A 65,541-nucleotide genomic window follows, 5' to 3' on the forward strand; every position below is an offset into this window, starting at 1 on the left:
TCCCTTCCCTTCCCTTCCCTTCCCTTCCCTTCCCTTCCCTTCCCTTCCCTTCCCTTCCCTTCCCTTCCCTTCCCTTCCCTTCCCTTCCCTTCCCGGAACTTCCCTTCCCTTCCCTTCCCGGAACTTCCCTTCCCTTCCCTGAACTTCCCTTCCCTTCCCTTCCCTTCCCTTCCCGGAACTTCCCTTCCCTTCCCTTCCCTTCCCTTCCCTTCCCTTCCCTTCCCTTCCCTTCCCTTCCCTTCCCTTCCCGGAACTTCCCTTCCCTTCCCTTCCCGGAACTTCCCTTCCCTTCCCTGAACTTCCCTTCCCTTCCCTTCCCTTCCCTTCCCTTCCCTTCCCTTCCCTTCCCTTCCCTTCCCTTCCCTTCCCTTCCCTTCCCTTCCCTTCCCTTCCCTTCCCTTCCCTTCCCTTCCCTTCCCTTCCCTTCCCTTCCCTTCCCTTCCCTTCCCTTCCCTTCCCTTCCCTTCCCTTCCCTTCCCTTCCCTTCCCTTCCCTGAACTTCCCTTCCCGGAACTTCCCTTCCCTTCCCTTCCCTTCCCTTCCCTTCCCTGAACTTCCCTTCCCGGAACTTCCCTTCCCTTCCCGGAACTTCCCTTCCCTTCCCTTCCCTTCCCTTCCCGGAACTTCCCTTCCCTTCCCTTCCCTTCCCTTCCCTTCCCTTCCCTTCCCTTCCCTTCCCTTCCCTTCCCTTCCCTTCCCTTCCCTTCCCTTCCCTTCCCTTCCCTTCCCTTCCCTTCCCTTCCCTTCCCTTCCCTTCCCTTCCCTTCCCTTCCCTTCCCTTCCCTTCCCTTCCCTTCCCTTCCCTTCCCTTCCCTTCCCTTCCCTTCCCGGAACTTCCCTTCCCGGAACTTCCCTTCCCGGAACTTCCCTTCCCTTCCCTTCCCGGAACTTCCCTTCCCTTCCCTTCCCTTCCCTTCCCTTCCCGGAACTTCCCTTCCCTTCCCTTCCCTTCCCTTCCCGGAACTTCCCTTCCCTTCCCTTCCCGGAACTTCCCTTCCCTTCCCTTCCCTTCCCTTCCCTTCCCTTCCCTTCCCTTCCCTTCCCTTCCCTTCCCTTCCCTTCCCTTCCCTTCCCTTCCCTTCCCTTCCCTTCCCTTCCCTTCCCTTCCCTTCCCTTCCCTTCCCTTCCCTTCCCTTCCCGGAACTTCCCTTCCCTTCCCTTCCCTTCCCTTCCCTTCCCTTCCCTTCCCTTCCCTTCCCTTCCCTTCCCTTCCCTTCCCTTCCCTTCCCTTCCCTTCCCTTCCCGGAACTTCCCTTCCCTTCCCTTCCCGGAACTTCCCTTCCCTTCCCTTCCCGGAACTTCCCTTCCCTTCCCTTCCCTTCCCTTCCCTTCCCTTCCCTTCCCTTCCCTTCCCTTCCCTTCCCTTCCCTTCCCTTCCCTTCCCTTCCCTTCCCTTCCCTTCCCTTCCCTTCCCTTCCCTTCCCTTCCCTTCCCTTCCCTTCCCTTCCCTTCCCGGAACTTCCCTTCCCTTCCCTTCCCTTCCCTTCCCTTCCCTTCCCTTCCCTTCCCTTCCCTTCCCTTCCCTTCCCTTCCCTTCCCTTCCCTTCCCTTCCCTTCCCTTCCCTTCCCTTCCCTTCCCTTCCCTTCCCTTCCCTTCCCTTCCCTTCCCTTCCCTTCCCTTCCCTTCCCTTCCCGGAACTTCCCTTCCCTTCCCTTCCCTTCCCTTCCCTTCCCTTCCCTTCCCTTCCCTTCCCTTCCCTTCCCTTCCCTTCCCTTCCCTTCCCTTCCCTTCCCTTCCCTTCCCTTCCCTTCCCGGAACTTCCCTTCCCGGAACTTCCCTTCCCTTCCCTTCCCGGAACTTCCCTTCCCTTCCCTTCCCTTCCCTTCCCTTCCCGGAACTTCCCTTCCCTTCCCTTCCCTTCCCTTCCCGGAACTTCCCTTCCCTTCCCTTCCCGGAACTTCCCTTCCCTTCCCTTCCCTTCCCTTCCCGGAACTTCCCTTCCCTTCCCTTCCCGGAACTTCCCTTCCCTTCCCTTCCCTTCCCTTCCCTTCCCTTCCCTTCCCTTCCCTTCCCTTCCCTTCCCTTCCCTTCCCTTCCCTTCCCTTCCCTTCCCTTCCCTTCCCGGAACTTCCCTTCCCTTCCCTTCCCTTCCCTTCCCTTCCCTTCCCTTCCCTTCCCTTCCCTTCCCTTCCCTTCCCTTCCCTTCCCTTCCCTTCCCTTCCCTTCCCTTCCCTTCCCTTCCCTTCCCTTCCCTTCCCTTCCCTTCCCTTCCCTTCCCGGAACTTCCCTTCCCTTCCCTTCCCGGAACTTCCCTTCCCTTCCCTTCCCGGAACTTCCCTTCCCTTCCCGGAACTTCCCTTCCCTTCCCTTCCCTTCCCTTCCCTTCCCTTCCCTTCCCTTCCCTTCCCTTCCCTTCCCTTCCCTTCCCTTCCCTTCCCTTCCCTTCCCTTCCCTTCCCTTCCCTTCCCTTCCCTTCCCTTCCCTTCCCTTCCCTTCCCTTCCCTTCCCTTCCCTTCCCTTCCCTTCCCTTCCCTTCCCTTCCCTTCCCTTCCCTTCCCTTCCCTTCCGGAACTTCCCTTCCCGGAACTTCCCTTCCCTTCCCTTCCCTTCCCTTCCCTTCCCTTCCCTTCCCTTCCCTTCCCTTCCCTTCCCTTCCCTTCCCTTCCCTTCCCTTCCCTTCCCTTCCCTTCCCTTCCCTTCCCTTCCCTTCCCTTCCCTTCCCTTCCCTTCCCTTCCCTTCCCTTCCCTTCCCTTCCCTTCCCTTCCCTTCCCTTCCCTTCCCTTCCCTTCCCTTCCCTTCCCTTCCCTTCCCTTCCCTTCCCTTCCCTTCCCTTCCCTTCCCTTCCCTTCCCGGAACTTCCCTTCCCGGAACTTCCCTTCCCTTCCCTTCCCTTCCCTTCCCTTCCCTTCCCTTCCCTTCCCTTCCCTTCCCTTCCCTTCCCTTCCCTTCCCTTCCCTTCCCTTCCCTTCCCTTCCCTTCCCTTCCCTTCCCGGAACTTCCCTTCCCGGAACTTCCCTTCCCTTCCCTTCCCTTCCCGGAACTTCCCTTCCCTTCCCTTCCCTTCCCTTCCCTTCCCTTCCCTTCCCTTCCCTTCCCTTCCCTTCCCGGAACTTCCCTTCCCTTCCCTTCCCTTCCCTTCCCTTCCCTTCCCTTCCCTTCCCTTCCCTTCCCTTCCCTTCCCTTCCCTTCCCTTCCCTTCCCTTCCCTTCCCTTCCCTTCCCTTCCCTTCCCTTCCCTTCCCTTCCCTTCCCTTCCCTTCCCTTCCCTTCCCTTCCCTTCCCTTCCCTTCCCTTCCCTTCCCTTCCCTTCCCTTCCCGGAACTTCCCTTCCCGGAACTTCCCTTCCCTTCCCTTCCCGGAACTTCCCTTCCCTTCCCGGAACTTCCCTTCCCTTCCCTTCCCTTCCCTTCCCTTCCCGGAACTTCCCTTCCCGGAACTTCCCTTCCCTTCCCTTCCCGGAACTTCCCTTCCCTTCCCGGAACTTCCCTTCCCTTCCCTTCCCTTCCCTTCCCTTCCCTTCCCTTCCCTTCCCTTCCCTTCCCTTCCCTTCCCTTCCCGGAACTTCCCTTCCCTTCCCTTCCCTTCCCTTCCCTTCCCGGAACTTCCCTTCCCTTCCCTTCCCTTCCCTTCCCGGAACTTCCCTTCCCGGAACTTCCCTTCCCGGAACTTCCCTTCCCTTCCCTTCCCTTCCCTTCCCTTCCCTTCCCTTCCCTTCCCTTCCCTTCCCTTCCCGGAACTTCCCTTCCCTTCCCTTCCCTTCCCTTCCCTTCCCTTCCCTTCCCTTCCCTTCCCTTCCCTTCCCTTCCCTTCCCTTCCCTTCCCTTCCCTGAACTTCCCTTCCCTTCCCTTCCCTTCCCTTCCCTTCCCGGAACTTCCCGGAACTTCCCGGAACTTCCCTTCCCTTCCCTTCCCTTCCCTTCCCTTCCCTTCCCTTCCCTTCCCTTCCCTTCCCTTCCCTTCCCTTCCCTTCCCTTCCCTTCCCTTCCCTTCCCTTCCCTTCCCTTCCCTTCCCTTCCCGGAACTTCCCTTCCCTTCCCTTCCCTTCCCTTCCCTTCCCTTCCCTTCCCTTCCCTTCCCTTCCCTTCCCTTCCCTTCCCTTCCCTTCCCTTCCCTTCCCTTCCCTTCCCTTCCCTTCCCTTCCCTTCCCTTCCCTTCCCTTCCCTTCCCTTCCCTTCCCGGAACTTCCCTTCCCTTCCCTTCCCTTCCCTTCCCTTCCCTTCCCTTCCCTTCCCTTCCCTTCCCTTCCCTTCCCTTCCCTTCCCTTCCCTTCCCTTCCCTTCCCTTCCCTTCCCTTCCCTTCCCTTCCCTTCCCTTCCCTTCCCTTCCCTTCCCTTCCCTTCCCTTCCCTTCCCTTCCCTTCCCTTCCCTTCCCTTCCCTTCCCTTCCCGGAACTTCCCTTCCCTTCCCGGAACTTCCCTTCCCTTCCCTTCCCTTCCCTTCCCTTCCCGGAACTTCCCTTCCCTTCCCGGAACTTCCCTTCCCTTCCCTTCCCTTCCCGGAACTTCCCTTCCCTTCCCGGAACTTCCCTTCCCTTCCCGGAACTTCCCTTCCCTTCCCTTCCCTTCCCTTCCCTTCCCTTCCCTTCCCTTCCCTTCCCTTCCCTTCCCTTCCCTTCCCTTCCCTTCCCTTCCCTTCCCTTCCCTTCCCTTCCCTTCCCTTCCCTTCCCTTCCCTTCCCTTCCCTTCCCTTCCCTTCCCTTCCCTTCCCTTCCCTTCCCGGAACTTCCCTTCCCTTCCCTTCCCTTCCCTTCCCTTCCCTTCCCTTCCCTTCCCGGAACTTCCCTTCCCTTCCCTTCCCTTCCCTTCCCTTCCCTTCCCTTCCCTTCCCTTCCCGGAACTTCCCTTCCCTTCCCTTCCCTTCCCTTCCCTTCCCTTCCCTTCCCTTCCCTTCCCTTCCCTTCCCTTCCCTTCCCTTCCCTTCCCTTCCCTTCCCTTCCCGGAACTTCCCTTCCCTTCCCTTCCCTTCCCTTCCCTTCCCTTCCCTTCCCTTCCCTTCCCTTCCCTTCCCTTCCCTTCCCTTCCCTTCCCTTCCCTTCCCTTCCCTTCCCTTCCCTTCCCTTCCCTTCCCTTCCCTTCCCTTCCCTTCCCTTCCCTTCCCGGAACTTCCCTTCCCTTCCCTTCCCTTCCCTTCCCTTCCCTTCCCTTCCCTTCCCTTCCCTTCCCTTCCCTTCCCTTCCCTTCCCTTCCCTTCCCTTCCCTTCCCTTCCCGGAACTTCCCGGAACTTCCCTTCCCTTCCCTTCCCTTCCCTTCCCTTCCCTTCCCTTCCCTTCCCTTCCCTTCCCTTCCCTTCCCTTCCCTTCCCTTCCCTTCCCTTCCCTTCCCTTCCCTTCCCTTCCCTTCCCTTCCCTTCCCTTCCCTTCCCGGAACTTCCCTTCCCGGAACTTCCCTTCCCTTCCCTTCCCTTCCCGGAACTTCCCTTCCCTTCCCTTCCCTTCCCTTCCCTTCCCTTCCCTTCCCTTCCCTTCCCTTCCCTTCCCTTCCCTTCCCTTCCCTTCCCTTCCCTTCCCTTCCCTTCCCTTCCCTTCCCTTCCCTTCCCTTCCCTTCCCTTCCCTTCCCTTCCCTTCCCTTCCCTTCCCTTCCCTTCCCTTCCCTTCCCTTCCCTTCCCTTCCCTTCCCTTCCCTTCCCTTCCCTTCCCTTCCCTTCCCTTCCCTTCCCTTCCCTTCCCTTCCCTTCCCTTCCCTTCCCTTCCCTTCCCTTCCCTTCCCTTCCCTTCCCTTCCCTTCCCTTCCCTTCCCTTCCCTTCCCTTCCCTTCCCGGAACTTCCCTTCCCTTCCCTTCCCTTCCCTTCCCTTCCCTTCCCTTCCCTTCCCTTCCCTTCCCTTCCCTTCCCTTCCCTTCCCTTCCCTTCCCTTCCCTTCCCTTCCCTTCCCTTCCCTTCCCTTCCCTTCCCTTCCCTTCCCTTCCCTTCCCTTCCCTTCCCTTCCCTTCCCTTCCCTTCCCTTCCCTTCCCTTCCCGGAACTTCCCTTCCCTTCCCTTCCCTTCCCTTCCCTTCCCTTCCCTTCCCTTCCCTTCCCTTCCCGGAACTTCCCTTCCCGGAACTTCCCTTCCCGGAACTTCCCTTCCCTTCCCTTCCCTTCCCTTCCCGGAACTTCCCTTCCCTTCCCTTCCCTTCCCTTCCCTTCCCTTCCCTTCCCTTCCCTTCCCTTCCCTTCCCTTCCCTTCCCTTCCCTTCCCTTCCCTTCCCTTCCCTTCCCTTCCCTTCCCTTCCCTTCCCTTCCCTTCCCTTCCCTTCCCTTCCCTTCCCGGAACTTCCCTTCCCTTCCCTTCCCTTCCCGGAACTTCCCTTCCCTTCCCGGAACTTCCCTTCCCTTCCCGGAACTTCCCTTCCCTTCCCTTCCCTTCCCTTCCCGGAACTTCCCTTCCCTTCCCTTCCCTTCCCTTCCCTTCCCTTCCCTTCCCTTCCCTTCCCTTCCCTTCCCTTCCCTTCCCTTCCCTTCCCTTCCCTTCCCTTCCCTTCCCTTCCCTTCCCTTCCCTTCCCTTCCCTTCCCTTCCCTTCCCTTCCCTTCCCTTCCCTTCCCTTCCCTTCCCTTCCCGGAACTTCCCGGAACTTCCCGGAACTTCCCGGAACTTCCCGGAACTTCCCTTCCCTTCCCTTCCCTGAACTTCCCTTCCCTTCCCTTCCCTTCCCTTCCCTTCCCTTCCCTTCCCTTCCCTTCCCTTCCCTTCCCGGAACTTCCCTTCCCTTCCCTTCCCGGAACTTCCCTTCCCTTCCCTTCCCTTCCCTTCCCTTCCCTTCCCGGAACTTCCCTTCCCTTCCCTTCCCTTCCCTTCCCTTCCCTTCCCTTCCCTTCCCTTCCCTTCCCTTCCCTTCCCTTCCCTTCCCTTCCCTTCCCTTCCCTTCCCTTCCCTTCCCTTCCCTTCCCTTCCCTTCCCTTCCCTTCCCTTCCCTTCCCTTCCCTTCCCTTCCCTTCCCTTCCCTTCCCTTCCCTTCCCTTCCCTTCCCTTCCCGGAACTTCCCTTCCCTTCCCGGAACTTCCCTTCCCTTCCCTTCCCGGAACTTCCCTTCCCTTCCCTTCCCGGAACTTCCCTTCCCGGAACTTCCCTTCCCTTCCCTTCCCTTCCCTTCCCTTCCCTTCCCTTCCCTTCCCTTCCCTTCCCTTCCCTTCCCTTCCCTTCCCTTCCCTTCCCTTCCCTTCCCTTCCCTTCCCTTCCCTTCCCTTCCCTTCCCTTCCCTTCCCTTCCCTTCCCTTCCCTTCCCTTCCCTTCCCTTCCCTTCCCTTCCCTTCCCTTCCCTTCCCTTCCCTTCCCTTCCCTTCCCTTCCCTTCCCTTCCCGGAACTTCCCTTCCCGGAACTTCCCTTCCCTTCCCTTCCCTTCCCTTCCCTTCCCTTCCCTTCCCTTCCCTTCCCTTCCCTTCCCTTCCCTTCCCTTCCCTTCCCTTCCCTTCCCTTCCCTTCCCTTCCCTTCCCTTCCCTTCCCTTCCCTTCCCTTCCCTTCCCTTCCCTTCCCTTCCCTTCCCTTCCCTTCCCTTCCCTTCCCTTCCCTTCCCTTCCCTTCCCTTCCCTTCCCTTCCCTTCCCTTCCCTTCCCTTCCCTTCCCTTCCCTTCCCTTCCCTTCCCTTCCCTTCCCTTCCCTTCCCTTCCGGAACTTCCCTTCCCTTCCCTTCCCTTCCCTTCCCGGAACTTCCCTTCCCTTCCCTTCCCTTCCCTTCCCTTCCCTTCCCTTCCCTTCCCTTCCCTTCCCTTCCCTTCCCTTCCCGGAACTTCCCTTCCCTTCCCGGAACTTCCCTTCCCTTCCCTTCCCTTCCCGGAACTTCCCTTCCCTTCCCTTCCCTTCCCTTCCCTTCCCTTCCCTTCCCTTCCCTTCCCTTCCCTTCCCTTCCCTTCCCTTCCCTTCCCTTCCCTTCCCTTCCCTTCCCTTCCCTTCCCTTCCCTTCCCTTCCCTTCCCTTCCCTTCCCTTCCCTTCCCGGAACTTCCCTTCCCGGAACTTCCCTTCCCGGAACTTCCCTTCCCTTCCCTTCCCTTCCCTTCCCTTCCCGGAACTTCCCTTCCCTTCCCGGAACTTCCCTTCCCTTCCCTTCCCTTCCCTTCCCTTCCCTTCCCTTCCCTTCCCTTCCCTTCCCTTCCCTTCCCTTCCCTTCCCTTCCCTTCCCTTCCCTTCCCTTCCCTTCCCTTCCCTTCCCTTCCCTTCCCGGAACTTCCCTTCCCTTCCCTTCCCTTCCCTTCCCTTCCCTTCCCTTCCCGGAACTTCCCTTCCCTTCCCTTCCCTTCCCTTCCCTTCCCTTCCCTTCCCTTCCCTTCCCTTCCCTTCCCTTCCCTTCCCTTCCCTTCCCTTCCCTTCCCTTCCCTTCCCTTCCCTTCCCTTCCCTTCCCTTCCCTTCCCTTCCCTTCCCTTCCCTTCCCTTCCCTTCCCTTCCCTTCCCTTCCCTTCCCTTCCCTTCCCGGAACTTCCCTTCCCGGAACTTCCCTTCCCTTCCCGGAACTTCCCTTCCCTTCCCTTCCCTTCCCTTCCCTTCCCTTCCCTTCCCTTCCCTTCCCTTCCCTTCCCTTCCCTTCCCTTCCCGGAACTTCCCTTCCCTTCCCTTCCCTTCCCTTCCCTTCCCTTCCCTTCCCTTCCCTTCCCTTCCCTTCCCTTCCCTGAACTTCCCTTCCCTTCCCTTCCCTTCCCGGAACTTCCCGGAACTTCCCTTCCCTTCCCTTCCCTTCCCTTCCCTTCCCTTCCCTTCCCTTCCCTTCCCTTCCCTTCCCTTCCCTTCCCTTCCCGGAACTTCCCTTCCCTTCCCTTCCCTTCCCTTCCCTTCCCTTCCCTTCCCTTCCCGGAACTTCCCTTCCCTTCCCTTCCCTTCCCTTCCCTTCCCTTCCCTTCCCTTCCCTTCCCTTCCCTTCCCGGAACTTCCCTTCCCTTCCCTTCCCGGAACTTCCCTTCCCTTCCCTTCCCTTCCCTTCCCGGAACTTCCCTTCCCGGAACTTCCCTTCCCGGAACTTCCCTTCCCTTCCCTTCCCTTCCCTTCCCGGAACTTCCCTTCCCTTCCCGGAACTTCCCTTCCCTTCCCGGAACTTCCCTTCCCTTCCCTTCCCTTCCCTTCCCTTCCCTTCCCTTCCCTTCCCTTCCCGGAACTTCCCTTCCCTTCCCTTCCCTTCCCTTCCCTTCCCTTCCCGGAACTTCCCTTCCCTTCCCTTCCCTTCCCTTCCCTTCCCTTCCCTTCCCTTCCCTTCCCTTCCCTTCCCTTCCCTTCCCTTCCCTTCCCGGAACTTCCCTTCCCGGAACTTCCCTTCCCTTCCCTTCCCTTCCCTTCCCTTCCCGGAACTTCCCTTCCCTTCCCTTCCCTTCCCTTCCCTTCCCTTCCCTTCCCTTCCCTTCCCTTCCCTTCCCTTCCCTTCCCTTCCCTTCCCTTCCCTTCCCTTCCCTTCCCTTCCCTTCCCTTCCCTTCCCTTCCCTTCCCTTCCCTTCCCTTCCCTTCCCTTCCCTTCCCTTCCCTTCCCTTCCCTTCCCTTCCCTTCCCTTCCCTTCCCTTCCCTTCCCGGCCCTTCCCTTCCCTTCCCTTCCCTTCCCTTCCCTTCCCTTCCCTTCCCTTCCCTTCCCTTCCCTTCCCTTCCCTTCCCTTCCCTTCCCTTCCCTTCCCTTCCCTTCCCTTCCCTTCCCTTCCCTTCCCTTCCCTTCCCTTCCCTTCCCTTCCCTTCCCTTCCCTTCCCTTCCCGGAACTTCCCTTCCCTTCCCTTCCCGGAACTTCCCGGAACTTCCCTTCCCTTCCCTTCCCGGAACTTCCCTTCCCTTCCCTTCCCTTCCCTTCCCTTCCCTTCCCGGAACTTCCCTTCCCTTCCCGGAACTTCCCTTCCCTTCCCGGAACTTCCCTTCCCGGAACTTCCCTTCCCTTCCCGGAACTTCCCTTCCCTTCCCTTCCCTTCCCTTCCCTTCCCTTCCCTTCCCGGAACTTCCCTTCCCTTCCCTTCCCTTCCCTTCCCTTCCCTTCCCTTCCCTTCCCTTCCCTTCCCTTCCCTTCCCTTCCCTTCCCTTCCCTTCCCTTCCCTTCCCTTCCCTTCCCTTCCCTTCCCTTCCCTTCCCTTCCCTTCCCTTCCCTTCCCTTCCCTTCCCGGAACTTCCCTTCCCGGAACTTCCCTTCCCTTCCCTTCCCTTCCCTTCCCTTCCCTTCCCTTCCCTTCCCTTCCCTTCCCTTCCCTTCCCTTCCCTTCCCTTCCCTTCCCTTCCCTTCCCTTCCCTTCCCTTCCCTTCCCTTCCCTTCCCGGAACTTCCCTTCCCTTCCCTTCCCTTCCCTTCGAACTTCCCTTCCCTTCCCTTCCCTTCCCGGAACTTCCCTTCCCTTCCCTTCCCTTCCCTTCCCTTCCCTTCCCTTCCCTTCCCTTCCCTTCCCTTCCCTTCCCTTCCCTGAACTTCCCTTCCCTTCCCTGAACTTCCCTTCCCTTCCCTTCCCTTCCCTTCCCTTCCCTTCCCTTCCCTTCCCTTCCCTTCCCTTCCCTTCCCTTCCCTTCCCTTCCCTTCCCTTCCCTTCCCTTCCCTTCCCTTCCCTTCCCTTCCCTTCCCTTCCCTTCCCTTCCCTTCCCTTCCCTTCCCTTCCCTTCCCTTCCCTTCCCTTCCCTTCCCTTCCCTTCCCTTCCCTTCCCTTCCCTTCCCTTCCCTTCCCTTCCCTTCCCTTCCCTTCCCTTCCCTTCCCTTCCCTTCCCTTCCCTTCCCTTCCCGGAACTTCCCTTCCCGGAACTTCCCTTCCCTTCCCTTCCCTTCCCTTCCCTTCCCTTCCCTTCCCTTCCCTTCCCTTCCCTTCCCTTCCCTTCCCGGAACTTCCCTTCCCTTCCCTTCCCTTCCCTTCCCGGAACTTCCCTTCCCGGAACTTCCCTTCCCTTCCCTTCCCTGAACTTCCCTTCCCTTCCCTTCCCTTCCCTTCCCTTCCCTTCCCTTCCCTTCCCTTCCCTTCCCTTCCCTTCCCTTCCCTTCCCTTCCCTTCCCGGAACTTCCCTTCCCTGAACTTCCCTTCCCTTCCCTTCCCTTCCCGGAACTTCCCGGAACTTCCCTTCCCTTCCCGGAACTTCCCTTCCCTTCCCGGAACTTCCCTTCCCTTCCCTTCCCTTCCCTTCCCTTCCCTTCCCTTCCCTTCCCTTCCCTTCCCTTCCCTTCCCTTCCCTTCCCTTCCCTTCCCTTCCCTTCCCTTCCCTTCCCTTCCCTTCCCTTCCCTTCCCTTCCCTTCCCTTCCCTTCCCTTCCCTTCCCTTCCCTTCCCTTCCCTTCCCTTCCCTTCCCTTCCCTTCCCTTCCCTTCCCTTCCCTTCCCTTCCCTTCCCTTCCCTTCCCTTCCCTTCCCTTCCCTTCCCTTCCCTTCCCTTCCCTTCCCTTCCCTTCCCTTCCCTTCCCTTCCCTTCCCTTCCCTTCCCTTCCCTTCCCTTCCCTTCCCTTCCCTTCCCTTCCCTTCCCTTCCCTTCCCTTCCCTTCCCTTCCCTTCCCTTCCCTTCCCTTCCCTTCCCTTCCCTTCCCTTCCCTTCCCTTCCCTTCCCTTCCCTTCCCTTCCCTTCCCTTCCCGGAACTTCCCTTCCCGGAACTTCCCTTCCCTTCCCTTCCCTTCCCTTCCCTTCCCTTCCCTTCCCTTCCCTTCCCTTCCCTTCCCGGAACTTCCCTTCCCTTCCCGGAACTTCCCTTCCCGGAACTTCCCTTCCCTTCCCTTCCCTTCCCTTCCCTTCCCTTCCCGGAACTTCCCTTCCCTTCCCGGAACTTCCCTTCCCGGAACTTCCCTTCCCTTCCCTTCCCTTCCCTTCCCTTCCCTTCCCTTCCCTTCCCTTCCCTTCCCTTCCCTTCCCTTCCCTTCCCTTCCCTTCCCTTCCCTTCCCTTCCCTTCCCTTCCCTTCCCTTCCCTTCCCTTCCCTTCCCTTCCCTTCCCTTCCCTTCCCTTCCCTTCCCTTCCCTTCCCTTCCCTTCCCTTCCCTTCCCTTCCCTTCCCTTCCCTTCCCTTCCCTTCCCTTCCCTTCCCTTCCCTTCCCTTCCCTTCCCTTCCCTTCCCTTCCCTTCCCTTCCCTTCCCTTCCCTTCCCTGAACTTCCCTGAACTTCCCTGAACTTCCCTGAACTTCCCTTCCCTTCCCTGAACTTCCCTTCCCTTCCCTTCCCTGAACTTCCCTTCCCTTCCCTTCCCTTCCCGGAACTTCCCTTCCCTTCCCTTCCCTTCCCTTCCCTTCCCTTCCCTTCCCTTCCCTTCCCTTCCCTTCCCTTCCCGGAACTTCCCTTCCCTTCCCGGAACTTCCCTTCCCTTCCCTTCCCTTCCCTTCCCTTCCCTTCCCTTCCCTTCCCTTCCCTTCCCTTCCCTTCCCTTCCCTTCCCTTCCCTTCCCTTCCCTTCCCTTCCCTTCCCTTCCCTTCCCTTCCCTTCCCTTCCCTTCCCTTCCCTTCCCTTCCCTTCCCTTCCCGGAACTTCCCTTCCCGGAACTTCCCTTCCCTTCCCTTCCCTTCCCTTCCCTTCCCTTCCCTTCCCTTCCCTTCCCTTCCCTTCCCTTCCCTTCCCTTCCCGGAACTTCCCGGAACTTCCCTTCCCTTCCCTTCCCTTCCCGGAACTTCCCGGAACTTCCCTTCCCTTCCCGGAACTTCCCTTCCCTTCCCGGAACTTCCCTTCCCTTCCCGGAACTTCCCTTCCTTTCCCTTCCCTTCCCTTCCCTTCCCTTCCCTTCCCTTCCCTTCCCTTCCCTTCCCTTCCCTTCCCTTCCCTTCCCTTCCCGGAACTTCCCTTCCCTTCCCTTCCCTTCCCTTCCCTTCCCTTCCCTTCCCTTCCCTTCCCTTCCCTTCCCTTCCCTTCCCTTCCCTTCCCTTCCCTTCCCTTCCCTTCCCTTCCCTTCCCTTCCCTTCCCTTCCCTTCCCTTCCCTTCCCTTCCCTTCCCTTCCCTTCCCTTCCCTTCCCTTCCCTTCCCTTCCCTTCCCTTCCCTTCCCTTCCCTTCCCTTCCCTTCCCGGAACTTCCCTTCCCTTCCCGGAACTTCCCTTCCCGGAACTTCCCTTCCCTTCCCGGAACTTCCCTTCCCTTCCCTTCCCTTCCCTTCCCTTCCCTTCCCTTCCCTTCCCTTCCCTTCCCTTCCCTTCCCTTCCCTTCCCTTCCCTTCCCTTCCCTTCCCTTCCCTTCCCTTCCCTTCCCGGAACTTCCCTTCCCTTCCCTTCCCTTCCCTTCCCTTCCCTTCCCTTCCCTTCCCTTCCCTTCCCTTCCCTTCCCTTCCCTTCCCTTCCCTTCCCTTCCCTTCCCTTCCCTTCCCTTCCCTTCCCTTCCCTTCCCTTCCCTTCCCGGAACTTCCCTTCCCGGAACTTCCCTTCCCTTCCCGGAACTTCCCTTCCCTTCCCGGAACTTCCCTTCCCTTCCCTTCCCTTCCCTTCCCTTCCCTTCCCTTCCCTTCCCTTCCCTTCCCTTCCCTTCCCTTCCCTTCCCTTCCCTTCCCTTCCCTTCCCTTCCCTTCCCTTCCCTTCCCTTCCCTTCCCTTCCCTTCCCTTCCCTTCCCTTCCCTTCCCTTCCCTTCCCTTCCCTTCCCTTCCCTTCCCTTCCCTTCCCTTCCCTTCCCTTCCCTTCCCTTCCCGGAACTTCCCTTCCCTTCCCGGAACTTCCCGGAACTTCCCTTCCCTTCCCTTCCCGGAACTTCCCTTCCCGGAACTTCCCGGAACTTCCCTTCCCTTCCCTTCCCGGAACTTCCCTTCCCTTCCCTTCCCTTCCCTTCCCTTCCCTTCCCTTCCCTTCCCTTCCCTTCCCTTCCCTTCCCTTCCCTTCCCTTCCCTTCCCTTCCCTTCCCTTCCCTTCCCTTCCCTTCCCTTCCCTTCCCTTCCCTTCCCTTCCCTTCCCTTCCCTTCCCTTCCCTTCCCTTCCCTTCCCGGAACTTCCCTTCCCGGAACTTCCCTTCCCGGAACTTCCCTTCCCGGAACTTCCCTTCCCTTCCCTTCCCTTCCCTTCCCGGAACTTCCCTTCCCGGAACTTCCCTTCCCTTCCCTTCCCTTCCCTTCCCTTCCCTTCCCTTCCCTTCCCTTCCCTTCCCTTCCCTTCCCTTCCCTTCCCTTCCCTTCCCTTCCCTTCCCTTCCCTTCCCTTCCCTTCCCTTCCCTTCCCGGAACTTCCCTTCCCTTCCCTTCCCTTCCCGGAACTTCCCTTCCCGGAACTTCCCTTCCCTTCCCTTCCCGGAACTTCCCTTCCCTTCCCTTCCCTTCCCGGAACTTCCCTTCCCTTCCCGGAACTTCCCTTCCCTTCCCTTCCCGGAACTTCCCTTCCCTTCCCGGAACTTCCCTTCCCTTCCCTTCCCTTCCCTTCCCTTCCCTTCCCTTCCCTTCCCTTCCCTTCCCTTCCCTTCCCTTCCCTTCCCTTCCCTTCCCTTCCCTTCCCGGAACTTCCCTTCCCTTCCCTTCCCTTCCCTTCCCTTCCCTTCCCTTCCCTTCCCTTCCCTTCCCTTCCCTTCCCTTCCCTTCCCTTCCCTTCCCTTCCCTTCCCTTCCCTTCCCTTCCCTTCCCTTCCCTTCCCTTCCCTTCCCTTCCCTTCCCTTCCCTTCCCTTCCCTTCCCTTCCCTTCCCTTCCCTTCCCTTCCCTTCCCTTCCCTTCCCTTCCCTTCCCTTCCCTTCCCTTCCCTTCCCTTCCCGGAACTTCCCTTCCCTTCCCTTCCCTTCCCTTCCCTTCCCTTCCCGGAACTTCCCTTCCCTTCCCTTCCCTTCCCTTCCCTTCCCGGAACTTCCCTTCCCTTCCCTTCCCTTCCCGGAACTTCCCTTCCCTTCCCTTCCCTTCCCTTCCCTTCCCTTCCCTTCCCTTCCCTTCCCTTCCCTTCCCTTCCCTTCCCTTCCCTTCCCTTCCCTTCCCTTCCCTTCCCTTCCCTTCCCTTCCCTTCCCTTCCCTTCCCTTCCCTTCCCTTCCCTTCCCTTCCCGGAACTTCCCTTCCCTTCCCTTCCCGGAACTTCCCTTCCCTTCCCTTCCCTTCCCTTCCCTTCCCTTCCCTTCCCTTCCCTTCCCTTCCCTTCCCTTCCCTTCCCTTCCCTTCCCTTCCCTTCCCTTCCCTTCCCGGAACTTCCCTTCCCTTCCCGGAACTTCCCTTCCCTTCCCGGAACTTCCCTTCCCTTCCCGGAACTTCCCTTCCCTTCCCTTCCCTTCCCTTCCCTTCCCTTCCCTTCCCGGAACTTCCCTTCCCTTCCCTTCCCTTCCCTTCCCTTCCCTTCCCTTCCCTTCCCTTCCCTTCCCTTCCCTTCCCTTCCCTTCCCTTCCCTTCCCTTCCCTTCCCTTCCCTTCCCTTCCCTTCCCTTCCCTTCCCTTCCCTTCCCTTCCCTTCCCTTCCCTTCCCTTCCCTTCCCTTCCCTTCCCTTCCCTTCCCTTCCCTTCCCGGAACTTCCCTTCCCTTCCCGGAACTTCCCTTCCCTTCCCTTCCCTTCCCGGAACTTCCCTTCCCTTCCCTTCCCTTCCCTTCCCTTCCCTTCCCTTCCCGGAACTTCCCTTCCCTTCCCGGAACTTCCCTTCCCTTCCCTTCCCTTCCCTTCCCGGAACTTCCCTTCCCGGAACTTCCCTTCCCTTCCCTTCCCTTCCCTTCCCTTCCCTTCCCTTCCCTTCCCTTCCCTTCCCTTCCCTTCCCTTCCCTTCCCTTCCCTTCCCTTCCCTTCCCTTCCCTTCCCTTCCCTTCCCTTCCCTTCCCTTCCCTTCCCTTCCCTTCCCTTCCCTTCCCTTCCCTTCCCTTCCCTTCCCTTCCCGGAACTTCCCTTCCCTTCCCTTCCCTTCCCGGAACTTCCCTTCCCGGAACTTCCCTTCCCTTCCCTTCCCTTCCCTTCCCTTCCCTTCCCTTCCCTTCCCTTCCCGGAACTTCCCTTCCCTTCCCTTCCCTTCCCTTCCCTTCCCTTCCCTTCCCTTCCCTTCCCTTCCCTTCCCTTCCCGGAACTTCCCTTCCCTTCCCTTCCCGGAACTTCCCTTCCCTTCCCGGAACTTCCCTTCCCTTCCCTTCCCTTCCCTTCCCGGAACTTCCCTTCCCTTCCCTTCCCGGAACTTCCCTTCCCTTCCCTTCCCTTCCCTTCCCTTCCCTTCCCTTCCCTTCCCTTCCCTTCCCTTCCCTTCCCTTCCCTTCCCTTCCCTTCCCTTCCCTTCCCTTCCCTTCCCTTCCCTTCCCTTCCCTTCCCTTCCCTTCCCTTCCCTTCCCTTCCCTTCCCTTCCCTTCCCTTCCCTTCCCTTCCCTTCCCTTCCCTTCCCTTCCCTTCCCTTCCCTTCCCTTCCCTTCCCTTCCCTTCCCTTCCCTTCCCTTCCCTTCCCTTCCCGGAACTTCCCTTCCCGGAACTTCCCTTCCCTTCCCTTCCCGGAACTTCCCTTCCCTTCCCTTCCCGGAACTTCCCTTCCCGGAACTTCCCTTCCCTTCCCTTCCCGGAACTTCCCTTCCCTTCCCTTCCCTTCCCTTCCCTTCCCTTCCCTTCCCTTCCCTTCCCTTCCCTTCCCTTCCCTTCCCTTCCCTTCCCTTCCCTTCCCTTCCCTTCCCTTCCCTTCCCTTCCCTTCCCTTCCCTTCCCTTCCCTTCCCTTCCCTTCCCTTCCCTTCCCTTCCCTTCCCTTCCCTTCCCTTCCCTTCCCTTCCCTTCCCTTCCCTTCCCTTCCCTTCCCTTCCCTTCCCTTCCCTTCCCTTCCCTTCCCTTCCCTTCCCTTCCCTTCCCTTCCCTTCCCTTCCCTTCCCTTCCCTTCCCTTCCCTTCCCTTCCCTTCCCTTCCCTTCCCTTCCCTTCCCTTCCCTTCCCTTCCCTTCCCGGAACTTCCCTTCCCGGAACTTCCCTTCCCTTCCCGGAACTTCCCTTCCCTTCCCTTCCCTTCCCTTCCCTTCCCTTCCCTTCCCTTCCCTTCCCTTCCCTTCCCTTCCCTTCCCTTCCCTTCCCTTCCCTTCCCTTCCCTTCCCTTCCCTTCCCTTCCCTTCCCTTCCCTTCCCGGAACTTCCCTTCCCTTCCCTTCCCGGAACTTCCCTTCCCGGAACTTCCCTTCCCGGAACTTCCCTTCCCTTCCCTTCCCGGAACTTCCCTTCCCTTCCCGGAACTTCCCTTCCCTTCCCTTCCCTTCCCTTCCCTTCCCTTCCCTTCCCTTCCCTTCCCTTCCCTTCCCTTCCCTTCCCTTCCCTTCCCTTCCCTTCCCTTCCCTTCCCTTCCCTTCCCTTCCCTTCCCTTCCCTTCCCTTCCCTTCCCTTCCCTTCCCTTCCCTTCCCTTCCCTTCCCTTCCCGGAACTTCCCTTCCCTTCCCTTCCCTTCCCTTCCCTTCCCGGAACTTCCCTTCCCTTCCCTTCCCTTCCCTTCCCTTCCCTTCCCTTCCCTTCCCTTCCCTTCCCTTCCCTTCCCTTCCCTTCCCTTCCCTTCCCTTCCCGGAACTTCCCGGAACTTCCCTTCCCTTCCCGGAACTTCCCTTCCCTTCCCTTCCCTTCCCTTCCCTTCCCTGAACTTCCCTTCCCTTCCCTGAACTTCCCTTCCCTTCCCTTCCCTTCCCGGAACTTCCCTTCCCTTCCCTTCCCTTCCCTTCCCTTCCCTTCCCTTCCCTTCCCTTCCCTTCCCTTCCCTTCCCTTCCCTTCCCTTCCCTTCCCTTCCCTTCCCTTCCCTTCCCTTCCCTTCCCTTCCCTTCCCTTCCCTTCCCTTCCCTTCCCTTCCCTTCCCTTCCCTTCCCTTCCCTTCCCTTCCCTTCCCTTCCCTTCCCTTCCCTTCCCTTCCCTTCCCTTCCCTTCCCTTCCCTTCCCTTCCCTTCCCTTCCCTTCCCTTCCCTTCCCTTCCCTTCCCTTCCCTTCCCTTCCCTTCCCTTCCCTTCCCTTCCCTTCCCTTCCCGGAACTTCCCTTCCCTTCCCTTCCCTTCCCTTCCCTTCCCTTCCCTTCCCTTCCCGGAACTTCCCTTCCCGGAACTTCCCTTCCCTTCCCGGAACTTCCCTTCCCGGAACTTCCCTTCCCTTCCCTTCCCTTCCCTTCCCTTCCCTTCCCTTCCCTTCCCTTCCCTTCCCTTCCCTTCCCTTCCCTTCCCTTCCCTTCCCTTCCCTTCCCTTCCCTTCCCTTCCCTTCCCTTCCCTTCCCTTCCCTTCCCTTCCCTTCCCTTCCCTTCCCTTCCCTTCCCTTCCCTTCCCTTCCCTTCCCTTCCCTTCCCTTCCCTTCCCTTCCCTTCCCTTCCCTTCCCTTCCCTTCCCTTCCCTTCCCTTCCCTTCCCTTCCCGGAACTTCCCTTCCCTTCCCTTCCCTTCCCTTCCCTTCCCTTCCCTTCCCTTCCCTTCCCTTCCCTTCCCTTCCCTTCCCTTCCCTTCCCTTCCCTTCCCTTCCCTTCCCTTCCCTTCCCTTCCCTTCCCTTCCCTTCCCTTCCCTTCCCTTCCCTTCCCTTCCCTTCCCTTCCCTTCCCTTCCCGGAACTTCCCTTCCCTTCCCTTCCCTTCCCTTCCCTTCCCTTCCCTTCCCTTCCCTTCCCTTCCCTTCCCTTCCCTTCCCTTCCCTTCCCTTCCCTTCCCTTCCCGGAACTTCCCTTCCCTTCCCTTCCCTTCCCTTCCCTTCCCTTCCCTTCCCTTCCCTTCCCTTCCCTTCCCTTCCCTTCCCTTCCCTTCCCTTCCCTTCCCTTCCCTTCCCTTCCCTTCCCGGAACTTCCCTTCCCTTCCCTTCCCGGAACTTCCCTTCCCGGAACTTCCCTTCCCGGAACTTCCCTTCCCTTCCCTTCCCTTCCCTTCCCTTCCCTTCCCTTCCCTTCCCTTCCCTTCCCTTCCCTTCCCTTCCCTTCCCTTCCCTTCCCTTCCCTTCCCTTCCCTTCCCTTCCCTTCCCTTCCCTTCCCTTCCCGGAACTTCCCTTCCCTTCCCGGAACTTCCCTTCCCTTCCCTTCCCGGAACTTCCCTTCCCTTCCCGGAACTTCCCTTCCCTTCCCTTCCCTTCCCTTCCCGGAACTTCCCTTCCCTTCCCTTCCCTTCCCTTCCCTTCCCTTCCCTTCCCTTCCCTTCCCTTCCCTTCCCGGAACTTCCCTTCCCTTCCCTTCCCTTCCCTTCCCTTCCCTTCCCTTCCCTTCCCTTCCCTTCCCTTCCCTTCCCTTCCCTTCCCTTCCCTTCCCTTCCCTTCCCTTCCCTTCCCTTCCCTTCCCTTCCCTTCCCTTCCCTTCCCTTCCCTTCCCTTCCCTTCCCTTCCCTTCCCGGAACTTCCCTTCCCTTCCCTTCCCTTCCCTTCCCTTCCCTTCCCTTCCCTTCCCTTCCCTTCCCTTCCCTTCCCTTCCCTTCCCTTCCCTTCCCTTCCCTTCCCTTCCCTTCCCTTCCCTTCCCTTCCCTTCCCTTCCCTTCCCTTCCCTTCCCTTCCCTTCCCTTCCCTTCCCTTCCCTTCCCTTCCCTTCCCTTCCCTTCCCTTCCCTTCCCTTCCCTTCCCTTCCCTTCCCGGAACGTCCCTTCCCGGAACTTCCCTTCCCTTCCCTTCCCGGAACTTCCCTTCCCTTCCCGGAACTTCCCTTCCCTTCCCGGAACTTCCCTTCCCTTCCCGGAACTTCCCTTCCCTTCCCTTCCCTTCCCTTCCCTTCCCTTCCCTTCCCTTCCCTTCCCTTCCCTTCCCTTCCCTTCCCGGAACTTCCCTTCCCTTCCCTTCCCTTCCCTTCCCTTCCCTTCCCTTCCCTTCCCTTCCCTTCCCTTCCCTTCCCTTCCCTTACCTTCCCTTCCCGGAACTTCCCTTCCCTTCCCTTCCCTTCCCTTCCCTTCCCTTCCCTTCCCTTCCCTTCCCTTCCCTTCCCTTCCCTTCCCTTCCCTTCCCTTCCCTTCCCTTCCCTTCCCTTCCCTTCCCTTCCCTTCCCTTCCCTTCCCTTCCCTTCCCTTCCCGGAACTTCCCTTCCCTTCCCTTCCCTTCCCTTCCCTTCCCTTCCCTTCCCTTCCCTTCCCTTCCCTTCCCTTCCCTTCCCTTCCCTTCCCTTCCCTTCCCTTCCCGGAACTTCCCTTCCCTTCCCTTCCCTTCCCTTCCCTTCCCTTCCCTTCCCTTCCCTTCCCTTCCCTTCCCTTCCCTTCCCTTCCCTTCCCTTCCCTTCCCTTCCCTTCCCTTCCCGGAACTTCCCTTCCCTTCCCTTCCCTTCCCTTCCCTTCCCTTCCCTTCCCTTCCCTTCCCTTCCCTTCCCTTCCCTTCCCTTCCCTTCCCTTCCCTTCCCTTCCCTTCCCTTCCCTTCCCTTCCCTTCCCTTCCCTTCCCTTCCCTTCCCTTCCCTTCCCTTCCCTTCCCTTCCCTTCCCTTCCCTTCCCTTCCCTTCCCTTCCCTTCCCTTCCCTTCCCTTCCCTTCCCTTCCCTTCCCGGAACTTCCCTTCCCTTCCCGGAACTTCCCTTCCCTTCCCTTCCCGGAACTTCCCTTCCCTTCCCGGAACTTCCCTTCCCTTCCCTTCCCTTCCCTTCCCGGAACTTCCCTTCCCTTCCCTTCCCTTCCCTTCCCTTCCCTTCCCTTCCCTTCCCTTCCCTTCCCTTCCCGGAACTTCCCTTCCCTTCCCTTCCCTTCCCTTCCCTTCCCTTCCCTTCCCTTCCCTTCCCTTCCCTTCCCTTCCCTTCCCTTCCCTTCCCTTCCCTTCCCTTCCCTTCCCTTCCCTTCCCTTCCCTTCCCTTCCCTTCCCTTCCCTTCCCTTCCCTTCCCTTCCCTTCCCTTCCCTTCCCTTCCCGGAACTTCCCTTCCCTTCCCGGAACTTCCCTTCCCTTCCCTTCCTTCCCTTCCCTTCCCTTCCCTTCCCTTCCCTTCCCTTCCCTTCCCTTCCCTTCCCTTCCCTTCCCTTCCCTTCCCTTCCCTTCCCTTCCCTTCCCTTCCCTTCCCTTCCCTTCCCTTCCCTTCCCTTCCCTTCCCTTCCCTTCCCTTCCCTTCCCTTCCCTTCCCTTCCCTTCCCTTCCCTTCCCTTCCCTTCCCTTCCCTTCCCTTCCCTTCCCTTCCCTTCCCTTCCCTTCCCTTCCCTTCCCGGAACGTCCCTTCCCGGAACTTCCCTTCCCTTCCCTTCCCGGAACTTCCCTTCCCTTCCCGGAACTTCCCTTCCCTTCCCGGAACTTCCCTTCCCTTCCCGGAACTTCCCTTCCCTTCCCTTCCCTTCCCTTCCCTTCCCTTCCCTTCCCTTCCCTTCCCTTCCCTTCCCTTCCCTTCCCTTCCCTTCCCTTCCCTTCCCTTCCCTTCCCTTCCCTTCCCGGAACTTCCCTTCCCTTCCCTTCCCTTCCCTTCCCTTCCCTTCCCTTCCCTTCCCTTCCCTTCCCTTCCCTTCCCTTCCCTTCCCTTCCCTTCCCTTCCCTTCCCTTCCCTTCCCTTCCCTTCCCTTCCCTTCCCTTCCCTTCCCTTCCCTTCCCTTCCCTTCCCTTCCCTTCCCTTCCCTTCCCTTCCCTTCCCTTCCCTTCCCTTCCCGGAACTTCCCTTCCCGGAACTTCCCTTCCCTTCCCTTCCCTTCCCTTCCCTTCCCTTCCCTTCCCTTCCCTTCCCTTCCCTTCCCTTCCCTTCCCTTCCCTTCCCTTCCCTTCCCTTCCCTTCCCTTCCCTTCCCTTCCCTTCCCTTCCCTTCCCTTCCCGGAACTTCCCTTCCCTTCCCTTCCCTTCCCTTCCCTTCCCTTCCCGGAACTTCCCTTCCCTTCCCTTCCCGGAACTTCCCTTCCCGGAACTTCCCTTCCCTTCCCTTCCCTTCCCTTCCCTTCCCGGAACTTCCCTTCCCTTCCCTTCCCTTCCCTTCCCTTCCCTTCCCTTCCCTTCCCTTCCCTTCCCTTCCCTTCCCTTCCCTTCCCTTCCCTTCCCTTCCCTTCCCTTCCCTTCCCTTCCCTTCCCTTCCCTTCCCTTCCCTTCCCTTCCCTTCCCGGAACTTCCCTTCCCGGAACTTCCCTTCCCGGAACTTCCCTTCCCGGAACTTCCCTTCCCTTCCCTTCCCTTCCCGGAACTTCCCGGAACTTCCCTTCCCTTCCCTTCCCTTCCCGGAACTTCCCTTCCCGGAACTTCCCTTCCCGGAACTTCCCTTCCCTTCCCTTCCCTTCCCTTCCCTTCCCTTCCCTTCCCTTCCCTTCCCTTCCCTTCCCTTCCCTTCCCTTCCCTTCCCTTCCCTTCCCTTCCCTTCCCTTCCCTTCCCTTCCCTTCCCTTCCCTTCCCTTCCCTTCCCTTCCCTTCCCTTCCCTTCCCTTCCCTTCCCTTCCCTTCCCTTCCCTTCCCTTCCCTTCCCTTCCCTTCCCTTCCCTTCCCTTCCCGGAACTTCCCTTCCCTTCCCGGAACTTCCCTTCCCTTCCCTTCCCTTCCCGGAACTTCCCTTCCCTTCCCTTCCCTTCCCTTCCCGGAACTTCCCTTCCCTTCCCTTCCCTTCCCTTCCCTTCCCTTCCCTTCCCTTCCCTTCCCTTCCCTTCCCTTCCCTTCCCTTCCCTTCCCTTCCCGGAACTTCCCTTCCCTTCCCTGAACTTCCCTTCCCGGAACTTCCCTTCCCTTCCCTTCCCTTCCCTTCCCTTCCCTTCCCTTCCCTTCCCTTCCCTTCCCTTCCCTTCCCTTCCCTTCCCTTCCCTTCCCTTCCCTTCCCTTCCCTTCCCTTCCCGGAACTTCCCTTCCCTTCCCGGAACTTCCCTTCCCTTCCCGGAACTTCCCTTCCCGGAACTTCCCTTCCCGGAACTTCCCTTCCCGGAACTTCCCTTCCCTTCCCTTCCCTTCCCTTCCCTTCCCTTCCCTTCCCTTCCCTTCCCTTCCCGGAACTTCCCTTCCCTTCCCTTCCCTTCCCTTCCCGGAACTTCCCTTCCCTTCCCTTCCCTTCCCTTCCCTTCCCTTCCCTTCCCTTCCCTTCCCTTCCCTTCCCTTCCCTTCCCTTCCCTTCCCTTCCCTTCCCTTCCCTTCCCTTCCCTTCCCTTCCCTTCCCTTCCCTTCCCTTCCCTTCCCTTCCCTTCCCTTCCCTTCCCTTCCCTTCCCTTCCCTTCCCTTCCCTTCCCTTCCCTTCCCGGAACTTCCCTTCCCTTCCCTTCCCTTCCCTTCCCTTCCCTTCCCTTCCCTTCCCTTCCCTTCCCTTCCCGGAACTTCCCTTCCCGGAACTTCCCTTCCCGGAACTTCCCTTCCCTTCCCTTCCCTTCCCTTCCCTTCCCGGAACTTCCCTTCCCTTCCCTTCCCTTCCCTTCCCTTCCCTTCCCTTCCCTTCCCTTCCCTTCCCTTCCCTTCCCTTCCCTTCCCTTCCCTTCCCTTCCCTTCCCTTCCCTTCCCTTCCCTTCCCTTCCCTTCCCTTCCCTTCCCTTCCCTTCCCTTCCCTTCCCTTCCCTTCCCTTCCCTTCCCTTCCCTTCCCTTCCCTTCCCTTCCCTTCCCTTCCCTTCCCGGAACTTCCCTTCCCGGAACTTCCCTTCCCGGAACTTCCCTTCCCTTCCCTTCCCTTCCCTTCCCTTCCCTTCCCTTCCCGGAACTTCCCTTCCCTTCCCTTCCCTTCCCTTCCCTTCCCTTCCCTTCCCTTCCCTTCCCTTCCCTTCCCTTCCCTTCCCTTCCCTTCCCTTCCCTTCCCTTCCCTTCCCTTCCCTTCCCTTCCCTTCCCTTCCCTTCCCTTCCCTTCCCTTCCCTTCCCTTCCCTTCCCTTCCCTTCCCTTCCCTTCCCTTCCCTTCCCTTCCCTTCCCTTCCCTTCCCTTCCCTTCCCTTCCCTTCCCTTCCCTTCCCTTCCCGGAACTTCCCGGAACTTCCCTTCCCGGAACTTCCCTTCCCTTCCCGGAACTTCCCTTCCCTTCCCGGAACTTCCCTTCCCGGAACTTCCCTTCCCGGAACTTCCCTTCCCTTCCCGGAACTTCCCTTCCCTTCCCGGAACTTCCCTTCCCTTCCCTTCCCTTCCCTTCCCTTCCCTTCCCTTCCCTTCCCTTCCCTTCCCTTCCCTTCCCTTCCCTTCCCTTCCCTTCCCTTCCCGGAACTTCCCTTCCCTTCCCTTCCCGGAACTTCCCTTCCCTTCCCTTCCCTTCCCTTCCCTTCCCTTCCCTTCCCTTCCCTTCCCTTCCCTTCCCTTCCCTTCCCTTCCCTTCCCTTCCCTTCCCTTCCCTTCCCTTCCCTTCCCTTCCCTTCCCTTCCCTTCCCGGAACTTCCCTTCCCTTCCCGGAACTTCCCTTCCCTTCCCTTCCCTTCCCTTCCCTTCCCTTCCCTTCCCTTCCCTTCCCTTCCCTTCCCTTCCCTTCCCTTCCCTTCCCTTCCCTTCCCTTCCCTTCCCTTCCCTTCCCGGAACTTCCCTTCCCGGAACTTCCCTTCCCGGAACTTCCCTTCCCTTCCCTTCCCTTCCCGGAACTTCCCTTCCCTTCCCTTCCCTTCCCTTCCCTTCCCTTCCCTTCCCTTCCCTTCCCTTCCCTTCCCTTCCCTTCCCTTCCCTTCCCTTCCCTTCCCTTCCCTTCCCTTCCCTTCCCTTCCCTTCCCTTCCCTTCCCTTCCCTTCCCTTCCCGGAACTTCCCTTCCCTTCCCTTCCCGGAACTTCCCTTCCCTTCCCGGAACTTCCCTTCCCTTCCCTTCCCTTCCCTTCCCGGAACTTCCCTTCCCTTCCCGGAACTTCCCTTCCCTTCCCTTCCCTTCCCTTCCCGGAACTTCCCTTCCCGGAACTTCCCTTCCCTTCCCTTCCCTTCCCTTCCCTTCCCTTCACTTCCCGGAACTTCCCTTCCCTTCCCTTCCCTTCCCTTCCCTTCCCTTCCCTTCCCTTCCCTTCCCTTCCCTTCCCTTCCCTTCCCTTCCCTTCCCTTCCCTTCCCTTCCCTTCCCTTCCCTTCCCTTCCCTTCCCTTCCCTTCCCTTCCCTTCCCTTCCCTTCCCTTCCCTTCCCTTCCCTTCCCTTCCCTTCCCTTCCCTTCCCTTCCCTTCCCTTCCCTTCCCTTCCCTTCCCTTCCCTTCCCTTCCCTTCCCTTCCCTTCCCTTCCCTTCCCTTCCCTTCCCTTCCCTTCCCTTCCCTTCCCTTCCCTTCCCTTCCCTTCCCTTCCCTTCCCTTCCCTTCCCGGAACTTCCCTTCCCGGAACTTCCCTTCCCGGAACTTCCCGGAACTTCCCTTCCCGGAACTTCCCTTCCCTTCCCGGAACTTCCCTTCCCTTCCCGGAACTTCCCTTCCCGGAACTTCCCTTCCCTTCCCTTCCCGGAACTTCCCTTCCCTTCCCTTCCCTTCCCTTCCCTTCCCTTCCCTTCCCTTCCCTTCCCTTCCCTTCCCTTCCCTTCCCTTCCCTTCCCTTCCCTTCCCTTCCCTTCCCTTCCCTTCCCTTCCCTTCCCTTCCCTTCCCTTCCCTTCCCTTCCCTTCCCTTCCCTTCCCTTCCCTTCCCTTCCCTTCCCTTCCCTTCCCTTCCCTTCCCTTCCCTTCCCTTCCCTTCCCTTCCCTTCCCTTCCCTTCCCTTCCCTTCCCTTCCCTTCCCTTCCCTTCCCTTCCCGGAACTTCCCTTCCCTTCCCTTCCCTTCCCTTCCCTTCCCTTCCCTTCCCTTCCCTTCCCTTCCCTTCCCTTCCCTTCCCTTCCCTTCCCTTCCCTTCCCTTCCCTTCCCTTCCCTTCCCTTCCCTTCCCTTCCCTTCCCTTCCCTTCCCTTCCCTTCCCTTCCCTTCCCTTCCCTTCCCTTCCCTTCCCTTCCCTTCCCTTCCCTTCCCTTCCCGGAACTTCCCTTCCCTTCCCTTCCCGGAACTTCCCTTCCCTTCCCTTCCCTTCCCTTCCCTTCCCGGAACTTCCCTTCCCTTCCCTTCCCTTCCCTTCCCTTCCCTTCCCTTCCCTTCCCTTCCCTTCCCTTCCCTTCCCTTCCCTTCCCTTCCCGGAACTTCCCTTCCCTTCCCTTCCCTTCCCTTCCCTTCCCTTCCCGGAACTTCCCTTCCCTTCCCTTCCCGGAACTTCCCTTCCCGGAACTTCCCTTCCCTTCCCGGAACTTCCCTTCCCTTCCCTTCCCGGAACTTCCCTTCCCTTCCCTTCCCTTCCCTTCCCTTCCCTTCCCTTCCCTTCCCTTCCCTTCCCTTCCCTTCCCTTCCCTTCCCTTCCCTTCCCTTCCCTTCCCTTCCCTTCCCTTCCCTTCCCTTCCCTTCCCTTCCCTTCCCTTCCCGGAACTTCCCTTCCCTTCCCTTCCCTTCCCTTCCCTTCCCTTCCCTTCCCTTCCCTTCCCTTCCCTTCCCTTCCCTTCCCGGAACTTCCCTTCCCTTCCCTTCCCTTCCCTTCCCTTCCCTTCCCGGAACTTCCCTTCCCTTCCCTTCCCTTCCCGGAACTTCCCTTCCCGGAACTTCCCTTCCCTTCCCTTCCCTTCCCTTCCCTTCCCTTCCCTTCCCTTCCCTTCCCTTCCCTTCCCTTCCCGGAACTTCCCTTCCCTTCCCTTCCCTTCCCTTCCCTTCCCTTCCCGGAACTTCCCTTCCCTTCCCTTCCCTTCCCTTCCCTTCCCTTCCCTTCCCTTCCCTTCCCTTCCCTTCCCTTCCCTTCCCTTCCCGGAACTTCCCTTCCCTTCCCTTCCCTTCCCTTCCCTTCCCTTCCCTTCCCTTCCCTTCCCTTCCCTTCCCTTCCCTTCCCTTCCCTTCCCTTCCCTTCCCTTCCCTTCCCTTCCCTTCCCTTCCCTTCCCTTCCCTTCCCGGAACTTCCCTTCCCTTCCCTGAACTTCCCTTCCCGGAACTTCCCTTCCCTTCCCTTCCCTTCCCTTCCCTTCCCTTCCCTTCCCTTCCCTTCCCTTCCCTTCCCTTCCCTTCCCTTCCCTTCCCTTCCCTTCCCTTCCCTTCCCTTCCCTTCCCTTCCCTTCCCTTCCCTTCCCTTCCCTTCCCTTCCCTTCCCGGAACTTCCCTTCCCTTCCCTTCCCTTCCCTTCCCTTCCCTTCCCTTCCCTTCCCTTCCCTTCCCTTCCCTTCCCTTACCTTCCCTTCCCGGAACTTCCCTTCCCGGAACTTCCCTTCCCGGAACTTCCCTTCCCTTCCCTTCCCTTCCCTTCCCTTCCCTTCCCTTCCCTTCCCTTCCCTTCCCTTCCCTTCCCTTCCCTTCCCTTCCCTTCCCTTCCCTTCCCTTCCCTTCCCTTCCCTTCCCTTCCCTTCCCTTCCCTTCCCTTCCCTTCCCTTCCCTTCCCTTCCCTTCCCTTCCCTTCCCTTCCCTTCCCTTCCCTTCCCTTCCCTTCCCTTCCCTTCCCTTCCCTTCCCTTCCCTTCCCGGAACTTCCCTTCCCTTCCCTTCCCTTCCCTTCCCTTCCCTTCCCTTCCCTTCCCTTCCCTTCCCTTCCCTTCCCTTCCCTTCCCGGAACTTCCCTTCCCGGAACTTCCCTTCCCGGAACTTCCCTTCCCTTCCCTTCCCTTCCCTTCCCTTCCCTTCCCTTCCCTTCCCTTCCCTTCCCTTCCCTTCCCTTCCCTTCCCTTCCCTTCCCTTCCCTTCCCTTCCCTTCCCTTCCCTTCCCTTCCCTTCCCGGAACTTCCCTTCCCTTCCCTTCCCTTCCCGGAACTTCCCTTCCCGGAACTTCCCTTCCCTTCCCTTCCCTTCCCTTCCCTTCCCTTCCCTTCCCTTCCCTTCCCTTCCCTTCCCTTCCCTTCCCTTCCCTTCCCTTCCCTTCCCTTCCCTTCCCTTCCCTTCCCTTCCCTTCCCGGAACTTCCCGGAACTTCCCTTCCCTTCCCTTCCCTTCACGGAACTTCCCTTCCCGGAACTTCCCTTCCCTTCCCTTCCCTTCCCTTCCCTTCCCTTCCCTTCCCGGAACTTCCCTTCCCTTCCCTTCCCTTCCCTTCCCGGAACTTCCCTTCCCGGAACTTCCCTTCCCTTCCCGGAACTTCCCTTCCCGGAACTTCCCTTCCCTTCCCGGAACTTCCCTTCCCTTCCCTTCCCTTCCCTTCCCTTCCCTTCCCTTCCCTTCCCTTCCCTTCCCTTCCTTCCCTTCCCTTCCCTTCCCTTCCCTTCCCTTCCCTTCCCTTCCCTTCCCTTCCCTTCCCTTCCCTTCCCTTCCCTTCCCTTCCCTTCCCTTCCCTTCCCTTCCCTTCCCGGAACTTCCCTTCCCGGAACTTCCCTTCCCTTCCCTTCCCTTCCCTTCCCTTCCCTTCCCTTCCCTTCCCTTCCCTTCCCTTCCCTTCCCTTCCCTTCCCTTCCCTTCCCGGAACTTCCCTTCCCTTCCCTTCCCTTCCCTTCCCTTCCCTTCCCGGAACTTCCCTTCCCTTCCCTTCCCTTCCCTTCCCTTCCCTTCCCTTCCCTTCCCTTCCCTTCCCTTCCCTTCCCTTCCCTTCCCTTCCCTTCCCTTCCCTTCCCTTCCCTTCCCTTCCCTTCCCTTCCCTTCCCTTCCCTTCCCTTCCCTTCCCTTCCCTTCCCTTCCCTTCCCTTCCCTTCCCTTCCCTTCCCTTCCCTTCCCTTCCCGGAACTTCCCTTCCCTTCCCGGAACTTCCCTTCCCTTCCCTTCCCTTCCCGGAACTTCCCTTCCCTTCCCTTCCCTTCCCTTCCCTTCCCTTCCCTTCCCTTCCCGGAACTTCCCTTCCCTTCCCGGAACTTCCCTTCCCTTCCCTTCCCTTCCCTTCCCGGAACTTCCCTTCCCGGAACTTCCCTTCCCTTCCCTTCCCTTCCCTTCCCTTCCCTTCCCTTCCCTTCCCTTCCCTTCCCTTCCCTTCCCTTCCCTTCCCTTCCCTTCCCTTCCCTTCCCTTCCCTTCCCGGAACTTCCCGGAACTTCCCTTCCCTTCCCTTCCCTTCCCTTCCCTTCCCTTCCCTTCCCTTCCCTTCCCTTCCCTTCCCTTCCCTTCCCTTCCCTTCCCTTCCCTTCCCTTCCCTTCCCTTCCCTTCCCTTCCCTTCCCTTCCCTTCCCTTCCCTTCCCTTCCCTTCCCTTCCCTTCCCTTCCCTTCCCTTCCCTTCCCTTCCCTTCCCGGAACTTCCCTTCCCTTCCCTTCCCTTCCCGGAACTTCCCTTCCCTTCCCGGAACTTCCCTTCCCTTCCCTTCCCTTCCCTTCCCTTCCCTTCCCTTCCCTTCCCTTCCCTTCCCTTCCCTTCCCTTCCCTTCCCTTCCCGGAACTTCCCTTCCCTTCCCTTCCCTTCCCTTCCCTTCCCTTCCCTTCCCTTCCCTTCCCTTCCCTTCCCTTCCCTTCCCTTCCCTTCCCTTCCCTTCCCTTCCCTTCCCTTCCCTTCCCTTCCCTTCCCTTCCCTTCCCTTCCCGGAACTTCCCTTCCCTTCCCGGAACTTCCCTTCCCTTCCCTTCCCTTCCCTTCCCTTCCCGGAACTTCCCTTCCCTTCCCGGAACTTCCCTTCCCGGAACTTCCCTTCCCGGAACTTCCCTTCCCGGAACTTCCCTTCCCTTCCCTTCCCTTCCCTTCCCGGAACTTCCCTTCCCGGAACTTCCCTTCCCTTCCCTTCCCTTCCCTTCCCTTCCCTTCCCTTCCCTTCCCTTCCCTTCCCTTCCCTTCCCTTCCCTTCCCTTCCCTTCCCTTCCCTTCCCTTCCCTTCCCTTCCCTTCCCTTCCCTTCCCTTCCCTTCCCTTCCCTTCCCTTCCCTTCCCTTCCCTTCCCTTCCCGGAACTTCCCTTCCCTTCCCTTCCCTTCCCTTCCCTTCCCTTCCCTTCCCTTCCCTTCCCTTCCCTTCCCTTCCCTTCCCTTCCCTTCCCTTCCCTTCCCTTCCCTTCCCTTCCCTTCCCGGAACTTCCCTTCCCTTCCCTTCCCTTCCCTTCCCTTCCCTTCCCTTCCCTTCCCTTCCCTTCCCTTCCCTTCCCTTCCCTTCCCTTCCCTTCCCTTCCCTTCCCTTCCCTTCCCTTCCCTTCCCTTCCCGGAACTTCCCTTCCCTTCCCTTCCCTTCCCGGAACTTCCCTTCCCTTCCCTTCCCTTCCCGGAACTTCCCTTCCCTTCCCGGAACTTCCCTTCCCTTCCCTTCCCTTCCCTTCCCTTCCCTTCCCTTCCCTTCCCTTCCCTTCCCTTCCCTTCCCTTCCCTTCCCTTCCCGGAACTTCCCTTCCCTTCCCTTCCCTTCCCTTCCCTTCCCTTCCCTTCCCTTCCCTTCCCTTCCCTTCCCTTCCCTTCCCTTCCCTTCCCTTCCCTTCCCTTCCCTTCCCTTCCCTTCCCTTCCCTTCCCGGAACTTCCCTTCCCTTCCCGGAACTTCCCTTCCCTTCCCTTCCCTTCCCTTCCCTTCCCGGAACTTCCCTTCCCTTCCCGGAACTTCCCTTCCCGGAACTTCCCTTCCCGGAACTTCCCTTCCCGGAACTTCCCTTCCCTTCCCTTCCCTTCCCTTCCCTTCCCTTCCCTTCCCTTCCCTTCCCTTCCCTTCCCTTCCCTTCCCTTCCCTTCCCTTCCCTTCCCTTCCCTTCCCTTCCCTTCCCTTCCCTTCCCTTCCCTTCCCTTCCCTTCCCTTCCCTTCCCTTCCCTTCCCTTCCCTTCCCTTCCCTTCCCTTCCCTTCCCTTCCCTTCCCTTCCCTTCCCTTCCCTTCCCTTCCCTTCCCTTCCCTTCCCTTCCCTTCCCTTCCCTTCCCGGAACTTCCCTTCCCGGAACTTCCCTTCCCTTCCCTTCCCTTCCCTTCCCTTCCCTTCCCTTCCCTTCCCTTCCCTTCCCTTCCCTTCCCTTCCCTTCCCTTCCCTTCCCTTCCCTTCCCTTCCCTTCCCTTCCCTTCCCTTCCCTTCCCTTCCCTTCCCTTCCCTTCCCTTCCCTTCCCTTCCCGGAACTTCCCTTCCCTTCCCTTCCCTTCCCTTCCCTTCCCTTCCCTTCCCTTCCCTTCCCTTCCCTTCCCTTCCCTTCCCTTCCCTTCCCTTCCCTTCCCTTCCCTTCCCTTCCCTTCCCTTCCCTTCCCTTCCCTTCCCTTCCCTTCCCTTCCCTTCCCTTCCCTTCCCTTCCCGGAACTTCCCTTCCCTTCCCTTCCCTTCCCTTCCCTTCCCTTCCCTTCCCTTCCCTTCCCTTCCCTTCCCTTCCCTTCCCTTCCCTTCCCTTCCCTTCCCTTCCCTTCCCTTCCCTTCCCTTCCCTTCCCTTCCCTTCCCTTCCCTTCCCTTCCCTTCCCTTCCCTTCCCTTCCCTTCCCTTCCCTTCCCGGAACTTCCCTTCCCTTCCCTTCCCTTCCCTTCCCTTCCCTTCCCTTCCCTTCCCTTCCCTTCCCTTCCCTTCCCTTCCCTTCCCTTCCCTTCCCTTCCCTTCCCTTCCCTTCCCTTCCCTTCCCTTCCCTTCCCTTCCCTTCCCTTCCCTTCCCTTCCCTTCCCTTCCCTTCCCTTCCCTTCCCTTCCCTTCCCTTCCCTTCCCTTCCCTTCCCTTCCCTTCCCGGAACTTCCCTTCCCTTCCCTTCCCTTCCCTTCCCTTCCCTTCCCTTCCCTTCCCTTCCCTTCCCTTCCCTTCCCTTCCCTTCCCTTCCCTTCCCTTCCCTTCCCTTCCCTTCCCTTCCCTTCCCTTCCCTTCCCTTCCCTTCCCTTCCCTTCCCTTCCCTTCCCTTCCCTTCCCTTCCCTTCCCTTCCCTTCCCTTCCCTTCCCTTCCCTTCCCTTCCCTTCCCTTCCCGGAACTTCCCTTCCCTTCCCTTCCCTTCCCTTCCCTTCCCTTCCCTTCCCTTCCCTTCCCTTCCCTTCCCTTCCCTTCCCTTCCCTTCCCTTCCCTTCCCTTCCCTTCCCTTCCCTTCCCTTCCCTTCCCTTCCCTTCCCTTCCCTTCCCTTCCCTTCCCTTCCCTTCCCTTCCCTTCCCGGAACTTCCCTTCCCTTCCCTTCCCTTCCCTTCCCTTCCCTTCCCTTCCCTTCCCTTCCCTTCCCTTCCCTTCCCTTCCCTTCCCTTCCCTTCCCTTCCCTTCCCTTCCCTTCCCTTCCCTTCCCTTCCCTTCCCTTCCCTTCCCTTCCCTTCCCTTCCCTTCCCGGAACTTCCCTTCCCGGAACTTCCCTTCCCGGAACTTCCCTTCCCTTCCCTTCCCTTCCCTTCCCTTCCCTTCCCTTCCCTTCCCTTCCCTTCCCTTCCCTTCCCTTCCCTTCCCTTCCCTTCCCTTCCCTTCCCTTCCCTTCCCTTCCCTTCCCTTCCCTTCCCTTCCCGGAACTTCCCTTCCCGGAACTTCCCTTCCCGGAACTTCCCTTCCCGGAACTTCCCTTCCCGGAACTTCCCTTCCCTTCCCTTCCCGGAACTTCCCTTCCCTTCCCGGAACTTCCCTTCCCTTCCCGGAACTTCCCTTCCCGGAACTTCCCTTCCCTTCCCTTCCCGGAACTTCCCTTCCCTTCCCGGAACTTCCCTTCCCTTCCCTTCCCTTCCCTTCCCTTCCCTTCCCTTCCCTTCCCTTCCCTTCCCTTCCCTTCCCTTCCCTTCCCTTCCCTTCCCTTCCCTTCCCTTCCCTTCCCTTCCCTTCCCTTCCCTTCCCTTCCCTTCCCTTCCCTTCCCTTCCCTTCCCTTCCCTTCCCTTCCCTTCCCTTCCCTTCCCTTCCCTTCCCTTCCCTTCCCTTCCCTTCCCTTCCCGGAACTTCCCTTCCCTTCCCTTCCCTTCCCTTCCCTTCCCGGAACTTCCCTTCCCTTCCCTTCCCTTCCCGGAACTTCCCTTCCCGGAACTTCCCTTCCCTTCCCTTCCCTTCCCTTCCCTTCCCTTCCCTTCCCTTCCCTTCCCTTCCCTTCCCTTCCCTTCCCTTCCCGGAACTTCCCTTCCCTTCCCTTCCCTTCCCTTCCCTTCCCTTCCCTTCCCTTCCCTTCCCTTCCCTTCCCTTCCCTTCCCTTCCCTTCCCTTCCCTTCCCTTCCCTTCCCTTCCCTTCCCTTCCCTTCCCTTCCCTTCCCTTCCCTTCCCTTCCCTTCCCTTCCCTTCCCTTCCCTTCCCTTCCCTTCCCTTCCCTTCCCTTCCCTTCCCTTCCCTTCCCTTCCCTTCCCTTCCCTTCCCTTCCCTTCCCTTCCCTTCCCTTCCCTTCCCTTCCCTTCCCTTCCCTTCCCTTCCCTTCCCTTCCCTTCCCTTCCCTTCCCTTCCCTTCCCTTCCCTTCCCTTCCCTTCCCGGAACTTCCCTTCCCGGAACTTCCCTTCCCGGAACTTCCCTTCCCGGAACTTCCCTTCCCGGAACTTCCCTTCCCTTCCCTTCCCTTCCCTTCCCTTCCCTTCCCTTCCCTTCCCTTCCCTTCCCTTCCCTTCCCTTCCCTTCCCTTCCCTTCCCTTCCCTTCCCTTCCCTTCCCTTCCCTTCCCTTCCCTTCCCTTCCCGGAACTTCCCTTCCCTTCCCTTCCCTTCCCTTCCCTTCCCTTCCCTTCCCTTCCCTTCCCTTCCCTTCCCTTCCCTTCCCTTCCCTTCCCTTCCCTTCCCTTCCCTTCCCTTCCCTTCCCTTCCCTTCCCTTCCCTTCCCTTCCCTTCCCTTCCCTTCCCTTCCCTTCCCTTCCCTTCCCTTCCCTTCCCTTCCCTTCCCTTCCCTTCCCGGAACTTCCCTTCCCTTCCCTTCCCGGAACTTCCCTTCCCTTCCCTTCCCTTCCCTTCCCTTCCCGGAACTTCCCTTCCCTTCCCTTCCCTTCCCTTCCCTTCCCTTCCCTTCCCTTCCCTTCCCTTCCCTTCTCTTCCCTTCCCTTCCCTTCCCTTCCCGGAACTTCCCTTCCCTTCCCTTCCCTTCCCTTCCCTTCCCTTCCCTTCCCTTCCCTTCCCTTCCCTTCCCTTCCCTTCCCTTCCCTTCCCTTCCCTTCCCTTCCCTTCCCTTCCCTTCCCTTCCCTTCCCTTCCCGGAACTTCCCTTCCCTTCCCTGAACTTCCCTTCCCGGAACTTCCCTTCCCTTCCCTTCCCTTCCCTTCCCTTCCCTTCCCTTCCCTTCCCTTCCCTTCCCGGAACTTCCCTTCCCTTCCCTTCCCTTCCCTTCCCTTCCCGGAACTTCCCTTCCCTTCCCTTCCCTTCCCTTCCCTTCCCTTCCCTTCCCTTCCCTTCCCTTCCCTTCCCTTCCCTTCCCTTCCCTTCCCTTCCCTTCCCTTCCCTTCCCTTCCCTTCCCTTCCCTTCCCTTCCCTTCCCTTCCCTTCCCTTCCCTTCCCTTCCCTTCCCTTCCCTTCCCTTCCCTTCCCTTCCCTTCCCTTCCCTTCCCTTCCCTTCCCTTCCCTTCCCTTCCCTTCCCTTCCCTTCCCTTCCCTTCCCTTCCCTTCCCTTCCCTTCCCTTCCCGGAACTTCCCTTCCCTTCCCTTCCCTTCCCTTCCCTTCCCTTCCCTTCCCTTCCCGGAACTTCCCTTCCCTTCCCTTCCCGGAACTTCCCTTCCCTTCCCTTCCCGGAACTTCCCTTCCCTTCCCTTCCCTTCCCTTCCCTTCCCTTCCCTTCCCTTCCCTTCCCTTCCCTTCCCTTCCCTTCCCTTCCCTTCCCTTCCCTTCCCTTCCCTTCCCTTCCCTTCCCTTCCCTTCCCTTCCCTTCCCTTCCCTTCCCTTCCCTTCCCTTCCCTTCCCTTCCCTTCCCTTCCCTTCCCTTCCCTTCCCTTCCCTTCCCTTCCCTTCCCTTCCCTTCCCTTCCCTTCCCTTCCCTTCCCTTCCCTTCCCTTCCCTTCCCTTCCCTTCCCTTCCCTTCCCGGAACTTCCCTTCCCGGAACTTCCCTTCCCTTCCCTTCCCTTCCCTTCCCTTCCCTTCCCTTCCCTTCCCTTCCCTTCCCTTCCCTTCCCTTCCCTTCCCTTCCCTTCCCTTCCCTTCCCTTCCCTTCCCTTCCCTTCCCTTCCCTTCCCTTCCCTTCCCTTCCCTTCCCTTCCCTTCCCTTCCCTTCCCGGAACTTCCCTTCCCTTCCCTTCCCTTCACGGAACTTCCCTTCCCGGAACTTCCCTTCCCTTCCCTTCCCTTCCCTTCCCTTCCCTTCCCGGAACTTCCCTTCCCGGAACTTCCCTTCCCTTCCCGGAACTTCCCTTCCCGGAACTTCCCTTCCCTTCCCGGAACTTCCCTTCCCTTCCCTTCCCTTCCCTTCCCTTCCCTTCCCTTCCCTTCCCTTCCCTTCCCTTCCCTTCCCTTCCCTTCCCTTCCCTTCCCTTCCCTTCCCTTCCCTTCCCTTCCCTTCCCTTCCCTTCCCTTCCCTTCCCTTCCCTTCCCTTCCCTTCCCGGAACTTCCCTTCCCGGAACTTCCCTTCCCGGAACTTCCCTTCCCTTCCCTTCCCTTCCCTTCCCTTCCCTTCCCTTCCCTTCCCTTCCCTTCCCTTCCCTTCCCTTCCCTTCCCGGAACTTCCCTTCCCTTCCCTTCCCTTCCCTTCCCTTCCCGGAACTTCCCTTCCCTTCCCTTCCCTTCCCTTCCCTTCCCTTCCCTTCCCTTCCCTTCCCTTCCCTTCCCTTCCCTTCCCTTCCCTTCCCTTCCCTTCCCTTCCCTTCCCTTCCCTTCCCTTCCCTTCCCTTCCCTTCCCTTCCCTTCCCTTCCCTTCCCTTCCCTTCCCTTCCCTTCCCTTCCCTTCCCTTCCCTTCCCTTCCCTTCCCTTCCCTTCCCTTCCCTTCCCTTCCCTTCCCTTCCCGGAACTTCCCTTCCCGGAACTTCCCTTCCCTTCCCGGAACTTCCCTTCCCTTCCCTTCCCTTCCCTTCCCTTCCCTTCCCTTCCCTTCCCTTCCCTTCCCTTCCCTTCCCTTCCCTTCCCTTCCCTTCCCTTCCCTTCCCTTCCCTTCCCTTCCCTTCCCTTCCCTTCCCTTCCCTTCCCTTCCCTTCCCTTCCCTTCCCTTCCCTTCCCTTCCCTTCCCTTCCCTTCCCTTCCCTTCCCTTCCCTTCCCTTCCCTTCCCTTCCCTTCCCTTCCCGGAACTTCCCTTCCCGGAACTTCCCTTCCCTTCCCTTCCCTTCCCTTCCCTTCCCTTCCCTTCCCTTCCCTTCCCTTCCCTTCCCTTCCCTTCCCTTCCCTTCCCTTCCCTTCCCTTCCCTTCCCTTCCCTTCCCTTCCCTTCCCTTCCCTTCCCTTCCCTTCCCGGAACTTCCCTTCCCTTCCCTTCCCTTCCCGGAACTTCCCTTCCCTTCCCGGAACTTCCCTTCCCTTCCCTTCCCTTCCCTTCCCTTCCCTTCCCTTCCCTTCCCTTCCCTTCCCTTCCCTTCCCTTCCCTTCCCTTCCCTTCCCTTCCCTTCCCTTCCCTTCCCTTCCCTTCCCTTCCCTTCCCTTCCCTTCCCGGAACTTCCCTTCCCTTCCCGGAACTTCCCTTCCCTTCCCTTCCCTTCCCTTCCCTTCCCGGAACTTCCCTTCCCTTCCCGGAACTTCCCTTCCCGGAACTTCCCTTCCCGGAACTTCCCTTCCCTTCCCTTCCCTTCCCTTCCCTTCCCTTCCCTTCCCTTCCCTTCCCTTCCCTTCCCTTCCCTTCCCTTCCCTTCCCTTCCCTTCCCTTCCCTTCCCTTCCCTTCCCTTCCCTTCCCTTCCCTTCCCTTCCCTTCCCTTCCCTTCCCTTCCCTTCCCTTCCCTTCCCTTCCCTTCCCTTCCCTTCCCTTCCCTTCCCTTCCCTTCCCTTCCCTTCCCTTCCCTTCCCTTCCCTTCCCTTCCCTTCCCGGAACTTCCCTTCCCGGAACTTCCCTTCCCTTCCCTTCCCTTCCCTTCCCTTCCCTTCCCTTCCCTTCCCTTCCCTTCCCTTCCCTTCCCTTCCCTTCCCTTCCCTTCCCTTCCCTTCCCTTCCCTTCCCTTCCCTTCCCTTCCCGGAACTTCCCTTCCCTTCCCTTCCCTTCCCTTCCCTTCCCTTCCCTTCCCTTCCCTTCCCTTCCCTTCCCTTCCCTTCCCTTCCCTTCCCTTCCCTTCCCTTCCCTTCCCTTCCCTTCCCTTCCCTTCCCTTCCCTTCCCTTCCCTTCCCTTCCCTTCCCGGAACTTCCCTTCCCTTCCCTTCCCTTCCCTTCCCTTCCCTTCCCTTCCCTTCCCTTCCCTTCCCTTCCCTTCCCTTCCCTTCCCTTCCCTTCCCTTCCCTTCCCTTCCCTTCCCTTCCCTTCCCTTCCCTTCCCTTCCCGGAACTTCCCTTCCCTTCCCTTCCCTTCCCTTCCCTTCCCTTCCCTTCCCTTCCCTTCCCTTCCCTTCCCTTCCCTTCCCTTCCCTTCCCTTCCCTTCCCTTCCCGGAACTTCCCTTCCCTTCCCGGAACTTCCCTTCCCTTCCCTTCCCTTCCCTTCCCTTCCCTTCCCGGAACTTCCCTTCCCTTCCCGGAACTTCCCTTCCCTTCCCTTCCCTTCCCGGAACTTCCCTTCCCTTCCCGGAACTTCCCTTCCCTTCCCTTCCCTTCCCTTCCCTTCCCTTCCCTTCCCTTCCCTTCCCTTCCCTTCCCTTCCCTTCCCTTCCCGGAACTTCCCTTCCCTTCCCTTCCCTTCCCTTCCCTTCCCTTCCCTTCCCTTCCCTTCCCTTCCCTTCCCTTCCCTTCCCTTCCCTTCCCTTCCCTTCCCTTCCCTTCCCTTCCCTTCCCTTCCCTTCCCTTCCCTTCCCGGAACTTCCCTTCCCTTCCCGGAACTTCCCTTCCCTTCCCTTCCCTTCCCTTCCCTTCCCGGAACTTCCCTTCCCTTCCCGGAACTTCCCTTCCCGGAACTTCCCTTCCCGGAACTTCCCTTCCCTTCCCTTCCCTTCCCTTCCCTTCCCTTCCCTTCCCTTCCCTTCCCTTCCCTTCCCTTCCCTTCCCTTCCCTTCCCTTCCCTTCCCTTCCCTTCCCTTCCCTTCCCTTCCCTTCCCTTCCCTTCCCTTCCCTTCCCTTCCCTTCCCTTCCCTTCCCTTCCCTTCCCTTCCCTTCCCTTCCCTTCCCTTCCCTTCCCTTCCCTTCCCTTCCCTTCCCTTCCCTTCCCTTCCCTTCCCTTCCCTTCCCTTCCCTTCCCTTCCCTTCCCTTCCCTTCCCTTCCCTTCCCTTCCCTTCCCTTCCCTTCCCTTCCCTTCCCTTCCCTTCCCTTCCCTTCCCTTCCCTTCCCGGAACTTCCCTTCCCTTCCCGGAACTTCCCTTCCCTTCCCTTCCCTTCCCTTCCCTTCCCTTCCCTTCCCTTCCCTTCCCTTCCCTTCCCTTCCCTTCCCTTCCCTTCCCTTCCCTTCCCTTCCCTTCCCTTCCCTTCCCTTCCCTTCCCTTCCCTTCCCTTCCCTTCCCTTCCCTTCCCTTCCCTTCCCTTCCCTTCCCTTCCCTTCCCTTCCCTTCCCTTCCCTTCCCTTCCCTTCCCTTCCCTTCCCTTCCCTTCCCTTCCCTTCCCTTCCCTTCCCTTCCCTTCCCTTCCCTTCCCTTCCCTTCCCTTCCCTTCCCTTCCCGGAACTTCCCTTCCCTTCCCTTCCCTTCCCTTCCCTTCCCTTCCCTTCCCTTCCCTTCCCTTCCCTTCCCTTCCCTTCCCTTCCCTTCCCTTCCCGGAACTTCCCTTCCCGGAACTTCCCTTCCCTTCCCTTCCCGGAACTTCCCTTCCCTTCCCGGAACTTCCCTTCCCTTCCCTTCCCTTCCCGGAACTTCCCTTCCCTTCCCGGAACTTCCCTTCCCTTCCCTTCCCTTCCCTTCCCTTCCCTTCCCTTCCCTTCCCTTCCCTTCCCTTCCCTTCCCTTCCCTTCCCTTCCCTTCCCTTCCCTTCCCTTCCCTTCCCTTCCCTTCCCTTCCCTTCCCTTCCCTTCCCTTCCCTTCCCTTCCCTTCCCTTCCCTTCCCTTCCCTTCCCTTCCCTTCCCGGAACTTCCCTTCCCTTCCCTTCCCTTCCCTTCCCTTCCCTTCCCTTCCCTTCCCTTCCCTTCCCTTCCCTTCCCTTCCCTTCCCTTCCCTTCCCTTCCCTTCCCTTCCCTTCCCTTCCCTTCCCTTCCCTTCCCTTCCCTTCCCTTCCCTTCCCTTCCCTTCCCTTCCCTTCCCTTCCCTTCCCTTCCCTTCCCTTCCCTTCCCTTCCCTTCCCTTCCCTTCCCTTCCCTTCCCTTCCCTTCCCTTCCCTTCCCTTCCCTTCCCTTCCCTTCCCTTCCCTTCCCTTCCCTTCCCTTCCCTTCCCTTCCCTTCCCTTCCCTTCCCTTCCCTTCCCTTCCCTTCCCTTCCCTTCCCTTCCCTTCCCTTCCCTTCCCTTCCCTTCCCTTCCCTTCCCTTCCCTTCCCTTCCCTTCCCTTCCCTTCCCTTCCCTTCCCTTCCCTTCCCTTCCCTTCCCTTCCCTTCCCTTCCCTTCCCGGAACTTCCCTTCCCTTCCCGGAACTTCCCTTCCCTTCCCGGAACTTCCCTTCCCGGAACTTCCCTTCCCGGAACTTCCCTTCCCGGAACTTCCCTTCCCTTCCCTTCCCTTCCCTTCCCTTCCCTTCCCTTCCCTTCCCTTCCCTTCCCGGAACTTCCCTTCCCGGAACTTCCCTTCCCGGAACTTCCCTTCCCGGAACTTCCCTTCCCTTCCCTTCCCTTCCCTTCCCTTCCCTTCCCTTCCCTTCCCTTCCCTTCCCTTCCCTTCCCTTCCCTTCCCTTCCCTTCCCTTCCCTTCCCTTCCCTTCCCTTCCCTTCCCTTCCCTTCCCTTCCCTTCCCTTCCCTTCCCTTCCCTTCCCTTCCCTTCCCTTCCCTTCCCTTCCCTTCCCTTCCCTTCCCTTCCCTTCCCTTCCCTTCCCTTCCCTTCCCTTCCCTTCCCTTCCCTTCCCTTCCCTTCCCTTCCCGGAACTTCCCTTCCCTTCCCGGAACTTCCCTTCCCGGAACTTCCCTTCCCTTCCCTTCCCTTCCCTTCCCGGAACTTCCCTTCCCTTCCCTTCCCTTCCCTTCCCTTCCCTTCCCTTCCCTTCCCTTCCCTTCCCTTCCCTTCCCTTCCCTTCCCTTCCCTTCCCTTCCCTTCCCTTCCCTTCCCTTCCCTTCCCTTCCCTTCCCGGAACTTCCCTTCCCTTCCCTTCCCTTCCCTTCCCTTCCCTTCCCTTCCCTTCCCGGAACTTCCCTTCCCTTCCCGGAACTTCCCTTCCCTTCCCTTCCCTTCCCTTCCCTTCCCTTCCCTTCCCTTCCCTTCCCTTCCCTTCCCTTCCCTTCCCGGAACTTCCCTTCCCTTCCCTTCCCTTCCCTTCCCTTCCCTTCCCTTCCCTTCCCTTCCCTTCCCTTCCCTTCCCTTCCCTTCCCTTCCCTTCCCTTCCCTTCCCTTCCCTTCCCTTCCCTTCCCTTCCCTTCCCTTCCCTTCCCTTCCCTTCCCTTCCCTTCCCTTCCCTTCCCTTCCCTTCCCTTCCCGGAACTTCCCTTCCCTTCCCTTCCCTTCCCTTCCCTTCCCTTCCCTTCCCTTCCCTTCCCTTCCCTTCCCTTCCCTTCCCTTCCCTTCCCTTCCCTTCCCTTCCCTTCCCTTCCCTTCCCGGAACTTCCCTTCCCTTCCCTTCCCTTCCCTTCCCTTCCCTTCCCTTCCCTTCCCTTCCCTTCCCTTCCCTTCCCTTCCCTTCCCTTCCCTTCCCTTCCCTTCCCTTCCCTTCCCTTCCCTTCCCTTCCCTTCCCTTCCCTTCCCTTCCCTTCCCTTCCCGGAACTTCCCTTCCCTTCCCGGAACTTCCCTTCCCTTCCCTTCCCTTCCCGGAACTTCCCTTCCCTTCCCGGAACTTCCCTTCCCTTCCCTTCCCTTCCCTTCCCTTCCCTTCCCTTCCCTTCCCTTCCCTTCCCTTCCCTTCCCGGAACTTCCCTTCCCTTCCCTTCCCTTCCCTTCCCTTCCCTTCCCTTCCCTTCCCTTCCCTTCCCTTCCCTTCCCTTCCCTTCCCTTCCCTTCCCTTCCCTTCCCTTCCCTTCCCTTCCCTTCCCTTCCCTTCCCTTCCCGGAACTTCCCTTCCCTTCCCGGAACTTCCCTTCCCTTCCCTTCCCTTCCCTTCCCTTCCCGGAACTTCCCTTCCCTTCCCGGAACTTCCCTTCCCGGAACTTCCCTTCCCGGAACTTCCCTTCCCGGAACTTCCCTTCCCTTCCCTTCCCTTCCCTTCCCTTCCCTTCCCTTCCCTTCCCTTCCCTTCCCTTCCCTTCCCTTCCCTTCCCTTCCCTTCCCTTCCCTTCCCTTCCCTTCCCTTCCCTTCCCTTCCCTTCCCTTCCCTTCCCTTCCCTTCCCTTCCCTTCCCTTCCCTTCCCTTCCCTTCCCTTCCCTTCCCTTCCCTTCCCTTCCCTTCCCTTCCCTTCCCTTCCCTTCCCTTCCCTTCCCTTCCCTTCCCTTCCCTTCCCTTCCCTTCCCTTCCCTTCCCTTCCCTTCCCGGAACTTCCCTTCCCTTCCCTTCCCTTCCCTTCCCTTCCCTTCCCTTCCCTTCCCTTCCCTTCCCTTCCCTTCCCTTCCCTTCCCTTCCCTTCCCTTCCCTTCCCTTCCCTTCCCTTCCCTTCCCGGAACTTCCCTTCCCTTCCCTTCCCTTCCCTTCCCTTCCCTTCCCTTCCCTTCCCTTCCCTTCCCTTCCCTTCCCTTCCCTTCCCTTCCCTTCCCTTCCCTTCCCTTCCCGGAACTTCCCTTCCCTTCCCTTCCCTTCCCTTCCCTTCCCTTCCCTTCCCTTCCCTTCCCTTCCCTTCCCTTCCCTTCCCTTCCCTTCCCTTCCCTTCCCTTCCCTTCCCTTCCCTTCCCTTCCCTTCCCTTCCCTTCCCTTCCCTTCCCTTCCCTTCCCTTCCCTTCCCTTCCCTTCCCTTCCCTTCCCTTCCCTTCCCTTCCCTTCCCTTCCCTTCCCTTCCCTTCCCTTCCCTTCCCTTCCCTTCCCGGAACTTCCCTTCCCGGAACTTCCCTTCCCGGAACTTCCCTTCCCGGAACTTCCCTTCCCTTCCCTTCCCTTCCCTTCCCTTCCCTTCCCTTCCCTTCCCTTCCCTTCCCTTCCCTTCCCTTCCCTTCCCTTCCCTTCCCTTCCCTTCCCTTCCCGGAACTTCCCTTCCCTTCCCTTCCCTTCCCGGAACTTCCCTTCCCTTCCCGGAACTTCCCTTCCCTTCCCTTCCCTTCCCTTCCCTTCCCTTCCCTTCCCTTCCCTTCCCTTCCCTTCCCTTCCCTTCCCTTCCCTTCCCTTCCCTTCCCTTCCCTTCCCTTCCCTTCCCTTCCCTTCCCTTCCCTTCCCTTCCCTTCCCTTCCCTTCCCTTCCCTTCCCTTCCCTTCCCTTCCCTTCCCTTCCCGGAACTTCCCTTCCCTTCCCTTCCCTTCCCTTCCCTTCCCTTCCCTTCCCTTCCCTTCCCTTCCCTTCCCTTCCCTTCCCTTCCCTTCCCTTCCCTTCCCTTCCCTTCCCTTCCCTTCCCGGAACTTCCCGGAACTTCCCTTCCCTTCCCTTCCCTTCCCTTCCCTTCCCTTCCCGGAACTTCCCTTCCCTTCCCTTCCCTTCCCTTCCCTTCCCTTCCCTTCCCGGAACTTCCCTTCCCTTCCCTTCCCTTCCCTTCCCTTCCCTTCCCTTCCCTTCCCTTCCCTTCCCTTCCCTTCCCTTCCCTTCCCTTCCCTTCCCTTCCCTTCCCTTCCCTTCCCTTCCCTTCCCTTCCCTTCCCTTCCCTTCCCTTCCCTTCCCTTCCCTTCCCTTCCCTTCCCGGAACTTCCCTTCCCGGAACTTCCCTTCCCTTCCCTTCCCGGAACTTCCCTTCCCGGAACTTCCCTTCCCTTCCCGGAACTTCCCTTCCCGGAACTTCCCTTCCCGGAACTTCCCTTCCCGGAACTTCCCTTCCCGGAACTTCCCTTCCCTTCCCTTCCCTTCCCTTCCCTTCCCTTCCCTTCCCTTCCCTTCCCTTCCCTTCCCTTCCCTTCCCTTCCCTTCCCTTCCCTTCCCGGAACTTCCCTTCCCTTCCCTTCCCTTCCCTTCCCTTCCCTTCCCTTCCCTTCCCTTCCCTTCCCTTCCCTTCCCTTCCCTTCCCTTCCCTTCCCTTCCCTTCCCTTCCCTTCCCTTCCCTTCCCTTCCCTTCCCTTCCCTTCCCTTCCCTTCCCTTCCCTTCCCTTCCCTTCCCTTCCCTTCCCTTCCCTTCCCTTCCCTTCCCTTCCCTTCCCTTCCCTTCCCTTCCCTTCCCTTCCCTTCCCTTCCCTTCCCTTCCCTTCCCTTCCCTTCCCTTCCCTTCCCTTCCCTTCCCTTCCCTTCCCTTCCCTTCCCTTCCCTTCCCTTCCCTTCCCTTCCCGGAACTTCCCTTCCCGGAACTTCCCTTCCCTTCCCTTCCCTTCCCTTCCCGGAACTTCCCTTCCCTTCCCTTCCCTTCCCTTCCCTTCCCTTCCCTTCCCTTCCCTTCCCTTCCCTTCCCTTCCCTTCCCTTCCCTTCCCTTCCCTTCCCTTCCCTTCCCTTCCCTTCCCTTCCCTTCCCTTCCCTTCCCTTCCCTTCCCTTCCCTTCCCTTCCCTTCCCTTCCCTTCCCTTCCCTTCCCTTCCCTTCCCGGAACTTCCCTTCCCTTCCCTTCCCTTCCCTTCCCTTCCCTTCCCTTCCCTTCCCTTCCCTTCCCTTCCCTTCCCTTCCCTTCCCTTCCCTTCCCTTCCCTTCCCTTCCCTTCCCTTCCCTTCCCTTCCCTTCCCTTCCCTTCCCTTCCCTTCCCTTCCCTTCCCTTCCCTTCCCTTCCCTTCCCTTCCCTTCCCTTCCCTTCCCTTCCCTTCCCTTCCCTTCCCTTCCCTTCCCTTCCCTTCCCTTCCCTTCCCTTCCCTTCCCTTCCCTTCCCTTCCCTTCCCTTCCCTTCCCTTCCCTTCCCTTCCCTTCCCTTCCCTTCCCTTCCCTTCCCTTCCCTTCCCTTCCCTTCCCTTCCCTTCCCTTCCCTTCCCTTCCCTTCCCTTCCCTTCCCTTCCCTTCCCTTCCCTTCCCTTCCCTTCCCTTCCCTTCCCTTCCCTTCCCTTCCCTTCCCTTCCCTTCCCTTCCCTTCCCTTCCCTTCCCTTCCCTTCCCTTCCCTTCCCTTCCCTTCCCTTCCCTTCCCTTCCCTTCCCTTCCCTTCCCTTCCCTTCCCTTCCCTTCCCTTCCCTTCCCTTCCCTTCCCTTCCCTTCCCTTCCCTTCCCTTCCCGGAACTTCCCTTCCCTTCCCTTCCCTTCCCTTCCCTTCCCTTCCCTTCCCTTCCCTTCCCTTCCCTTCCCTTCCCTTCCCTTCCCTTCCCTTCCCTTCCCTTCCCTTCCCTTCCCTTCCCTTCCCTTCCCTTCCCTTCCCTTCCCGGAACTTCCCTTCCCTTCCCTTCCCGGAACTTCCCTTCCCTTCCCTTCCCTTCCCTTCCCTTCCCTTCCCTTCCCTTCCCTTCCCTTCCCTTCCCTTCCCGGAACTTCCCTTCCCGGAACTTCCCTTCCCGGAACTTCCCTTCCCGGAACTTCCCTTCCCTTCCCGGAACTTCCCTTCCCTTCCCTTCCCGGAACTTCCCTTCCCTTCCCGGAACTTCCCTTCCCTTCCCTTCCCTTCCCTTCCCTTCCCTTCCCTTCCCTTCCCTTCCCTTCCCTTCCCTTCCCTTCCCTTCCCTTCCCTTCCCTTCCCTTCCCTTCCCTTCCCTTCCCTTCCCTTCCCTTCCCTTCCCTTCCCTTCCCGGAACTTCCCTTCCCTTCCCTTCCCTTCCCGGAACTTCCCTTCCCGGAACTTCCCTTCCCTTCCCTTCCCTTCCCTTCCCTTCCCTTCCCTTCCCTTCCCTTCCCTTCCCTTCCCTTCCCTTCCCTTCCCTTCCCTTCCCTTCCCTTCCCTTCCCTTCCCTTCCCTTCCCTTCCCGGAACTTCCCTTCCCTTCCCGGAACTTCCCTTCCCTTCCCTTCCCTTCCCTTCCCTTCCCTTCCCTTCCCTTCCCTTCCCTTCCCTTCCCTTCCCTTCCCTTCCCTTCCCTTCCCTTCCCTTCCCTTCCCTTCCCTTCCCTTCCCTTCCCTTCCCTTCCCTTCCCTTCCCTTCCCTTCCCTTCCCTTCCCTTCCCTTCCCGGAACTTCCCTTCCCGGAACTTCCCTTCCCGGAACTTCCCTTCCCGGAACTTCCCTTCCCTTCCCTTCCCTTCCCTTCCCGGAACTTCCCTTCCCGGAACTTCCCTTCCCTTCCCGGAACTTCCCTTCCCTTCCCTTCCCTTCCCTTCCCTTCCCTTCCCTTCCCTTCCCTTCCCGGAACTTCCCTTCCCTTCCCTTCCCTTCCCTTCCCTTCCCTTCCCTTCCCTTCCCTTCCCTTCCCTTCCCTTCCCTTCCCTTCCCTTCCCTTCCCTTCCCTTCCCTTCCCTTCCCTTCCCTTCCCTTCCCTTCCCTTCCCTTCCCTTCCCTTCCCTTCCCTTCCCTTCCCTTCCCTTCCCTTCCCTTCCCTTCCCTTCCCTTCCCTTCCCTTCCCTTCCCGGAACTTCCCTTCCCTTCCCGGAACTTCCCTTCCCTTCCCTTCCCTTCCCTTCCCTTCCCTTCCCTTCCCTTCCCTTCCCTTCCCTTCCCTTCCCTTCCCTTCCCTTCCCTTCCCTTCCCTTCCCTTCCCTTCCCTTCCCTTCCCTTCCCTTCCCTTCCCTTCCCTTCCCTTCCCTTCCCTTCCCTTCCCTTCCCTTCCCTTCCCTTCCCTTCCCTTCCCAGAACTTCCCTTCCCTTCCCTTCCCTTCCCTTCCCTTCCCTTCCCTTCCCTTCCCTTCCCTTCCCTTCCCTTCCCTTCCCTTCCCGGAACTTCCCTTCCCGGAACTTCCCTTCCCTTCCCGGAACTTCCCTTCCCTTCCCTTCCCGGAACTTCCCTTCCCTTCCCGGAACTTCCCTTCCCTTCCCTTCCCTTCCCTTCCCTTCCCTTCCCTTCCCTTCCCTTCCCTTCCCTTCCCTTCCCTTCCCTTCCCTTCCCTTCCCTTCCCTTCCCTTCCCTTCCCTTCCCTTCCCTTCCCTTCCCTTCCCTTCCCTTCCCTTCCCTTCCCTTCCCTTCCCTTCCCTTCCCTTCCCTTCCCTTCCCTTCCCTTCCCTTCCCTTCCCTTCCCTTCCCTTCCCTTCCCTTCCCTTCCCTTCCCTTCCCTTCCCTTCCCTTCCCTTCCCTTCCCTTCCCGTTCCCTTCCCTTCCCTTCCCTTCCCTTCCCTTCCCTTCCCGGAACTTCCCTTCCCTTCCCTTCCCTTCCCTTCCCGGAACTTCCCTTCCCTTCCCTTCCCTTCCCGGAACTTCCCTTCCCTTCCCTTCCCTTCCCTTCCCTTCCCTTCCCTTCCCTTCCCTTCCCTTCCCTTCCCTTCCCTTCCCTTCCCTTCCCTTCCCTTCCCTTCCCTTCCCTTCCCTTCCCTTCCCTTCCCTTCCCTTCCCTTCCCTTCCCTTCCCTTCCCTTCCCTTCCCTTCCCTTCCCTTCCCGGAACTTCCCTTCCCTTCCCTTCCCTTCCCTTCCCTTCCCTTCCCGGAACTTCCCTTCCCTTCCCTTCCCTTCCCTTCCCTTCCCTTCCCGGAACTTCCCTTCCCTTCCCGGAACTTCCCTTCCCTTCCCTTCCCTTCCCTTCCCTTCCCTTCCCGGAACTTCCCTTCCCTTCCCGGAACTTCCCTTCCCTTCCCTTCCCTTCCCTTCCCTTCCCTTCCCTTCCCTTCCCTTCCCTTCCCTTCCCTTCCCTTCCCTTCCCTTCCCTTCCCTTCCCTTCCCTTCCCTTCCCTTCCCTTCCCTTCCCTTCCCTTCCCTTCCCTTCCCTTCCCTTCCCTTCCCTTCCCTTCCCTTCCCTTCCCTTCCCTTCCCTTCCCTTCCCTTCCCTTCCCTTCCCTTCCCTTCCCTTCCCGGAACTTCCCTTCCCTTCCCTTCCCTTCCCTTCCCTTCCCTTCCCTTCCCTTCCCTTCCCTTCCCGGAACTTCCCTTCCCTTCCCGGAACTTCCCTTCCCTTCCCTTCCCTTCCCTTCCCTTCCCGGAACTTCCCTTCCCGGAACTTCCCTTCCCTTCCCGGAACTTCCCTTCCCTTCCCTTCCCTTCCCTTCCCGGAACTTCCCTTCCCTTCCCTTCCCTTCCCTTCCCGGAACTTCCCTTCCCTTCCCTTCCCTTCCCTTCCCTTCCCTTCCCTTCCCTTCCCTTCCCTTCCCTTCCCTTCCCTTCCCGGAACTTCCCTTCCCTTCCCTTCCCTTCCCTTCCCGGAACTTCCCTTCCCTTCCCTTCCCTTCCCTTCCCTTCCCTTCCCTTCCCTTCCCTTCCCTTCCCTTCCCTTCCCGGAACTTCCCTTCCCTTCCCTTCCCGGAACTTCCCTTCCCTTCCCTTCCCTTCCCTTCCCTTCCCTTCCCTTCCCTTCCCTTCCCGGAACTTCCCTTCCCGGAACTTCCCTTCCCTTCCCTTCCCTTCCCTTCCCTTCCCGGAACTTCCCTTCCCTTCCCTTCCCTTCCCTTCCCTTCCCTTCCCTTCCCTTCCCTTCCCTTCCCTTCCCTTCCCTTCCCTTCCCTTCCCTTCCCTTCCCTTCCCTTCCCTTCCCTTCCCCTTCCCTTCCCTTCCCTTCCCTTCCCTTCCCTTCCCGGAACTTCCCTTCCCTTCCCGGAACTTCCCTTCCCTTCCCTTCCCTTCCCTTCCCTTCCCTTCCCTTCCCTTCCCTTCCCTTCCCTTCCCTTCCCTTCCCTTCCCTTCCCTTCCCTTCCCTTCCCTTCCCTTCCCTTCCCTTCCCTTCCCTTCCCTTCCCTTCCCTTCCCTTCCCTTCCCTTCCCTTCCCTTCCCTTCCCTTCCCTTCCCTTCCCTTCCCTTCCCTTCCCTTCCCTTCCCTTCCCTTCCCTTCCCTTCCCTTCCCTTCCCTTCCCTTCCCTTCCCTTCCCTTCCCTTCCCGGAACTTCCCTTCCCGGAACTTCCCTTCCCTTCCCTTCCCTTCCCTTCCCGGAACTTCCCTTCCCTTCCCTTCCCTTCCCTTCCCGGAACTTCCCTTCCCTTCCCTTCCCTTCCCTTCCCTTCCCTTCCCTTCCCTTCCCTTCCCTTCCCTTCCCTTCCCTTCCCTTCCCTTCCCTTCCCTTCCCTTCCCTTCCCTTCCCTTCCCTTCCCTTCCCTTCCCGGAACTTCCCTTCCCTTCCCTTCCCTTCCCGGAACTTCCCTTCCCTTCCCTTCCCTTCCCTTCCCTTCCCTTCCCTTCCCTTCCCTTCCCTTCCCTTCCCTTCCCTTCCCTTCCCGGAACTTCCCTTCCCTTCCCTTCCCGGAACTTCCCTTCCCTTCCCGGAACTTCCCTTCCCTTCCCGGAACTTCCCTTCCCTTCCCTTCCCTTCCCTTCCCTTCCCGGAACTTCCCTTCCCGGAACTTCCCTTCCCTTCCCTTCCCTTCCCTTCCCGGAACTTCCCTTCCCTTCCCTTCCCTTCCCTTCCCTTCCCTTCCCTTCCCTTCCCTTCCCTTCCCTTCCCTTCCCTTCCCTTCCCTTCCCTTCCCTTCCCTTCCCTTCCCTTCCCTTCCCTTCCCTTCCCTTCCCTTCCCTTCCCTTCCCTTCCCTTCCCTTCCCTTCCCTTCCCGGAACTTCCCTTCCCTTCCCTTCCCTTCCCTTCCCTTCCCTTCCCTTCCCTTCCCTTCCCTTCCCTTCCCTTCCCTTCCCTTCCCTTCCCTTCCCTTCCCTTCCCTTCCCTTCCCTTCCCTTCCCTTCCCTTCCCTTCCCTTCCCTTCCCTTCCCGGAACTTCCCTTCCCTTCCCTTCCCTTCCCTTCCCTTCCCTTCCCTTCCCTTCCCTTCCCTTCCCGGAACTTCCCTTCCCTTCCCTTCCCTTCCCTTCCCTTCCCTTCCCTTCCCTTCCCTTCCCTTCCCTTCCCTTCCCTTCCCTTCCCTTCCCTTCCCTTCCCTTCCCTTCCCTTCCCTTCCCTTCCCTTCCCTTCCCTTCCCTTCCCTTCCCTTCCCGGAACTTCCCTTCCCGGAACTTCCCTTCCCTTCCCTTCCCTTCCCTTCCCTTCCCTTCCCTTCCCTTCCCTTCCCTTCCCTTCCCTTCCCTTCCCTTCCCTTCCCTTCCCGGAACTTCCCTTCCCTTCCCGGAACTTCCCTTCCCTTCCCTTCCCTTCCCTTCCCTTCCCTTCCCTTCCCTTCCCTTCCCTTCCCTTCCCTTCCCTTCCCTTCCCTTCCCTTCCCTTCCCTTCCCTTCCCTTCCCTTCCCTTCCCTTCCCTTCCCTTCCCTTCCCTTCCCTTCCCTTCCCTTCCCTTCCCGGAACTTCCCTTCCCTTCCCTGAACTTCCCTTCCCTTCCCTTCCCTTCCCTTCCCTTCCCTTCCCTTCCCTTCCCTTCCCTTCCCTTCCCTTCCCTTCCCTTCCCTTCCCTTCCCTTCCCTTCCCTTCCCTTCCCTTCCCTTCCCTTCCCTTCCCTTCCCTTCCCTTCCCTTCCCTTCCCTTCCCTTCCCTTCCCTTCCCTTCCCTTCCCTTCCCTTCCCTTCCCTTCCCTTCCCTTCCCGGAACTTCCCTTCCCTTCCCTTCCCTTCCCTTCCCTTCCCTTCCCTTCCCTTCCCTTCCCTTCCCGGAACTTCCCTTCCCTTCCCTTCCCGGAACTTCCCTTCCCTTCCCTTCCCGGAACTTCCCTTCCCTTCCCTTCCCGGAACTTCCCTTCCCGGAACTTCCCTTCCCGGAACTTCCCTTCCCGGAACTTCCCTTCCCGGAACTTCCCTTCCCTTCCCTTCCCGGAACTTCCCTTCCCTTCCCTTCCCGGAACTTCCCTTCCCTTCCCTTCCCTTCCCTTCCCTTCCCTTCCCTGAACTTCCCTTCCCTTCCCTTCCCTTCCCGGAACTTCCCTTCCCTTCCCTTCCCTTCCCTTCCCTTCCCGGAACTTCCCTTCCCTTCCCTTCCCTTCCCTTCCCTTCCCTTCCCTTCCCTTCCCTTCCCTTCCCTTCCCTTCCCTTCCCTTCCCTTCCCTTCCCTTCCCTTCCCTTCCCTTCCCTTCCCTTCCCTTCCCTTCCCTTCCCTTCCCTTCCCTTCCCTTCCCTTCCCTTCCCTTCCCTTCCCTTCCCTTCCCTTCCCTTCCCTTCCCTTCCCTTCCCTTCCCGGAACTTCCCTTCCCGGAACTTCCCTTCCCTTCCCTTCCCTTCCCTTCCCTTCCCTTCCCTTCCCTTCCCTTCCCTTCCCTTCCCTTCCCTTCCCTTCCCTTCCCTTCCCTTCCCTTCCCTTCCCTTCCCTTCCCTTCCCTTCCCTTCCCTTCCCTTCCCTTCCCTTCCCTTCCCTTCCCTTCCCTTCCCTTCCCTTCCCTTCCCTTCCCTTCCCTTCCCTTCCCTTCCCTTCCCTTCCCTTCCCTTCCCTTCCCTTCCCTTCCCTTCCCGGAACTTCCCTTCCCTTCCCTTCCCTTCCCTTCCCTTCCCTTCCCTTCCCTTCCCTTCCCTTCCCGGAACTTCCCTTCCCTTCCCGGAACTTCCCTTCCCTTCCCGGAACTTCCCTTCCCTTCCCTTCCCTTCCCTTCCCTTCCCTTCCCTTCCCTTCCCTTCCCTTCCCTTCCCTTCCCTTCCCTTCCCTTCCCGGAACTTCCCTTCCCGGAACTTCCCTTCCCTTCCCTTCCCGGAACTTCCCTTCCCTTCCCTTCCCTTCCCTTCCCTTCCCTTCCCTTCCCTTCCCTTCCCTTCCCTTCCCTTCCCTTCCCTTCCCTTCCCGGAACTTCCCTTCCCTTCCCTTCCCTTCCCTTCCCTTCCCTTCCCTTCCCTTCCCTTCCCTTCCCTTCCCTTCCCTTCCCTTCCCTTCCCTTCCCTTCCCTTCCCTTCCCTTCCCTTCCCTTCCCTTCCCTTCCCTTCCCTTCCCTTCCCTTCCCTTCCCTTCCCTTCCCTTCCCTTCCCGGAACTTCCCTTCCCTTCCCGGAACTTCCCTTCCCGGAACTTCCCTTCCCGGAACTTCCCTTCCCTTCCCTTCCCTTCCCTTCCCTTCCCGGAACTTCCCTTCCCTTCCCGGAACTTCCCTTCCCGGAACTTCCCTTCCCGGAACTTCCCTTCCCTTCCCTTCCCTTCCCTTCCCTTCCCTTCCCTTCCCTTCCCTTCCCTTCCCTTCCCTTCCCTTCCCTTCCCTTCCCTTCCCTTCCCTTCCCTTCCCTTCCCTTCCCTTCCCTTCCCTTCCCTTCCCTTCCCTTCCCTTCCCTTCCCTTCCCTTCCCTTCCCTTCCCTTCCCTTCCCTTCCCTTCCCTTCCCTTCCCTTCCCTTCCCTTCCCTTCCCTTCCCTTCCCTTCCCTTCCCTTCCCTTCCCTTCCCTTCCCTTCACTTCCCGGAACTTCCCTTCCCTTCCCTTCCCTTCCCTTCCCTTCCCTTCCCTTCCCTTCCCTTCCCTTCCCTTCCCTTCCCTTCCCTTCCCTTCCCTTCCCTTCCCTTCCCTTCCCTTCCCTTCCCTTCCCTTCCCTTCCCTTCCCTTCCCTTCCCTTCCCTTCCCTTCCCTTCCCTTCCCTTCCCTTCCCGGAACTTCCCTTCCCTTCCCTTCCCGGAACTTCCCTTCCCTTCCCTTCCCTTCCCTTCCCTTCCCTTCCCGGAACTTCCCTTCCCTTCCCTTCCCGGAACTTCCCTTCCCTTCCCTTCCCTTCCCTTCCCTTCCCTTCCCTTCCCTTCCCTTCCCTTCCCTTCCCTTCCCTTCCCTTCCCTTCCCTTCCCTTCCCTTCCCTTCCCTTCCCTTCCCTTCCCTTCCCTTCCCGGAACTTCCCTTCCCTTCCCTTCCCTTCCCTTCCCTTCCCTTCCCGGAACTTCCCTTCCCTTCCCTTCCCTTCCCTTCCCTTCCCTTCCCTTCCCTTCCCTTCCCTTCCCTTCCCTTCCCTTCCCTTCCCTTCCCTTCCCTTCCCTTCCCTTCCCTTCCCTTCCCTTCCCTTCCCTTCCCTTCCCTTCCCTTCCCTTCCCTTCCCTTCCCTTCCCTTCCCTTCCCTTCCCTTCCCTTCCCTTCCCTTCCTCCCTTCCCTTCCCTTCCCGGAACTTCCCTTCCCGGAACTTCCCTTCCCGGAACTTCCCTTCCCTTCCCTTCCCTTCCCTTCCCGGAACTTCCCGGAACTTCCCGGAACTTCCCTTCCCTTCCCTTCCCTTCCCTTCCCTTCCCTTCCCTTCCCTTCCCTTCCCTTCCCTTCCCTTCCCTTCCCTTCCCTTCCCTTCCCTTCCCTTCCCTTCCCTTCCCGGAACTTCCCTTCCCTTCCCTTCCCTTCCCTTCCCTTCCCAGAACTTCCCTTCCCTTCCCTTCCCTTCCCTTCCCTTCCCTTCCCTTCCCTTCCCTTCCCTTCCCTTCCCTTCCCTTCCCTTCCCTTCCCTTCCCTTCCCTTCCCTTCCCTTCCCTTCCCGGAACTTCCCTTCCCTTCCTTCCCTTCCCTTCCCTTCCCTTCCCTTCCCTTCCCTTCCCTTCCCTTCCCTTCCCTTCCCTTCCCTTCCCTTCCCTTCCCTTCCCTTCCCTTCCCTTCCCTTCCCTTCCCTTCCCTTCCCTTCCCTTCCCTTCCCTTCCCTTCCCTTCCCTTCCCTTCCCTTCCCTTCCCTTCCCTTCCCTCCTTCCCTTCCCTTCCCTTCCCTTCCCTTCCCTTCCCTTCCCTTCCCCTTCCCTTCCCTTCCCTTCCCTTCCCTTCCCTTCCCTTCCCTTCCCTTCCCTTCCCTTCCCTTCCCTTCCCTTCCCTTCCCTTCCCTTCCCTTCCCTTCCCTTCCCTTCCCTTCCCTTCCCTTCCTTCCCTCCCTTCCCTTCCCTTCCCTTCCCTTCCCTTCCCTTCCCTTCCCTTCCTTCCCTTCCCTTCCCGGAACTTCCCTTCCCGGAACTTCCCTTCCCTTCCCGGAACTTCCCTTCCCTTCCCGGAACTTCCCTTCCCTTCCCTTCCCTTCCCTTCCCGGAACTTCCCTTCCCTTCCCTTCCCTTCCCTTCCCGGAACTTCCCTTCCCTTCCCTTCCCTTCCTTCCCTTCCCTTCCCTTCCCTTCCCTTCCCTTCCCGGAACTTCCCTTCCCTTCCCTTCCCGGAACTTCCCTTCCCTTCCCTTCCCTTCCCTTCCCTTCCCTTCCCTTCCCTTCCCTTCCCGGAACTTCCCGGAACTTCCCTTCCCGGAACTTCCCTTCCCTTCCCTTCCCTTCCCTTCCCGGAACTTCCCTTCCCTTCCCTTCCCTTCCCTTCCCTTCCCTTCCCTTCCCTTCCCTTCCCTTCCCTTCCCTTCCCTTCCCGGAACTTCCCTTCCCTTCCCTTCCCTTCCCTTCCCTTCCCTTCCCTTCCCTTCCCTTCCCTTCCCTTCCCTTCCCTTCCCTTCCCGGACTTCCCTTCCCTCCTTCCCTTCCCTTCCCTTCCCTTCCCTTCCCTTCCCTTCCCTTCCCTTCCCTTCCCTTCCCTTCCCTTCCCTTCCCTTCCCTTCCCTTCCCTTCCCTTCCCTTCCCTTCCCTTCCCTTCCCTTCCCTTCCCTTCCCTTCCTTCCCTTCCCTTCCCTTCCCTTCCCTTCCCTTCCCTTCCCTTCCCTTCCCTTCCCTTCCCTTCCCTTCCCTTCCCTTCCCTTCCCGGAACTTCCCTTCCCTTCCCTTCCCTTCCCGGAACTTCCCTTCCCTTCCCTTCCCTTCCCTTCCCGGAACTTCCCTCCTTCCCTTCCCTTCCCTTCCCTTCCCTTCCCTTCCCTTCCCTTCCCTTCCCTTCCCTTCCCTTCCCTTCCCTTCCCTTCCCTTCCCTTCCCTTCCCTTCCCTTCCCTTCCCTTCCCGGAACTTCCCTTCCCTTCCCTTCCCTTCCCGGAACTTCCCTTCCCTTCCCTTCCCTTCCCTTCCCTTCCCTTCCCTTCCCTTCCCTTCCCTTCCCTTCCCTTCCCGGAACTTCCCTTCCCGGAACTTCCCTTCCCTTCCCTTCCCGGAACTTCCCTTCCCTTCCCGGAACTTCCCTTCCCTTCCCGGAACTTCCCTTCCCTTCCCTTCCCTTCCCTTCCCTTCCCGGAACTTCCTTCCCGGAACTTCCCTTCCCGGAACTTCCCTTCCCTTCCCGGAACTTCCCTTCCCTTCCCTTCCCTTCCCTTCCCTTCCCTTCCCTTCCCTTCCCTTCCCTTCCCTTCCCTTCCCTTCCCTTCCCTTCCCTTCCCTTCCCTTCCCTTCCCTTCCCTTCCCTTCCCTTCCCTTCCCTTCCCTTCCCGGAACTTCCCTTCCCTTCCCTTCCCTTCCCTTCCCTTCCCTTCCCTCTCCTTCCCTTCCCTTCCTTCCCTTCCCTTCCCTTCCCTTCCCTTCCCTTCCCTTCCCTTCCCTTCCCTTCCCTTCCCTTCCCTTCCCGGAACTTCCCTTCCCTCCTTCCCTTCCCTTCCCTTCCCTTCCCTTCCCTTCCCTTCCCTTCCCTTCCCTTCCCGGAACTTCCCTTCCCTTCCCTTCCCTTCCCTTCCCTTCCCTTCCCTTCCCTTCCCTTCCCTTCCCTTCCCTTCCCTTCCCTTCCCTTTCCCTTCCCTTCCCTTCCCTTCCCTTCCCTTCCCTTCCCTTCCCTTCCCTTCCCTTCCCTTCCCTTCCCTTCCCTTCCCTTCCCGGAACTTCCCTTCCCGGAACTTCCCTTCCCTTCCCTTCCCTTCCCTTCCCTTCCCTTCCCTTCCCTTCCCTTCCCTTCCCTTCCTTCCCTTCCCTTCCCTTCCCGGAACTTCCCTTCCCTTCCGGAACTTCCCTTCCCTTCCCTTCCCTTCCCTTCCCTTCCCTTCCCTTCCCTTCCCTTCCCTTCCCTTCCCTTCCCTTCCCTTCCCTTCCCTTCCCTTCCCTTCCCTTCCCTTCCCTTCCCTTCCCTTCCCTTCCCGGAACTTCCCTTCCCTTCCCTGAACTTCCCTTCCCTTCCCTTCCCTTCCCTTCCCTTCCCTTCCCTTCCCTTCCCTTCCCTTCCCTTCCCTTCCCTTCCCTTCCCTTCCCTTCCCTTCCCTTCCCTTCCCTTCCCTTCCCTTCCCTTCCCTTCCCTTCCCTTCCTTCCCTTCCCTTCCCTCCCTTCCCTTCCCTTCCCTTCCCTTCCCTTCCCTTCCCTTCCCTTCCCTTCCCTTCCCTTCCCTTCCCTTCCCTTCCCGGAACTTCCCTTCCCTTCCCTTCCCTTCCCTTCCCTTCCCTTCCCTTCCCTTCCCTTCCCTTCCCTTCCCTTCCCTTCCCTTCCCTTCCCTTCCCGGAACTTCCCTTCCCTTCCCTTCCCGGAACTTCCCTTCCCTTCCCTTCCCGGAACTTCCCTTCCCTTCCCTTCCCGGAACTTCCCTTCCCGGAACTTCCCTTCCCGGAACTTCCCTTCCCGGAACTTCCCTTCCCGGAACTTCCCTTCCCTTCCCTTCCCGGAACTTCCCTTCCCTTCCCTTCCCGGAACTTCCCTTCCCTTCCCTTCCCTTCCCTTCCCTTCCCTTCCCCTTCCCTTCCCTGACTCCCTTCCCTTCCCGGAACTTCCCGGAACCTTCCCTTCCCTTCCCTTCCCTTCCCTTCCCTTCCCGGAACTTCCCTTCCCTTCCCTTCCCTTCCCTTCCCTTCCCTTCCCTTCCCTTCCCTTCCTTCCCTTCCCTTCCTTCCCTTCCCTTCCCTTCCCTTCCCTTCCCTTCCCTTCCCTTCCCTTCCCTTCCCTTCCCTTCCCTTCCCTTCCCTTCCCTTCCCTTCCCTTCCTTCCCTTCCCTTCCCTTCCCTTCCCTTCCCTTCCCTTCCCTTCCCTTCCCTTCCCTTCCCTTCCCCTTCCTTCCCTTCCCTTCCCTTCCCTTCCCTTCCCTTCCCGGAACTTCCCTTCCCTTCCCTTCCCTTCCCTTCCCTTCCCTTCCCTTCCCTTCCCTTCCCTTCCCTTCCCTTCCCTTCCCTTCCTTCCCTTCCCTTCCCTTCCCTTCCCTTCCCTTCCCTTCCCTTCCCTTCCCTTCCCTTCCCTTCCCTTCCCTTCCCTTCCCTTCCCTTCCCTTCCCTTCCCTTCCCTTCCCTTCCCTTCCCTTCCCTTCCCTTCCCTTCCCTTCCCTTCCCTTCCCTTCCCTTCCCTTCCCCTTCCCGGAACTTCCCTTCCCTTCCCGGAACTTCCCTTCCCTTCCCTTCCCTTCCCTTCCCTTCCCTTCCCTTCCCTTCCCTTCCCTTCCCTTCCCTTCCCTTCCCTTCCCGGAACTTCCCTTCCCGGAACTTCCCTTCCCTTCCCTTCCCGGAACTTCCCCTTCCCTTCCCTTCCCTTCCCTTCCCTTCCCTTCCCTTCCCTTCCCTTCCCTTCCCTTCCCGGAACTTCCCTTCCCTTCCCTTCCCCTTCCCTTCCCTTCCCTTCCCTTCCCTTCCCTTCCCTTCCCTTCCCTTCCCTCCCTTCCCTTCCCTTCCCTTCCCTTCCCTTCCCTTCCCTTCCCTTCCCTTCCCTTCCCTTCCCTTCCCTTCCCTTCCTTCCCTTCCCTTCCCTTCCCTTCCCTTCCCTTCCCTCCTTCCTTCCCTTCCCTTCCCTTCCCTTCCCTTCCCTTCCCTTCCCTTCCCTTCCCTTCCCTTCCCGGAACTTCCCTTCCCTTCCCGGAACTTCCCTTCCCGGAACTTCCCTTCCCGGAACTTCCCTTCCCTTCCCTTCCCTTCCCTTCCCTTCCCGGAACTTCCCTTCCCTTCCCGGACTTCCCTTCCGGAACTTCCCTTCCCTTCCCTTCCCTTCCCTTCCCCTTCCCTTCCCTTCCCTTCCCTTCCCTTCCCTTCCCTTCCCTTCCCTTCCCTTCCTTCCCTTCCCTTCCCTTCCCCTTCCCTTCCCTTCCCTTCCCTTCCCCCTTCCCTTCCCTTCCCTTCCCTTCCCCTTCCCTTCCTTCCCTTCCCTTCCCTTCCCTTCCCTTCCCTTCCCTTCCCTTCCCTTCCCTTCCCTTCCCTTCCCTTCCCTTCCCTTCCCTTCCCTTCCCTTCCCTTCCCTTCCCTTCCCTTCCCTTCCCTTCCCTTCCCTTCCCTTCCCTTCCCTTCCCTTCACTTCCCGAACTTCCCTTCCCTTCCCTTCCCTTCCCTTCCCTTCCCTTCCCTTCCCTTCCCTTCCCTTCCCTTCCCGGAACTTCCCTTCCCTTCCCTTCCCTTCCCTTCCCTTCCCTTCCCTTCCCTTCCCTTCCCTTCCCTTCCCTTCCCTTCCCTTCCCTTCCCTTCCCTTCCCGACTTCCCTTCCCTTCCCGGAACTTCCCTTCCCTTCCCGGAACTTCCCTTCCCTTCCCTTCCGGAACTTCCCTTCCCTTCCCTTCCCTTCCCTTCCCTTCCCTTCCCGGAACTTCCCTTCCCTTCCCTTCCCGGAACTTCCCTTCCCTTCCCTTCCCTCCCTTCCCCTTCCCTTCCCTTCCCTTCCCTTCCCTTCCCTTCCCTTCCCTTCCCTTCCCTTCCCTTCCCTTCCCTTCCCTTCCCTTCCCTTCCCTTCCCTTCCCTTCCCTTCCCGGAACTTCCCTTCCCTTCCCTTCCCTTCCCTTCCCTTCCCTTCCCGGAACTTCCCTTCCCTTCCCTTCCCTTCCTTCCCTTCCCTTCCCTTCCCTTCCCTTCCCTTCCCTTCCCTTCCCTTCCCTTCCCTTCCCTTCCCTTCCCTTCCCTTCCCTTCCCTTCCCTTCCCTTCCCTTCCCTTCCCTTCCCTTCCCTTCCCTTCCTTCCCTTCCCTTCCCTTCCCTTCCCTCCCTTCCCTTCCCTTCCCTTCCCTTCCCTTCCCTTCCCTTCCCTTCCCGGAACTTCCCTTCCCGGAACTTCCCTTCCCTTCCCTTCCCTTCCCTTCCCTTCCCGGAACTTCCCTTCCCTTCCCTTCCCTTCCCTTCCCTTCCCTTCCCTTCCCTTCCCTTCCCTTCCCTTCCCTTCCCTTCCTTCCCTTCCCTTCCCTTCCCTTCCCTCCTTCCCTTCCCTTCCCTTCCCTTCCCTTCCCTTCCGGAACTTCCCTTCCCTTCCCTTCCCTTCCCTTCCCTTCCCAGAACTTCCCTTCCCTTCCCTTCCCTTCCCTTCCCTTCCCTTCCCTTCCCTTCCCTTCCCTTCCCTTCCTTCCCTTCCCTTCCCTTCCCTTCCCTTCCCTTCCCTTCCCTTCCCGGAACTTCCCTTCCCTTCCCTTCCCCTTCCCTTCCCTTCCCTTCCCTTCCCTTCCTTCCCTTCCCTTCCCTTCCCTTCCCTTCCCTTCCCTTCCCTTCCCTTCCCTTCCCTTCCCTTCCCTTCCCTTCCCTTCCCTTCCCTTCCCTTCCCTTCCCTTCCCTTCCCTTCCCTTCCCTTCCCTTCCCTTCCCTTCCCTTCCCCTTCCCTTCCCTTCCCTTCCCTTCCCTTCCCTTCCCTTCCCTTCCCTTCCCTTCCCTTCCCTTCCCTTCCCTTCCCTTCCCTTCACTTCCCGGAACTTCCCTTCCCTTCCCTTCCCTTCCTTCCCTTCCCTTCCCTTCCCTTCCCTTCCCTTCCCTTCTCCCTTCCCTTCCCTTCCCTTCCCTTCCCTTCCCTTCCCTTCCCTTCCCTTCCCTTCCCTTCCCTTCCCTTCCCTTCCCTTCCTTCCGACTTCCCTTCCCGGAACTTCCTTCCCTTCCCGGAACTTCCCTTCCCTTCCCCTTCCCTTCCCTTCCCTTCCCTTCCCTTCCCTTCCCTTCCCTTCCCTTCCCTTCCCTTCCCTTCCCTTCCCTTCCCTTCCCTTCCCTTCCCTTCCCTTCCCTTCCCTTCCCTTCCCTTCCCTTCCCTTCCCTTCCCCTTCCCTTCCCTTCCCTTCCCTTCCCTTCCCTTCCCTTCCCTTCCCTTCCCTTCCCTTCCCTTCCCTTCCCTTCCCTTCCCTTCCCTTCCCTTCCCTTCCCTTCCCTTCCCTTCCCTTCCCTTCCCTTCCCGGAACTTCCCTTCCCTTCCCTTCCCTTCCCTTCCCTTCCCTTCCCTTCCCTTCCCTTCCCTTCCCTTCCTTCCCTTCCCTTCCCTTCCCTTCCCTTCCCTTCCCTTCCCTTCCCTTCCCTTCCCTTCCCTTCCCTTCCCTTCCCTTCCCTTCCTTCCCTTCCCTTCCCTTCTCCCTTCCCTTCCCTTCCCTTCCCTTCCCTTCCCTTCCCTTCCCTTCCCTTCCCTTCCCTTCCTTCCCTTCCCTTCCCTTCCCTGAACTTCCCTTCCCTGAACTTCCCTTCCCTGAACTTCCCTTCCCTGAACTTCCCTTCCCTTCCCTTCCCTTCCCTTCCCTTCCCTGAACTTCCCTTCCCTTCCCTTCCCTTCCCTTCCCTTCCCTTCCCTTCCCTTCCCTTCCCTTCCCTTCCCTTCCCTTCCCTTCCCTTCCCTTCCCTCCTTCCCTTCCCCTTCCCTTCCCTTCCCTTCCCTTCCCTTCCCTTCCCTTCCCGGAACTTCCCTTCCCGGAACTTCCCTTCCCTTCCCCTTCCCTTCCCTTCCCTTCCCTTCCCTTCCCTTCCCTTCCCTTCCCTTCCCTTCCCTTCCCCTTCCCTTCCCCTTCCCGTCCCTTCCTCCCTTCCCGGAACTTCCCTTCCCTTCCCGGAACTTCCCTTCCCTTCCCCTTCCTTCCCTTCCCTTCCTTCCCTTCCCTTCCCTTCCCTTCCTTCCCTTCTCCTTCCCTTCCCTTCCCTTCCCTTCCCGGAACTTCCCTTCCCTTCCCGGAACTTCCCTTCCCGGAACTTCCTTCCCTTCCTTCCCGGAACTTCCCTTCCCTTCCTTCCCTTCCCTTCCCTTCCCTTCCCTTCCCTTCCCTTCCCTTCCCTTCCCGGAACTTCCCTTCCCGGAACTTCCCTTCCCTTCCCTTCCCGGAATTTCCCTTCCCTTCCCTTCCCGGAACTTCCCTTCCCTTCCCTTCCCGGAACTTCCCTTCCCTTCCCTTCCCTTCCCTTCCCTTCCCTTCCCTTCCCGGAACTTCCCTTCCGGAACTTCCCTTCCCTTCCCTTCCCTTCCCTTCCCTTCCCTTCCCTTCCCTTCCCTTCCCTTCCCTTCCGGAACTTCCCTTCCCGAACTTCCCTTCCCTTCCCTTCCCGGAACTTCCCTTCCCTTCCCTTCCCTTCCCTTCCCTTCCCTTCCCTTCCCTTCCCTTCCCCTTCCCTTCCCTTCCCTTCCCTTCCCTTCCCTTCCCTTCCCTTCCCTTCCCTTCCCTTCCCTTCCCTTCCCTTCCTTCCCTTCCCTTCCCTTCCCTTCCCTTCCCTTCCCTTCCCTTCCCTTCCTCCCTTCCCTTCCCTTCCCCTTCCCTTCCCGGAACTTCCCTTCCCTTCCCGGAACTTCCCTTCCCTTCCCTTCCCTTCCCTTCCCTTCCCTTCCCTTCCCTTCCTTCCCTTCCCTTCCCTTCCCTTCCCTCCCTTCCCTTTCCCTTCCCTTCCCCTTCCCTTCCTTCCCTTCCCTTCCCTTCCCTTCCCTTCCCTTCCCTTCCCTTCCCTTCCCTTCCCTTCCCGGAACTTCCCTTCCCTTCCCTTCCCCTTCCCTTCCCTTCCCTTCCCTTCCCTTCCCTTCCCTTCCCTTCCCTTCCCTTCCCTTCCTTCCCTTCCCTTCCCTTCCCTTCCCTTCCCTTCCTCCCTTCCCTTCCCTTCCCTTCCCTTCCCTTCCGAACTTCCCTTCCCGGAACTTCCTTCCCTTCCCTTCCCTTCCCTTCCCTTCCCTTCCCTTCCCTTCCCTTCCCTTCCCTTCCCTTCCCTTCCCTTCCCTTCCCTTCCCTTCCCTTCCCTTCCCTTCCCTTCCCTTCCCTTCCCTTCCCTTCCCTTCCCTTCCCTTCCCTTCCCTTCCCTTCCCTTCCCTTCCTTCCCTTCCCTTCCCTTCCCTTCCCTTCCCTTCCCTTCCCTTCCCTTCCCTTCCCTTCCCTTCCCTTCCCTTCCCTTCCCTTCCCTTCCCTTCCCTTCCCTTCCCTTCCCTTCCGACTTCCCTTCCCGGAACTTCCCTTCCCGGAACTTCCCTTCCCGGAACTTCCCTTCCCGGAACTTCCCTTCCCTTCCCTTCCCTTCCCGTCCCTTCCCTTCCCTTCCCTTCCCTTCCCTTCCCTTCCCTTCCCTTCCCTTCCCTTCCCCTTCCCGGAACTTCCCTTCCCGGAACTTCCCTTCCTTCCCTTCCCTTCCCTTCCCTTCCCTTCCCTTCCCTTCCCTTCCCTTCCCTTCCCTTCCCGTCCCTTCCCTTCCCTTCCCTTCCCTTCCCTTCCCGGAACTTCCTTCCCTTCCCTTCCCTTCCCTTCCCTTCCCTTCCCGGAACTTCCTTCCCTTCCCTTCCGGACTCCTTCCCTTCCTTCCCTTCCCTTCCCTTCCCCTTCCCTTCCCTTCCTTCCCTTCCCTTCCTCCTTCCCTTCCCTTCCCTTCCCTTCCCTTCCCTTCCCTTCCCTTCCCTTCCCTTCCCTTCCCTTCCCTTCCCTTCCCTTCCCTTCCTTCCCTTCCCTTCCCTTCCCTTCCCTTCCCTTCCCTTCCCTTCCCTTCCCTTCCCTTCCCTTCCCTTCCCTTCCCTTCCCTTCCCTTCCCTTCCCTTCCCCTTCCCTTCCCTTCCCGGAACTTCCCTTCCTTCCCTTCCCTTCCCTTCCCTTCCCTTCCCTTCCCTTCCCTTCCCTTCCCTTCCCTTCCCTTCCCTTCCCTTCCCTTCCCTTCCCTTCCGGAACTTCCCTTCCCGGAACTTCCCTTCCCGGAACTTCCCTTCCCTTCCCTTCCCTTCCCTTCCCTTCCCCTTCCCTTCCCTTCCCTTCCCTTCCCTTCCCTTCCCTTCCCTTCCCTTCCCTTCCCTTCCCTTCCCTTCCCTTCCCTTCCCGGAACTTCCCTTCCCGGAACTTCCCTTCCCGGAACTTCCCTTCCCGGAACTTCCCTTCCCTTCCCTTCCCTTCCCTTCCCTTCCCTTCCCTTCCCTTCCCTTCCCTTCCCTTCCCGGAACTTCCCTTCCCTTCCCTTCCCTTCCCTTCCCTTCCCTTCCCTTCCCGGAACTTCCCTTCCCGGAACTTCCCTTCCCTTCCCTTCCCGGAACTTCCCTTCCCTTCCCTTCCCGGAACTTCCCTTCCCTTCCCTTCCCTTCCCTTCCCTTCCCTTCCCTTCCCTTCCCTTCCCTTCCCTTCCTCCTTCCCTTCCCTTCCCTTCCCTTCCCTTCCCTTCCCTTCCCTTCCCTTCCCTTCCCTTCCCTTCCCTTCCCTTCCCTTCCCTTCCCTTCCCTTCCCTTCCCTTCCCTTCCCTTCCCTTCCCTTCCCTTCCCTTCCCGGAACTTCCCGGAACTTCCCTTCCCTTCCCTTCCCTTCCCTTCCCTTCCCTTCCCTTCCCTTCCCTTCCCTTCCCTTCCCTTCCCTTCCCTTCCCTTCCCTTCCCTTCCCTTCCCTTCCCTTCCCTTCCCTTCCCTTCCCGGAACTTCCCGGAACTTCCCTTCCCTTCCCTTCCCTTCCCTTCCCTTCCCTTCCCTTCCCTTCCCTTCCCGGAACTTCCCTTCCCTTCCCTTCCCTTCCCGGAACTTCCCTTCCCTTCCCTTCCCTTCCCTTCCCTTCCCTTCCCTTCCCTTCCCTTCCCTTCCCTTCCCTTCCCTTCCCTTCCCTTCCCTTCCCTTCCCTTCCCTTCCCTTCCCTTCCCTTCCCTTCCCTTCCCTTCCCTTCCCTTCCCTTCCCTTCCCTTCCCTTCCCTTCCCTTCCCTTCCCTTCCCTTCCCTTCCCTTCCCTTCCCTTCCCTTCCCTTCCCTTCCCTTCCCTTCCCTTCCCTTCCCTTCCCTTCCCTTCCCTTCCCGGAACTTCCCTTCCCGGAACTTCCCTTCCCTTCCCTTCCCTTCCCTTCCCTTCCCTTCCCTTCCCTTCCCTTCCCTTCCCTTCCCTTCCCTTCCCTTCCCTTCCCTTCCCTTCCCTTCCCTTCCCTTCCCGGAACTTCCCTTCCCGGAACTTCCCTTCCCGGAACTTCCCTTCCCTTCCCTTCCCTTCCCTTCCCTTCCCTGAACTTCCCTTCCCTTCCCTTCCCTTCCCTTCCCTTCCCTTCCCTTCCCTTCCCTTCCCTTCCCTTCCCTTCCCTTCCCTTCCCTTCCCTTCCCTTCCCTTCCCTTCCCTTCCCTTCCCTTCCCTTCCCTTCCCTTCCCTTCCCTTCCCTTCCCTTCCCTTCCCTTCCCTTCCCTTCCCTTCCCTTCCCTTCCCTTCCCTTCCCTTCCCTTCCCTTCCCTTCCCTTCCCGGAACTTCCCTTCCCGGAACTTCCCTTCCCTTCCCTTCCCTTCCCTTCCCTTCCCTTCCCTTCCCTTCCCTTCCCGGAACTTCCCTTCCCTTCCCGGAACTTCCCTTCCCTTCCCTTCCCTGAACTTCCCTTCCCTTCCCGGAACTTCCCTTCCCTTCCCTTCCCGGAACTTCCCTTCCCTTCCCGGAACTTCCCTTCCCTTCCCGGAACTTCCCTTCCCTTCCCTTCCCTTCCCTTCCCTTCCCTTCCCTTCCCTTCCCTTCCCTTCCCTTCCCTTCCCTTCCCTTCCCTTCCCTTCCCTTCCCTTCCCTTCCCTTCCCTTCCCGGAACTTCCCTTCCCGGAACTTCCCTTCCCTTCCCTTCCCTTCCCTTCCCTTCCCTTCCCTTCCCTTCCCTTCCCTTCCCTTCCCTTCCCTTCCCTTCCCTTCCCTTCCCTTCCCTTCCCTTCCCTTCCCTTCCCTTCCCTTCCCGGAACTTCCCTTCCCGGAACTTCCCTTCCCTTCCCGGAACTTCCCTTCCCTTCCCTTCCCTTCCCTTCCCTTCCCTTCCCGGAACTTCCCTTCCCTTCCCTTCCCTTCCCTTCCCTTCCCTTCCCTTCCCTTCCCTTCCCTTCCCTTCCCTTCCCTTCCCTTCCCTTCCCTTCCCTTCCCTTCCCTTCCCTTCCCTTCCCTTCCCTTCCCTTCCCTTCCCTTCCCTTCCCTTCCCTTCCCTTCCCTTCCCTTCCCTTCCCTTCCCTTCCCTTCCCTTCCCTTCCCTTCCCTTCCCTTCCCTTCCCTTCCCTTCCCTTCCCTTCCCTTCCCTTCCCTTCCCTTCCCTTCCCTTCCCTTCCCTTCCCTTCCCTTCCCTTCCCTTCCCTTCCCTTCCCTTCCCTTCCCGGAACTTCCCTTCCCGGAACTTCCCTTCCCGGAACTTCCCTTCCCTTCCCGGAACTTCCCTTCCCGGAACTTCCCTTCCCTTCCCTTCCCTTCCCTTCCCTTCCCTTCCCTTCCCTTCCCTTCCCTTCCCTTCCCTTCCCTTCCCTTCCCTTCCCTTCTTCCCTTCCCTTCCCTTCCCTTCCCCTTCCCTTCCCTTCCCGGAACTTCCCTTCCCTTCCCTTCCCTTCCCTTCCCTTCCCTTCCCCTTCCCTTCCCTTCCCTTCCCTTCCCTTCCCTTCCCTTCCCTTCCCTTCCCGGAACTTCCCTTCCCTTCCCTTCCCTTCCCTTCCCTTCCCTTCCCTTCCCTTCCCTTCCCTTCCCTTCCCTTCCCTTCCCTTCCTTCCCTTCCCTTCCCGGAACTCTTCCCTTCCCTTCCCTTCCCTTCCCTTCCCTTCCCTTCCCTTCCCTTCCCTTCCCTTCCTTCCCTTCCCTTCCCTTCCTTCCCTTCCCTTCCCTTCCCTTCCTCCCTTCCCTTCCGGACTCCCTTCCGGAACTTCCTTCCGGAACTTCCTTCCCTTCCCTTCCCTTCCCGGAACTTCCCTTCCCGGAACTTCCCTTCCCGGAACTTCCCTTCCCTTCCTCCCTTCCCTTCCCGGAACTTCCCTTCCCGGAACTTCCCTTCCCTTCCCTTCCTCCTTCCCTTCCCTTCCCTTCCTTCCCTTCCCTTCCCTTCCCTTCCCTTCCCTTCCCTTCCCTTCCCTTCCCTTCCTTCCCTTCCCTTCCCTTCCCTTCCCTTCCCTTCCCTTCCCTTCCCTTCCCTTCCCTTCCCTTCCCTTCCCTTCCCTTCCCTTCCCTTCCCTTCCCTTCCCTTCCCTTCCCTTCCCTTCCCTTCCCTTCCCTTCCCTTCCCTTCCCTTCCCTTCCCTTCCCTTCCCCTTCCCTTCCCTTCCCTTCCCTTCCCGGACTCCTTCCCTTCCCTTCCCTTCCCTTCCCTTCCCTTCCCTTCCCTTCCCTTCCCTTCCCTTCCCTTCCCTTCCCTTCCCTTCCCTTCCCTTCCCTTCCCTTCCCCTTCCCTCCCTTCCCTTCCCTTCCTTCCCTTCCCTTCCCTTCCCTTCCCTTCCCTTCCCTTCCCTTCCCCTTCCCTTCCCTTCCCTTCCCTTCCCTTCCCTTCCCTTCCCTTCCCTTCCCTTCCCTTCCCTTCCCGGAACTTCCCTTCCCTTCCTTCCCGGAACTTCCCTTCCCTTCCCTTCCCGGAACTTCCCTTCCCGGACTTCCCTTCCCGGAACTTCCCTTCCCTTCCCTTCCCTTCCCTGCCCTTCCCTTCCCTTCCCTTCCCTTCCCTTCCTTCCCTTCCCTTCCCTTCCCTTCCCTTCCCTTCCCTCCCTTCCCCTTCCCTTCCCTTCCCTTCCCTTCCCTTCCCTTCCCTTCCCTTCCCTTCCCTTCCCTTCCCTTCCCTTCCCTTCCCCTTCCCTTCCCTTCCCTTCCTTCCTTCCCTTCCCTTCCCTTCCCTTCCCTTCCCGGACTTCCCTTCCCTTCCCTTCCCTTCCCTTCCCTTCCCTTCCCTTCCCTTCCCTTCCCTTCCCTTCCCTTCCCTTCCCTTCCCTTCCCTTCCCTTCCTTCCCTTCCCTTCCCTTCCCGGAACTTCCCTTCCCTTCCCTTCCCTTCCCTTCCCTTCCCTTCCCTTCCCTTCCCTTCCCTTCCCTTCCCTTCCCTTCCCTTCCCTTCCCTTCCCTTCCCGGAACTTCCCTTCCGGAACTTCCCTTCCCGAACTTCCCTTCCCTTCCGGACTTCCTTCCCGAACTTCCCTTCCCTTCCCGGAACTTCCCTTCCCTTCCCGGAACTTCCCTTCCCTTCCCTTCCCTTCCCTTCCCTTCCCCTTCCCTTCCCTTCCCTTCCCTTCCCTTCCCTTCCTTCCCTTCCCCTTCCTTCCCTTCCTTCCCTTCCCTTCCCTTCCCTTCCCTTCCGGAACTTCCCTTCCCGGAACTTCCCTTCCCTTCCCTTCCCTTCCCTTCCCTTCCCTTCCGGAACTTCCCTTCCCTTCCCTTCCCTTCCCTTCCCTTCCCTTCCCTTCCCTTCCCTTCCCTTCCCTTCCCTTCCCTTCCCTTCCCTTCCCGGAACTTCCCTTCCCGGAACTTCCCTTCCCTTCCCTTCCCTTCCCTTCCCTTCCCTTCCCTTCCCTTCCCTTCCCTTCCCTTCCCTTCCCTTCCCTTCCCTTCCCTTCCCTTCCCTTCCCTTCCCTTCCCTTCCCTTCCCTTCCCTTCCCGGAACTTCCCTTCCCTTCCCTTCCCTTCCCTTCCCTTCCCCCTTCCCTTCCCTTCCTTCCCTTCCCTTCCCTTCCCTTCCCTTCCCTTCCCTTCCCTTCCTTCCCTTCCCTTCCCTTCCCTTCCCTTCCCTTCCCTTCCCTTCCCTTCCCTTCCCTTCCCTTCCCTTCCCTTCCCTTCCCTTCCCTTCCCTTCCCTTCCCTTCCCTTCCCGAACCTTCCCGAACTTCGCCTTCCCTTCCCTTCCCTTCCCTTCCCTTCCCTTCCCTTCCCTTCCCTTCCCTTCCCTTCCCGGAACTTCCCTTCCCTTCCCGGAACTTCCCTTCCCGGAACTTCCCTTCCCTTCCCGGAACTTCCCTTCCCGGAACTTCCCTTCCCTTCCCGGAACTTCCCTTCCCTTCCCGGAACTTCCCTTCCCTTCCCGGA

The sequence above is a fragment of the Vidua macroura genome, chromosome Z, assembly GCF_024509145.1.
Source record: "Vidua macroura isolate BioBank_ID:100142 chromosome Z, ASM2450914v1, whole genome shotgun sequence".
Lineage (NCBI taxonomy): Eukaryota > Metazoa > Chordata > Aves > Passeriformes > Viduidae > Vidua > Vidua macroura.